Source organism: Durio zibethinus, chromosome 15, assembly GCF_047325235.1.
Source record: "Durio zibethinus cultivar Kanyao isolate XHJ-2024 chromosome 15, ASM4732523v1, whole genome shotgun sequence".
NCBI lineage: Eukaryota > Viridiplantae > Streptophyta > Magnoliopsida > Malvales > Malvaceae > Durio > Durio zibethinus.
The window spans coordinates 15383988-15456076 of record NC_143176.1 but is presented as its reverse complement, the minus strand read 5'-3'; the positions used below and the strand labels follow the sequence as shown (position 1 = coordinate 15456076).

The following is a 72089-nucleotide window of genomic DNA, read 5'->3' as shown; positions in this document are numbered from 1 at the left end:
AGTTTCAGTTTGGTGTTGCGATTTTTTATGTTTGATTCATTTCTTTTGCAATTTTTGGAACTAGGATTTAATTTTTTTTGTGTTTAATTAGGTGTTCTACTGGGTTACTAAGGGAATGTTGGGATTTTCTTGGGATTGGATTCAATATTTGGGAATTTTTTTTTGGAATTCTCAGATTCGATGGAAGATTTTGGCAACTTTTGAATTTTCTAGTGGATTTTTGACAAAGTCCGATGAAAGTTCATCTAATCAGCTGCATATTCATCCTATAGAGAAAAGCTAAGAAAAAAGTTTAAAGAGAGAGAATGGTGGGAAATTGAGGAAAAAAAGGATTTAGGTTTTTATATTAAGGTAAAAACAATGTTGTATTGAGTTTTAAAGCCTAGCTCCACGCATTTTGCCTCGATTCAACCCCAAACATATTGCATATCCTAACGACTTGCACTTCACTTGAGCCGAGTGAATTTTCAAGTTGAGCCCCTGAGCCGTGCCACAACCAACCACTTTTTATGCCTAAAGCCAAGTCGAGCTCCCTAACCATCCAGCCAAGCCGATTACAGGTTTTTTATGTTTATTTTATTTATTTATTGTACTTATTTATTCATTTATTTATTATTTTTAATATACTTTTATAAAACATATTCAAAAAATAAAAAATAAAAAGCCTTACCAATATATTAGAAGGTAATTATTTTCAAAATAAAGTTTTACAAACATATTGAAAAATCTTATAATTTTTTTAAATTTTAAAAAATAAATAAATAAAAAATAAAAAGTTTTACCAACAGATTGGAAGGTTAATATTTTATTTCTAAAATAATGTTGGAAAGCCTTATAATTTCTAAAAAAAAAATCAAGTTTCAAAAAAATAAAATAATAAAAATAATAATTTTCATCCTTTTATATAAAATCCTATCAACATATTGAAGGATAATTTTCAACAAAAAGTCTTACCAATGATTGGAGGATATTTTTTATTATAAATCCAATTCATAGATATTTATTTCTAGAAGCAAAACTAAATAAATCTGACAATGGAACATCTTAAAAGTGTGACAATTAGTTTCCTTGAATACTATTGAGATAAGAAAATATTTTTAAATTATTAACAACATATTAAAGTAATTTAAGAAAAATTTTCAATATTAAATTATTTGGTAAATTTTAAATATGTTTTAAAGCTTGGATAACTTGAAACCAAACTGATACCATTTTTTGGATAGGTGCTATAAGAGTGCTATAACATTCTTCATGCATAACCATACCCCCAAACCTAAATCTAGTTTCGTTGACTAAAATCTACTGTTTAAAGATATCTAAATCAATCTTGTAACTTTTCTTTAAATAGGACAAGTTCAATTAGGTGAACAATCACCCTTTAACAAAAAAGATTGGTGACAACTCCTTTAATTCATGTCTAGCAATGAATCGACAGATCTATATGTTATGATACCTTATTTTCAGGAATCTACCTTGCTACTTCTCTGGTTATTGTTAATATTAAACTAAAAAAATTTCCTTAACCAAGTGGCTACAATCCCTTTTATCCAATCACAAGACAACAACAGCAAAAACCTAAAATACAATGATACTTTTTAGATATTAATCGCTACACATTTCAATCTAACCAAGTCTCATATCATAGAATCATCTCTAGAAGGGGTTCATCATATAAACTATCTATTGAGGTTTAAGTTGATCCTGATGGCAATACTTGTGGATTGGCATCTAGGTGGAAGTTGTTAGAAAAGGTTTCAATGCCTTTGGATCTACATAGAGTACATGCCTTTGCATCTACATGGAACATATTCAAGGCTAATTGTTGTTGTTCAAAATGATGGATTTTATAGACCAAATGCATATTCAAGGCAGTCTATTCTTCAAATGGATGGATTTGTTCAAATGGATGGATTTCTATAGACTAAATTAAAAGTAATCATTATTAAACAATCTATTTAATTTGCATATGTAAAAAATCTTATTTTGAGCATACATATAACCGTTTAATAACATATCATTTAATAACAAAATTAAAAAATGATATCTTCATTTGAAAAAAAATACCCAAATGTTAACATTTAACCTTTTATTATATGCCTAATTTTATTTATAAAGAATTATTGTTCAATCACAAAAGAAGGTATAAACTTATAGTAAAGTCATCAAAATGGAGGAGTTTTACCTTCCTAACATTATCTTGTTTGACATGTTGATTAGATATTACATCATTTTACAATGCATTTGCAACCAAACATAACACAATTAGGAGCAAACGCAAACCCATAAACATTAAGCACAGGTTTTAAAATAAAATGAAACCAAAAAAAAAAAAAAAAAAGAACTACAAGGAAAAAGACCCTTTTCCTCCCCTTCTATTAACATATCAATGCTTTCTGGTAGTTATTTCATTTCTAAGTATAGCATTACAACAAATAGGCTGTGAAAGGGACTATTTACACTCCCATTTCCTCATTTCACACCCTATTATTATTAACACCATCCCTTCTTCTTTCACACCCAAAACTAAATTACTAATTTCCTAAAAAACCAAACAACCCACACCCATTCTATTATTCTTCATCGAAACCCTAAACCCTTTAGGGATTTAGTCTCAAATCAAGTCTCAATATTAATTTTGATGTTAGATAACTTAGAATCGTAAGTAAATCGTTTATTTTTTTTTTTTCAATTTTGTGTTTAGTTTCCAAAGTTTTAAGATTTTAAGTTTAAGGATGCAATTTGGAGCAACAATTCGAGCCTTCTGGAAATGAACTGAAAGTGAATTTAATAGATGTTCGAAAACTTCTTCAACATACCAAAAATTCATTTCCATAATCATTTTTCGAAAATCTAATTCCGAAAACCTTTGAGAATTTTTGAAAATGTATTTCTAGAAATTTTCAATGGTTTCCGAACATTTATTTTTGGAATCTTTTAAAATCTTCCAAAAATAGATTTTTGATACACAATAACCTTTGACCACCAATAAAGATTAAATAACTTTTCGATACATAAAAATTGACCTTATTATATCATTAACAAATTGACAAATTCGCCAATAGAGATTTCTAATCTTTTAGCCACCGAGCAATGTACGTTCAATAACGTTTGCAACATTTTGCAATTTTGACAAACGTACATCTAAGAAGTATCGCTAAGTGTGAAAAGGTATTTGTGCAAATTGGCTACTGCACCATGTGTGATGGAGCATGACTGCCTCATTGCACATGGTGCAGTAGCCACTTACACTAAGCGCTCTTCACAATTGGCGATTCCTTTTAAATGCACGTTTGTTAGAATTAATAAATGTTTTAAACGTTATTAAACGGATAATGTCTAATTGAAAGATTAGAAATTTCTACTACTAAAATTAAATATCGCATACATTAGAGAAATCATTATAGCCTTGTTTGGAGATCACAACAAAGAAATTGAAGTTTAAAATAACTTTCAAAAATATATTTCTAAATAATTGCAATGCTTTTTGAAAATACATTTCTGAATAATTGCAATGCTATACAAAAATGAATTTTTGATATAGTTAAGAAGTTTTCGAAAATACATTTTCAATATATTGAAGAAGTTTTTAAAAATTTATTTTTGATAACTTACTAAATAGTGTAAATAATAAAAGAATAATTAATTAATAAGTATTTAAGTAATTTTTTATTCAGTTAATTTATTTGGTTAATTTTGTGAGATGTATTGAGAGTTTTTGAGGTGCAAATAGTCCTACCCATAAGGCTATAGATAATCAAAATCTAATGCCACAGTTAAAGCATATATACATGCAAACGAGTCACCACTGGATGAGGCAAGAAAAGTATATGAGCACTACTACACTTTATTGTAGGAGAGGAAAAGGGAAATAAAAATCTTTCCACTATTATATACAAAGGTGCAATATTCTCTTTTGGTATTTGTGATTTTTTATAACATAGCCAAGTAATAAACTCATGAAGAACAAGATAGCATGGATACACCAGCCCGATAAGCCCACGCTGGAGGCAAACGTGCGTATTTTTCCATTCCCGGTTGCTCATCATATGGCCGCTCCATTACTTTAAGCAGCCTTCGGACCTCTCCCAAATCACCAAGTTCAGCTGCATCAATAATAATCTGGCATAGGTAGTTCCTGAGAACATATTTAGGATTCACTGAGTCTATTGAGGGTTTTCTCTCCTCGTCTGAGATGCCACTCGCAACAAGCTGCAGAATAAAAGAGATCTTGTGAGATTTCAGTAGTTGATACAACAAATTGAAAGATGAGGAATGAAACATTGTTGGCTTATCAAATACCATAATTACAAACTTTACAGTAAGTGGAACCATAATCCACAGCTAGCTTCTTTATAAAAACCCAAAAGGAACATGAAGATCAGAGAAAAAGCTGCCCTTAATTATAAGATATATTGTTGTCCGATTATACCAAGCTAAGTTTTGCTACTACTTCAAATTGACACCAAATAAATAAAATAAAAATACATAACAGTGCAACGAAAAATTTTCTTGCAAACTGGTGGAGGTTTTTAAACACCACAAGCAGATTTATAAGTTTACCACATATATATTAGGCTATGATGAATGAAATTTTATTTTTGGACAAAGATTAAGGAAATTAATAAATTAACATAATTACTAAATAAACAAATGGCAACCCTATAAACCAAGTTGTGGAGTTGAAAACTTGAATGCCAGTTTTTTGTATAATGATCAACATGGCATGCACATAGGTATATGCATATTCACATGACCAAAAACCTATCATACCTCTTGTATATAGGATTGTACCCAACTGGCCCATGCCTCCTTGCGTTCCTTGCCAATATCTAGCAGGATAGCCTTCAGTGGCACCAACAACTCATCTTCTGGAATGACAGGATCTGCTTTGATATTGGAAAGTGTCCAAAAGAAGTTCGTGTAATCCACTTTATCAACGGACAAATTATTAAGAAGTTCATTGACAAGCTGTTTATTGTATTTTTGGAGGCCAAGCTTTCGGCTCATTATAGCTTGATAATCATCCATAAATTTTGTCCCATACCTGCAGCAGGACAATGTATTAATGGTCTACCACGGAATACTTTAGCATGATTACAACGAAAAGATAACTAAAATTAGATGTACCTCTCCATCACATAATTAGCTTCTTTATCACTTATCAAGTGTGCAGCCATCAAAGATGAGGCAAATCATGCAATATTCCATAAGCTAATATCAGGCTGGTTTGCAGAACAGTATCTTCTCCCATGAAGATCTGTGTATTAGGTGTGTAACTTGGATCAAAAGCATCCAAAAATCCAAAAGGACCATAATCAATGGTGAGACCCAAAATGCTTATGTTGTCAGTGTTCAGCACACCATGAGTAAAGCCAACTCCCTGCCATCTCGCAACCAAAGAGGCAGTATGCTCAGCAATGTTCACTATTCATGCTGGACATAAACAAAAGAGAAGTAAAAATTAGAATTATTATCACTTAAATCATCTAAATTTACTAGCATATGGACAAATGCACTCAATCGCATACACAAGACAAAACTAATTGTCTTGATTCACAAAAAAAAAAAAAAATGCATAAGGGGATGCAGAGAAGCACACATATGCTGCACACCAAAGTCAAATTCAATTCTCTATGTATCACTACATGAATTACTATACCGAAAGAAAGCCACTTCTTATCTGGTTCCTGCTTTCAAACCAAATCTATGCTCCCTGACTCAGAAAGGAGGCAGGATTTTATGAACAAAAATAAAGCCTACAAATAACAAGTGTTTCCTCATTGACCCAAAAGTAAATTTGGAACCAAGCAAAGTGAAGCTAGCCTTGCTCGATCACTTGCCAAGCAACAACCAATAGGTCATAACACTAGCTAAAGGACCACACGTCATGTGCCTAGATACACAAATGAGCATTATGCAACAAGCCAGGCCTTCTCCCAGTATATTGGATCAGCCATTGTGATCTACATAAACTGATGGAAGATTTGACAGAGCTTATAGTTAGGGGTATAAATAATACATCAATGCTCGCAAGCTACTCAGGTTCAGCTTGAATAAAACTCAAATTCAGCTTGGTCATTGTCGAGCCAAGTTCGAGCTCGAGCAACTCGATATATCGAACAAGTTGAGTTCGAGCATCCTAATATCTGACTTGAGCTTGCAAGCCTAATCGATCTTTTAAGTTTTATTATTATTATTATTATTATATCAATTCGAGCTCAAGCTCGAGTTCGAACACATAATCAGCTTGAAATTGAGCATCTGAATTGAGCTCATTTTTATTAAACAAGCTTAATCGAGCGAGCTCAAGTAACTCGATTTTTATCTCGAACCCAACTCGAGCTTAAAAATTAAAACTCGATTAAGCTCAAGCCAAGTTTCGAGCAACATATTTCAAGTTGAGCTTGAGCTCAAGCTTCTCATTGTATCCCCTCGACCTGATTCGATTACACCTCTACTTACAGCCAACAGCCACAGGAAATCATGTTCTCAGGGCCACTAGAGAAGTAAAAAAGAAATCCAGAACAGAAGTTGACAGAATGCAGAAAGCCCAAGAAGAGAAGGGAGACCTACTCGACCCCAAACTGATTTTTCATCTATCCATCCTAATTTCGCCAATAAACTTTCATATTGCTCATGACATTTACAGTTCATACCACATGTGATAATGAATCCTTATATTTACCAGCATACTTGTTTGAACTCAAATCCACAACCGATTGATCATCATCACCAGTTCTAAAAGACAAGCTCTCGCATTTACTTATGTTCTCAATATGAGGGAAGTGATGTCTGATGGCATAGTCTGCCAAACCAGATACAATACCAAGGTCCTCTTCTCCCCTAGAAGCATGTATTTGAAATGAACCAAACTGCAGAAAGGACTGGTCAACTCTGCAAACAATTGCACCCGGCTCTTCCTTTGGATTGCCACTGCAGTAGAAGATTTAAAGAGTTATAATTGAAAATATACCCTAAATAATTATACATTGTATGCACGAAACGTCTAGTTAGCCCGTGGCTATCTTAATAAAAAAACTCAATGAACATACTCATAAAACACGTCTCAAGTCACAAATTTTCCTGTAGTCACAAGATAAAGAGTGTGAGTAGTTGGGATTCCTAGAAAATGCATTGCTTCACCGCAAAGAAATACGCGGATACTAGTCCTTAAAACTGCAAGCCCGTCTGCAAATTGATTGTATGGAGTCTCCCCAGCTCCTTTAAGCTGCAATTCCTACCTTTTTAACTTAGAATTCAGAATCACCCCAAGAGTAATAGCACGGCCATCACCCAGTTGACCAGCCTATGTGCCAAACTGATGTCCTCCATAGCATTAAGCATATGGCACCCTGTTACAGGGAATATCAATGAGGACCAAAGGAGCATAAATAAGAAAGAAGCTGATAGTAATTTGTAAAAAGAACTCAAGGCAAATACTTAAGCTCCTGCCAAAGGAGAACCCCCAGAAAATTTAAGGGGAAAATCTGATCTTTCAAATCTGCAACTCCAATTAAGAGCTGCATGGTTAATCCCTTGGACAATATGATGCGGGGATACAGAAAAAGACAGTAAATAACAAACAAAGCAAAGGCATGAAGGATAAAAATTCTCAAGATTGTGAGCAGTGAATTAATCCTGCAGCGAAATATTTTATTAATGTGATTATATATTTGGTATAGTAAGGCAAAGTGAGATAATGGTCATATTTTATCTTATTTTGATGAATACGTAACAAAATGCCCTCATCTTATTCTACAAAATCCTATCCATATAGGAGTTTCCAATCCAACCCTTCTCCATAGGATTATGTATCCCATTGTCTATGACAATTAATCCAAGTGACTTTCAAATTCTTCAATTAGAATAGTAGAGACAATGACAAATATAGCCTGAAACAAGACATTATCCAATACACAAAATAAGCCTTAAAAACAAAACATGAATTTCAGCATTTTTACAGAAAAATACCAACCACATTTAGGAATGCCATGACATCTCAGTAAATCATAATGTTGGCATATGATCACCAGTAGCTTTTCAAATATGTCCCCCCGTCCCCGCTCCCCCCCCCCCCCCACCCCCCTCCCCATTCTTCAATTTTTCAGTCACATGCAAAAAGTTAAACATTCCAAGGATATTCAAACATCAATAATCAAGAAAAGTTTAAGGCATATCTGAAATTTGAAAAAGAAATTATATCTAACAGTTTCAATCGTAATCAGGTACCATATGTCAAATACAATCCAAGGTCATAATGACAACAACAAATCAAAAACGTAGGAAGTACACATGGATGCAACTGCTAGAATGCTTTTCCTGCTAACAAGGGTAATTTCAACTGACATTTCACTCACTACTTCTAATCCTCCACTCATACTATGTATAGTTAAGTCTAAATACGGATTACCTAGATGCCCATCATCATTCATTGGCTAATATCTTTTGAAAGCCCAGAGGAAGGCAACACTTACTCTTTAGGATCCAAATCGAGCAAGTGAGCCACTGAGTTTGACCAGGCAACAAGCTTCGGATTCTCTACTTCAGCTGATGGCAAAACTTTCGTATAACATGCATGTAAAACCTGCAAAATCATCAGAAAACTTTTCTAAAAAATTGTCTGTTTCAAATTGTAAACATCAAAGATATAACCTTACCGTTCCTCGCTCTTTAATCACAACATAAAGATCATTTTTTAACCTTTTACCATTCTTATAAGCTTTTTTTCTTTTTTTTAAATTGCAATTGGAAATAATACTATAAGACAGGATAATAAAACACATAAAAAAATTCATATTTAGAAAAAAAAAGAAAAAACCGAAACTACATTATTTCAACAATTTTCCATTCGACCACTAAAAAGAGCATAAAACTAAAACACTAAAAAGAATTTTAAAAAGGTAGAATTAAACCTGACGTGGAATTGAACCACTTCTATGGTCACCAGGGAGTTCTCTAACGAAGGAATGGTCCCAATTGAGATCTTGAAGGCTCAATTTAACATTTTCATTCTTATTTTCATTGTTTATATTACCATTATCTTGTTCTCTTAAGCTTTGATTTTTCAAACAGTTGGCGACGGAGTCAACGGAGAGGGAGGGCGCAGAGTCGGGCGAAGGCGAGTCAATGGGAAGGCTGCAGCCCGTAGACACGTGGCATGCAAGGAAGGTGCGCGTTTGAGGAGAAGGGAAGGGTAAAAAGGGAATTGGAGGAAGAAGGATGGTAGGGTCGGAAGCAAAGAGCATTGGGAGAGGAAGATGAGAATGTGAGGAGTGGTGATTTTGGAAAGAAATGAAATATCATGGGTTAGAAAAGGCATATATATAATATAGTAACTCTTAATTTTTTACTTTTAAATCAAAATTAAATTTAATGACTTTTTTAAATCAAAATGATATTTTTAAATTTAATAATTTTGACACTCATTATTTAAAAATATAATAATTATATTAATATAAGTGAATCCTTTTATATATATATATATATTAATGATTTCCTAATAACAAGTAATTTTGTTAGGTTCATATAAAAAGTTAACAAATTTATATTTAATGTATTAATAATATATAAATTTTATTTATTATTAATATAACAAATATAAACTTTAAATTAATTTAGATTGAATTAAAATAATGATTTTTTAGACTTGAATTCAATTAAAAATTAAAATTAATATAAAATACTAATATGTATAATCGATTCTATTATTTATATAATATATATATTTATCATTCAATTAAGTTTTCCAGTTAGGCTTTGGCTTAATGATAAAGAAAATATCTTAAAATCCTAAAGTAGTATTTGGTATCTTTTGTAAGATCATCACAGAAATATAACTACCAAGGTAATCTTATTATCAAAGTAATCTTAACACTTATAATTTGAAATCATTTTATTTGGTTAACAATAATTAATTTTTATAATTTAAAGATCAAAGTATTTAATATTACTAAAAATCAAATATTATTTTATTTAAAAGTATGTAAATAACCATTTATATTATAATAATTACATGAATTAATAATTTTATGGTTATTTAAAGATAATAATTTGTAAAATATTAGTAATATTTATTTATTTTATAATAAAATATAATTAAAATTATTAAATTAATAAATATATTTATTGATAGGTAAATTTATTTTTATAATATAAACTATGAAAAAAATATTTAAATTAGAAAATGAAACAAATCTATTAAACTCATAATAAAAGAAAAATAAAAAATTAATCATATATAAAATATTTTTAAAAAAATAAAAAAAATATACAAATTATTTTGAACTTGTTATAATGAATATTAGTTTAAAAATATAAAAAATTATAATATAAAATAATTACAATTTTAATATGTAGCAAGATTTTAATTCACATATTAAATTGATAAAATTAACTATTATTAATTTTACATATAACTTTATTTCGGTGATAAAAGTTTTTTATCCTTTTGTATGAGAATTAGATCACTCTCCAAGGTAGTGATCTGATCACTCTTGGTGATCCAAAATTACTGTCACATAGGATCACTAAGTGCTTACCAAACACAATAATCTAAATACCATGCGTAAATCACCATTGTTTTTAGAGTGATCACCCTATATAAAACGTTACCTAAAGATCTTAGAACCCTAATGTTAGGAGTATTTTTTGCTTCAAAAGGCAAATTGGTCATCTCATTCATCAGAGATTGTCAGTAGAAAACCAATAGTATTTTTAACTTTTGGATTTACCTGACATATATAGCGCCATGTCATTATTCTATCCCACAAACCCCTCACTTTCTACCTATAAATAGAGCCATCTAAGTACTTTCAATCCAATCCTTTTTTTTTTCTTTACATCTTTTTTTTCTCTTTCCAACCTCCCTAATCCCAACCTCTAACTTGAGGGTTGGAGTACAAGCACCAAGAATACTCACTTCCTGTATCCTAATCGTTTTCTTTTCTTTCTTGTGATTTTAGGGATTTGACCCTTGATTCAGAGCTTGGCACCAACATTTGATGCATCAGGTATAGGGATTCCTTTTTCAACCAAGCCAAACACTATGCCACCCAATAAGAAAGCTAACAAGGAAGGAAAGATAACTGTCCCAGTTAAGATCGAAACCCATAATAGCCAACATATGGATTGGCTTGTGCCAGTACAAGCAGGCCAACTATGGAACAATTCCAAGTCTTCATTAAATAGATCCAAGCCTTAATGTAGATGTTACAAAACCATAACGTCACTACAAGCCTCGAAGGTACTCGACCTAGTTACCCATGATAGACAACCAATAGAAAGACAACTGAGTTATGAAAAAGTTGAGGCCTCCTTAGCCTTTAGGGAAGAAGAACATGCTACCATGACCACTTATTATCATTATCCTAGCCATAACTCCACTAATGCAACCACACAAAAATGCAAACAAATTGACCAAGAATCCCAACCTAATAGAGACTTGAAGGCCAAAATGCAGGCTTTGAAAAAAGAACTGAAAGGAAAAGCTATCGCTTTTGAAGATAAGCTAAAGTTCTTAGAGATTTCACCCTTTACCGAAGAGATCGATAGGACCATGCCCCCAAAGGGTTCAAAATATCAACCTTAGAGACTTATGATGCTACTTATGATATTTTTGATCATTTGAACCTATACAGAACTAACATGATGATATAAGGTACAAATGAAGCCTTAATGTGCAAAAGATTAGTCACAACCCTTAAAGGTGGCAACTCGATCTTGGTATTGTAATCTCAAATCGAGATTGATCACCACATTTAAAGAGTTCAGCCATTCTTTGCTTTCATATTTTGTCAGCAGCATGAAAACTAAGAAAAGAACTTTAAGCCTGATGTCAATCCATCAAGATAGAAATGAGTCTTTAAAAGATTACATCATGTGTTTTAACGTAAAAGCTCTATAAGTGAAAGATTTAAAGCAAATGACCGTTGTGGCCACCCTAACTAGTGGACTTAATGACAAAGAGTATCACTTGAAGCTTATCTTTTCATTAGAGCTACCAAAGATACTAGTCGATATCCTACTTATGGCTGAAAATATATAAATATTAAAGTTACTATTAAAAATACTAATGTGAAAGAGATTCATTCCCCTTTCTCAATTAGAAAAAATGTAAAAAATTTTACGATCATCCCCTAAAAAAGAAACAACACAGAGCTAAAAGCCTGGTAGAGAAAGAAACTACATTATGTTGAATACCTTCCAATAGAGATTCTGATGCAAATAGAAAGAGACATAAAATTCAGATGGCCAAAGCCACTAAAGTAGATATAAGAAAAGATTTGATTAAGATATGTGCTTATATAGAGACATCAATCATAATATAAAAGACTATGTCGACCTAAAAAATGAAATAAAAAGTTTGATCATGAAAGGTTAGTTAGGCAGATTTGTACATCGAGTAAGACAAGGTCAGGGCAGAATGAAGTATAGAAGAGAGAATAAAAAAAATGGACAATAAAGAACCCAAAGCACTAAAAAGGAGGCAATAAGGGTGGTAAGAATCAGAGGATGAGTAAAAAAATAATGAGGGCTGAGTTGTAGATAATCAACTTATTATAGGTATAATTAAAATAATTATTATGGGGACTTTTACCTCAACCAAAAAGAAATTTGATCAGGGCCTGGTTATAGTAGTTGGCTCTTCGACTAAAAGAGAAAAGGACTGGAAGGATAAACTGATCTACTTCAATATAGAAAACTTAAAAGGAATCCAATATCCTCATGATGATGCCACAATAATTATAGCAGTGGCATATATACTATGTGGTTAGAAAGATTTTGTTTGATAGTGAGAGCTTGATCGACATCTTATATTATGCTACCGTGAAGAAAACAGGAATTAATAAGGATAAACTACAGTCGATCACCACTACATTGATTGGATTTGAAAATGAACAAGTGTCGATCAAAGGGATCATTAAACTATTGATCTCACTAGGTGCAAAACTAAGGATGATCATCTTGATCATAGAATTCATGGTTATAAATGTTTCACAGCTTACAATATGATATTGGGCCAACCAAGTCAATCTATTATACGACTTATAGGTTTAGTTCCCCATTTAAAAGTAAAGTTCCTAACACCCCATAGGGTTAGAAAAGTTAAGAGAGACCAATCCACAACACGGTAATATTATGTCACGATGATGAAGGAAAATACTAGGAAATAGATGACAACTCAACTAGGATCGAAGAATAGAAAAAAGAAAAGAAAGTCGCAAGGGTTAAAGTTGGAAAAGAAGAAGAGAAGTAAGAAGAAAATAAGGGTAAGTAGCAAAAGTAATAGAAATCGACCTGAAAGAAATGTGCTTATAAACTACTTTGAGTTTTCAAGCTTCATACTTGTACAAGCCATAGATTTTTGCAATTTTTGAATTCAACCTATAGAAGCCAGGCTCTTAAGCTAACAAATATACATGATAATGGGACCAAGCTATTGAGCCAACTAAAGAAAAATGAAATAAGAATATACATTTTGTTTAACTTTAAATTCTTATTATGTACCATCTTATTAATAACAAACTAACTCTCACATTGGGATTTACCTTTGTAGAAAACAGTCCTGACTTAATTAAATAGAAAGAAATAATTGATTAAAGACCTTAAATTGATAAAAATTAACCCGAATCAATAAAAAGTCTTATCTCTATATTGATATAAGATAATAACATAAAAAATGTATGCAAATTAAGGTCAAACTCGACCATAAAGAACAATTAATCCAGTTACTAAGAAACAATATCGATCTGTTTGCATGGACACCATTTGACATGCTAAGGATTAACTCCGAGGTAATGGTCCATAGGTTACAAACTACCCAAATATGAATCCAATTTGACAAAAGAAAAAGATCTTCACCCTAAAGAGATAAAAGGTAATTGAGGAAGAAATCAGCAATCTGCTACAAATAAGGTTTATCAAGAAAGTATATTACTTTGAGTGGATAGCTCATATGATCATTATTAAAAAACACAAGGAAAATTAAAAAATGTACGTCAATTTCACTAACCTCAATAAAGTTTACCCAAAGGATAGTTTTTCTCTCCTCAACATAGATCGACTGGTTGACGATAATGTTGAGTGCGGCCTATTCAGTTTCATAGATGCCTACTCAGGCTATAATCAAATCAAAATACTAAAAGAAGATAAGAAAAAATAACTTTTATTATTGAAAAAGGTCTATATTGCCACAAAGTCATGCCTTTTAGCTTGAAGAACGTAAAAGTGACCTACCAGAGGTTGGTTAATAAGGTCTTCAATAATCAAATTGGCCAAAACATGAAAGTGTATATAGACAACATGATAGTAAAGAGTAAGAGCTTGGCCGAGCACCTAAAAGACTTAAAGAAAACCTTCAACACCTTGAAAAAATATAACATAAGGCCTAACCTGAGCAAATAAACCTTCAGAGTCACATTGGGCAAGTTTCTTGGTTATATAATTAACAGGAAAGGCATAGAGGCAAACCTAGAAAAAGTTTAGGTTATCCTAAACATGAAAGTATTGACCTCAATAAAAGAGGTGCAAAGATTAACATGGAGAATAGATGCTTTAAGCAGATTCATATCGAAGTCAATAAAGCATTGCTTATCATTTTTCAAAATCTTTAAGAACATCTTTGACTTCAGATGGATACCTCAGTGCCACAAAGCATTTAAAAACCTTAAAGAGTTCTTTTTCTCCCTTTATATTCTTTTTAAATCGAGACCTAACAAGATTTTACATTTATATCTAGTTATAATTGACTAAGCTATCAACTTGGTATGGTTAAGGAAAAAGAAAGAAAGCATAGGCTAGTGTATTTTATAAGCAAAGTATTGATAGGGTCAAAGTTAAACTACGTCAAGATAGAAAAATTAGCTTATGCAATAGTTATGTTGGCTAGAAAGCTCAAACCGTATTTTTAAGCTCACACCATTTATGTACTAATCGACCAACCACTGAGACAGATCTTATAAAAGTTAAAATTATCAGAAAAGGCTATTCAAATGAACAGTAGAGCTCAATGAATGTGACTTACGCATACTAATCAGGTTAGCTTTAAAATCATAGATGCTAATAGATTTTCTTGTAGAGTGCATCTCAATTAAAACTAGTGAATAGCCTAAAAAGGCTAAAGAAGTAAAAGAACAAAAATATGGAAACTCTTTGTTGATGGATTAGCCACCAGTCATAAAAGTAAGGCTAGCCTAATTATGATTATTCCAGAAGATTTACAACTCCATACGTCTTAAGATTTGGGTTCAAAGTTTTAACAATAAGGCTAAATATAAAACCTTGATCGTTGGCCTAAGATTGGTGATCGAGTTGAATGTGAAGAACATCATCATATAAAATGACTTTCAATTGGTGGTCAATCAAATAAATGAAGAATTCAGAGCTAAAGTGGAAAGAATAAAAAAGTACTCAGATAAAGCATTACCTCTTATAGCCACTTTCTCTAAGGTTGAGGTTAAAAAAAATCAAGATCAAAAAATATACAAGTAGATTATTTATCTAAATTAGCTTTAGAGATGACTACGGAGAGCTTAACCCATGTCTTGGTGAAAGAGCTAGAGTAAAAAAGTATTAAGAAAAATTGGTTAAACAGATTGATGAAAAAAAATCATGGATAACCTCGATTAGGGCATACCTGACAATAAAAGACCTACCTAAAGATAAGATCAAAGGTAAAGCTCTGATGAGGAAAGCTCATGAATACACCATGATTAATGAAAAACTGTATAAAAAATCTTTTAGTCTTTTTTACTTGAGATATGTAGACAATGAAAAGGTAATTATGTACTTAGAGAAATACATGAGGAAATTTATGGTAACCATCTTAGACCTCGGCCACTTGCCTATAAGGTGTTTAAATAGGGTTATTATTGGTCAACAATCAGAAAGGATGCAACCAACCTAGTGAAAAAATGTGATAAATGCCAAAGAATTACCCATTATAACATTTTCTATCAATCGAGCTAACCCCTATCATCAATCTTTGGCCCTTTATGTAATGAGGGACGGACATCTTCAGACTTTTCACCTCGATAATAAGGCAGAGAAGATTTTTTGTAGTAATAGTTGATTATTTCATGAAATGGCTTAAGGTCAAGATTCTGGCTATAACAATAGAAGCCCAAGTGAAAAATTTTATTTGAAAGAATATAGTTTATAGATTTAGCATACCTCAGTCTATAATAATAAAGAATGGCAAGTAATTTGAAAATTCAAAATTCAAAGAGTGGTGCTCTAATCTTCATATCTACTTAAGGTTTACGTTGGTTGCTCACCCTTAGTCCAATGATCAGGTCGAGGTAGCCAACAAGACAATATTGGAAGCCCTGAAAAATAGAATAGATGAAGTCAAAGATAAATGGACCAACGAGCTCCCTAGAGTGTTATAAGCTTTGAAGATGATCATAAAAGTCCTTATAAGAGAAACTCTTTTTAATTTGACATTTGGAACATAAGCTGTGGTACCTACTGAGATTGATATTCCAAGTTTAAGAGTCTTAAAAGAAGAATGAGGACACTTTTAGAGTCAATCTAGACTTAGTAGAAGAACAGAGAGACATAGTTCTTACTAGAATAGTAGCCTACCATCAAAAAGTATCTAACTACTGCAACAAAAAGGTTTGACATAAAAACATAAAGAAGGGTGACATAGTATTAAAGAAGGTAGAAGCATCAAGAGTCGATGATTAAAGTGAAAATTTGGTCCTGAACTAGAAAGGCCCTTATGCTATTAAGGAGGTCATCCTTGACTCGACCTACAAGTTATAAGATATGAATCGTAATCTATTCCTAAGGACATGAAATGCAGATAATCTCAAAGTCTACTACCAATAACTTAGATAAAGCCAAGCTCACATTTGTAGTTTTGAAAATTATTAAATAATGTTTTTATTTTGACTACATTTATCAAAGTCCTGAACTCAGGCGATGGTCAATCTAGTCTTAAAGATCCATTGAGCCCTCATAATCAAGTTGGGACTGATTGATTAAATTCTAGTCTTGAAGATTCTCAAGTTAATCTAATAATCCTTAAGTGATTGATTAAATTCTATTAAGCTCACCTAATTTGAGCTAAAACTTGGTGGCTGGTTGATTTACCAAAAAATTGATTTGTCAAATCACTTTAGTTTATTAGAGCTTATCACTCGAGCTAAAACTTCATTCATTTCATTGATTTATGTAGATATCTAATTTTATCCAAAGTACTTTACCTTGTAATCTAGGCTTGTTTTTGTAATTAGACCCGATTTTTATTTTTTGAGCCTAATACATAGCCCACTTTCAAATATTCCATATAAGGCCCAAAATGACCTAATAAAGACCTATTCTTAAAAGGCCGGTTGTTGGCCATTAAACACATTTAATAAATAATAATAATAATAATAATAATAATAATAATAACAACAACAATAATAATAATAATAGTAAAATAATTATTTTATTTAACTATTATATTTTTAACTATTATTGTTATTATAAGAAATGTAATAAATAATCAATTAATTAATTAACTTGGCCCAAAATAAATGGGCGCCCATATGATATCAAGATAAAAAATGATGAAAAGCCAAGTGAGCCACAAAATGAAATTCAAAGCCTAAGATATGGCCATTGGAAGATTTGGTTTGGCCTTGCATGGGCATATCATGCAAGCCTAAGGTGAGGAAAATAGATAACTGAAGGGAGGTTATGGCGTAAGTGGAGGGACGCTGAAACAAGGAAGTCCGCATGGACGTTGTGGCGTGAGGCATGGGCGGGTAGGCAAAGAGGAAAAGTGGAGCGGAAAAAGGGCAAGAAGAAAAAGAAAACAAGAAGCAGAAACGTAAAGGGGAAAAAAAACTGAGGGCAGAACCAAAAAATTTTTTTTCCGGCAAACAAAAAATTGGGAACGAGGAAGCACAGAGAAACTACAGTAACGTAAGGCAGAAAAATAAAAAGACAGGCAGTAGACGTGAAAAGAAAAGGGAGCAGTAGCAACGTGGAAAAAAAATGCAGCAGAAAGCATAAGCAGAACCGAAAAATGCACAAAACTTGAAAAATACAGTAGAAATCATAAGCAAAAAATGGAAAAGAGAAGCATAAACACGAAACAGAAGCAGCAAGAAACATCCTGCAGTAGAAACACGAAACAGAAACAACAACAAACCCTACAGCAGAAACACATAATAGAAACCTAAAAGAATACTCTGTAGCAGCAACACGAAGTAGAAAGGCAAACGCAGAAACAGGCAGAAGTGAAAATAAGAAGGAAAAGATACCAGGAAAAAAACCAAAAAAAAAAAAAAAAAAGAAGAGGGAGAGCTTTAAGAAAATCAAAGGAAAGAAGGCTTTTTGACATCAAAACAGAAAAGAGGAACAATGAATGGAAGGGATTTTGTTGGCAGAAAAGAAGCGAAAATAGAACTCGAAGGAAAGGTAGCATTTTGTCACTGTTCTTCTTTCATGAAAGCTTGAAGTTTGCTTTCTTCCGTTCCATTGTTTTCCTAGTGCATGGTTCTTTTTTTTTTTTACGATAGTTGAGGATCATAAGAACTTCATTGCCCTTTCCCCTGGGTACTTGAATGGCTTCAAAGTTTCGTTCATTTTCATGTTTATTGGTTCATTTCTGCGTATGGTCTGTGGATAGAAGTTCAAAGCTTCATTTTTTTTATATTTGCTGCGTCTTTTCTTCTTACTGTGTCAATCTGTTGCCAAGGGTTTGAAGCTTGCCTTTCCTTCCGTGATTGCTTGTTTATGCATGTTCTAGGGTTGTTGCTTAAACATAACAGTTTGAAAGTTTTTCTTGATGTTTTAGGGCTGTCCAGGAGTTTTAAAGTTTCCTTCTCGCAAGGTTTTTTTTTTTTATTATTTGAAAGTTTTTGCTGGTTCTTTTCAAAATTAGAAAGGCTTTTTTAATGCAAAACAATGAAGAAAATGTCTTAATTTAAAAATCTGCTTTTGGTTGATAGGGTTTATTTTGGTTCATGATATATGATGCTAATGTTCTTTACAATTCCATATCATGAACATTATTTGTAATTTTCAATTGTTAACAATTTACTTTCATCTATTCAAGTTTATGCAAATTTAAGGTACTTGTTCTTTATTTTCATGCATTTTAATTGTGTAGATAATTTAACTGAACAATAATAATAAAAATATTATTATTAAAAAGATTTTAAAACCCATGTCTAGATGTTAGAGGGAGTTAAAAATTATTTTTTCAAAATATAATTTCACCTAAATATTAGGGAATTATTAAATAATAAAAATAATAAAAATAAATAAACAATAATAATAAATTTCAATGGATAGGAAAATATATAAAACATAAAAATTAATTTTTAGAAATTATTAAAAATGAGTTTATTCCAAATAGATATAAAAATTATTTTTTAGAAAATTATGAAAAACAAACTTGTTTTGAATAAATATAAAAATCCAAGTTTTAGGAAATCATAAAAAGCAAGCTTACTTCAAAAATCTGCCTAAATGTTGAAGATTTTTAGAATGGTTTATAATTTCTAAACTCAAAACCCTAAAATTCAAACCTTATATCGAAACCTTTAGTGAAACCTTTAAATTGAAACCTTAAAATGTAAACCAAAATCCTAAGATTAAAATCCTAAATTGAAGCTTTAACTCGAAACCTAAATTAAAACCTTAAATCAAAACCCTAAATTAAAATCCCAAAATTAAAACCCTAAATGCAACTTAAAACCAAAATCTTAAGTGAAACTTGAAACCTTAAATCCTAACTCTAGGCCTTAGTTAAATCAAACTTTACAACCCCAAACCTATCCAAAACCCCAAATTCATTTTAAATTTTTAAGAATTTGTATGAAAATTTTTTATGAAATTATTTATTCCCGAATGACACCTAGATGTGGGTATTTAGGAAATTTTATTTCATTAAGAATTTTCATACATTTTCACAAACTAAAATAAGTTTGTTTGTTTAAAATAACAAATATAAAAATAAAAACTAATAAAAAATAATAGAATAGGATTTTAAATATAAATAATCGCACCCAAACACTACCTAAAGGTTAGAGAGTCCAAATGGTCTCTTTATATTTGAAAACCCAATTAAAATTCACGTTTTATCATCAGTTGTATATGTCTCATTTTTTAGATTAATGTGTACATTTATAATGCACATATATGTTTGTTCTAATTATTGATGATTAATATGAATTATATCATGTTCCATTTTTTTATTGCATAAAAAGTTACAAAAAATTAGTTTTAAGTAAATAAAATTAAAATAACATCCCGTAAAATATAATTGTTTGTACTTTACCTAGATGTTGGAGAGTCATAAATGATTATCATTTATAAATAATGTTATTTTATTATTTTTAAAGAAATGTTACGATAAATCTTAGATAAAAGACTATTTTTTAATTCTACTTTTATGTTAGAGAATTTGAAAATATTTTTTTAATTTGAATATTTTTGCAATATTCCTAAATAAAGATTTTCTTTAATTGATTTTTTTCTTAAAAATGAAGGGAATTATAATTAAATTTCGTATAAAAACTATTTTTATCCAAAATTATAAATAGCGCATAATTAATTGGTACCAATTTTGTAGGCATTGCGGAAATGCCAATCCTTTTCTATGCATAACCATTTCCTGAACCCAATCTTGTTTTTGTAGATTAAAATTATTTTTTTAAGTAAACTCTTAACCCATTTTATTACAAAGATAAAATTTTTTTAGTAGTCAATCATACACTAAAAAAGATTAGTGGCAACTCCCCATGTTTTTCACAATTTTAAATTTTTACGTCTAGTAATTAAGTTTTCAGATTGATACATTATGATAGCTTAGCGCTAGCACTAGAGAAATTTTGAGAGTCCAGCCAAAATTTTAATTATGAGCTATCAAAAACTTTGGATTTAATTGGTTTTATTTTATATTTAATGTAATTCCCTTTATATTAATATTTTTTTCCAAAAGAAATAAATTAATAAAAATTAATAAATTGCATGTTAATTATTATTTTATTTTATTTTATTTTGATTTTCGCTATTTGTAATTTATTTATTTTACTTCAAATGATATAATGTTTTACACACTTTCGCATATTCACCTGCATGCGTGAGCTTTAAACCCTAACTTTTCCTTATTAGAAGTAGTGAAAAAGCCATGCTCTTGTAAGGTGATAACCTTCACATTTGCTAGAAAACCAATTCCACTCAAATTGAACCATTTCCGTTAGTAGCCTATAATAGGTGAGGATTTGTGTTCCTTATTAGCCTATAATAGACGATGATGTAAGATTGATTTAGGAACCCTTAGATAAATAAATCCTGACCTAGCATATTATAAGCCATAGGAAGATTGCCTAGGGTAAAGCCATGTCACTTTTTAGAAAATCATAAAAAGTTAGGACACTGCATATATTCTTTTATTTTGTTGTTTTATATGGTTGTTTTGTTATTTTTATTATTTATTTGTTTTGGATTATTGATTCATTTTTATTTGTATAGTCTTTAATTTTTTTGCATACATTATATAGCCATTAATTTTTAAGAGAGGTGTTTGCTTTAGGCCAATCATTAGCAAAAAAAGTTCCCATGAAACTATAGCAATTTAGAAGTTAAAAGCCATTGTCAGTCTTTTTCGTAGAAACTACTCAAAAGTAAGGATATGTTGGGCATTCTAATGCAATTTGTGTGTAGGGAAATAGTGTAAATAAAGTTAGAGAAAAAAGAAGAGTCCAAATAAAAAGAAGGAAAATGCAAGTAGAAAAAGCAAAAAAGGCATAGGACAAGTAAGGAGTTTGTCATTTTTTAAAAAAAATTCAATCAATGCATTTTACATTTATCGTTAAGGTGATTTGTATATTTTGGGCTATTCTATTTTTGTAAATATACTTGCATCATTTTCAAACTCAAGCATTCATAGATATAGTTTGTGTAGCATGCAAATTAGGAACTATGTCATTCGTTTAGCAAAAATAATAGCATAAGTACTTTCGGTTTAAACCATTAAAATAAAATATTTGTTTTAGTGGGTATAAGAAGCTAAAAAAATGGGAGATCAATTAGAGGCCCAAATTAGTGCATTAGAACATAGTCAAGAAAAGTTTGGTCATGACATTCGAGAGATAAAAAAATTGCTTGCTATGTTGACAAATATGGTTGATAGACTCAAGGAATTTATTTTGGTGCCTTTTTAAGGGTCCTTACCAGTTTTAGCTTAAGTTAATCCTATGAATTCATGGAATCGTGATCAACTGATTCCTATTAGGCCTAGTACATTTCCTGAGCATATTAAAGCATTCAATGGTTTGAGCAATAATGAAGGCTTGGATAACATCATGAAAGGGATATGTGATTTGACGACCCAAGTTTTAAAGCTCAAGAATTTAATTTTTAGGACAAAGTTACCATGTTCTATACAACCTTCACTAATCATTTCGAACATAAATTTGCATTTAGATCCTTCCCATGTCTATTTTTAACCTCTTTTCCAAATATTTAGGATCAAGCTCTAAAACTTCATGCAATTTTTGAGAAGTTCGCATCTCTAACCTTTCATTCCCCTTTCAACCAAATTCTCAACTTTGCACTTTCACACTACAACCAAATTCTTGGACTTTCAATCAATCTATTGCTAAAAATTACCCAAGAAAAAGAAATAATTAGATCATTTCCCCATTTCATATAGAAAACTCTTCCCTTATTTGTTTGAGAGACATTTTGTTATCCCTGTGCCTTCAGAGCCTTTAAAGCCTCTATACCCAAAATATTTTTACCCAAATGTGAGATGTGAATACCAAGGTGGGATTATGAGGCACTCTATTAAGAATTATAAGGGTTTCAAACACAAGGTACAATCACTCATAGATGTAAAATGATTTGATCCAAAGACAATAAAGGGTTAAAGATTTAGAAACAATGAAAAAGAAATGGTATGATAATAAACATGGATGAGATTTTTTATTAAAAAGGGTTTTCAAGTGATAAGTGGTTGGCAAAATGAAATGGTTTATGAATTTCTTGTTTGGAAATTTTTTTTATTTTATGTTCATATGATGTTGTCTTTCTGAACTTGAATATGTGAATTATGGCTTGCTTCTAATTCTTGCTCCTATTCCAATTCCCACACTTTTCACCAAAGAGCTTTGGCCTTTATGCATTCATTCATTCATTTATGTATCCATTAGATAGAATGCAATTCATGTGTGCTTTAAAAGAATGAATTTCTTGGAGACTAATCCATACGATTTCCTCTAACGATTAAAAGACTATTGATTTGATAGGAGATATTGAAGAGATTATCGAGGGACTTTTTGCTCAAAAAAATGATAAACTTAAAGGACCTAGCTTAGGACCCTTAAAGGTGCAATCCTGAAATTTAGATGAACATAGTATATATAGTCACTTGGAATAAAGGATTCAAGCTTTAAAGGTAAGGATAAATCTTATGATGTAAAGGAATCCTAACTACTTCCAAATGTGGTTATTCAGTCCAAATTCAAGGTTCCAACATTTGAGAAGTATAATAAAACTAGATGTCCTAAGACACATTTAGCTCAATACTATTACAAAATGGTTTGGTGTGCCAGTGACGAAAAGTTACTTATTCATGTCTTTCAAGAAAGTTTGACTGGAACAACAACTAATTGGTATTTTGGTTTGAAAAATAGCCAAATTTGTACTTGGAAAGATTTATCTCAAGCATTTTTAATGATACTGTACTTGTTAGAGATGGCTCTTGATCGATCAATCCTTCAAAACATGAAGAAGAGCTCCAATAAGAGCTATAAATGATATACTGCTAGATGGAAGAGGTTGCATTGTAAGTTCAACCACCTTTAACTAATAGGGAGTTGAATTCTTTATTTGTGGATACCTTTTTTTACCTTTATTATGATAAGTTTGACTGGTAATACATCCTCAAAGTTTGCAAATTTGCTAATTGTTGTAAGCAGAATTGAGGATGGGATAAAAAGGAAAAGAATTATATATGCCAATGTGGAAATTTATATAGAAAGGTAGGGGAATATTTCTGATGAATACGCTCGAAAGGTAATTGTTGAAGGGCTAAATGAGATAAACCTCACGATGATATAAGAAGATTTGATGAATGATTATTCCCAATGGTCACCATATTGTTCCTAACTGACATCACAAGCTAGCGATTTTTCTCAAATATCTCATTTGTATGCTCAAATTCCTTTGCCACAAACATCCACGAACAAATGATCAATTCAAACCATTCACAAAGTTATAAAAGAAAGAAAGTCAAGATATATCATTCACTCCCAATGTCTTATGTCAAACTATTCACCTTACTTGGCAAAAATCAAATGATTTTCATTGTCCCTGCAAAACCTAGAATGCCTCCTTACCCGAAATGGTATGATCCAAATGCAAAGTGTGAATTCCATGATAAGGTCAAAAGGTATTCCATAGAAGATTGTATTGTCTTCAAGGATACAATTTAGGCTTTGATCGATGTAGATCCCGTAAAGTTTAAAAAATTGGTTAGTGATTTTGATGATTGATAGCAATGGAGTTGAGGGTCAATGATACTAAAGCTGAAGTGTCAAGTGTGAAACTTTTGTTTCTATACATTTGAGTGTCATCTTAAGAATACTATTAAGAATGTGAATTTTTGTGTCAAGTTTAAGTGTTTGCATTGCATGAATAAATCTTGTGCATCATAAATGTTTCATGAATTTATATTGTCATTTGATGTTTTCAATTTCTTTTAAAATTTGGACTAGTAGGTTTTCTTTGAAAAAAAATGGTAAAAAAGGGAAAATGTTAGATTTGAATAAAACTACATGTAGTTAAGTACCGAAGCTATAGAAAGAGAAATGCCTTAAAGAAAAAAAATGAAAGAAAAAAATGAAAAAAATGGAAAAAAGAGAAAAAAAAAAAGAAAAAAGAAAGTTTTAATTCTTAAAAGAGTTGACAATCACTATTGGAGATTTCTCAAATGCCTAAACACCAATTCTTAAATCATCTAGATGACTCTTTTTTATTAATTATGACCCCTCAAAAGCCATGAATTTGAATTCGTGAACCTTGTCTTTGCCTAATCATGTTATGATATCAAAGAGTGATATTCTTTTCTAAGGCAATGACCAATGAAATAGCTAATTGAAAAAGCAAAAAGAAATTAAGAGTCTTAAAAAATCAAACAAACATGACTTTTCTTAAAAAAATTCAAATGTGATAATTTGATGTGGTCATGTTACAATGTAGTTCCAAAAAAGTTCCAAAAATCAAAATTTCCTCAAGTTCTATAAAATGACCTTAACCGTACCAACCTTTCAACTTTCTACCCTAAAATTGACCTAGTCCAGTGTCATGGGGGCACATTAAAAAAAATCTCACTGTCCTTAAGACAACTTGAGTTATAATCAACCAATATGTACCTTTTTTGTGGAGTGACATGAAACCTTTGACAATTTAAATGGGTTTATTCCATATGACCCTTTTCTTGTTCATTCCACATGACCTTTTTCTTACAATAACTTTCATTAAGGGTGGTTTATTAAAATGGGCCATCTTTCATGAAATGCATCACTGACAAAGTGAATTTAGGTAAAAGTTATAGAGGGCACGTAAAAAACAAAAACAAACAAAATAAAAAGAAAAAAAGAGAAAAAAAAGAAAAGAAAAATGGTTATAACATCATGCACTTAAGAAATTCAAATAAATCCAACTAAAGTCCTAATAAATCCAAACTTTTGGAAAAAAAAACCAAAACCAAAAAAAAAAAAAAACAAAACAAAACAAAAGCCTAAAATCAAAAAAACCAAAAGAAAAGTCAAGTGAACCAAAAATTCAAAAACAATAAAAAAAAAAAAGAGGATACTTTTGAAATGAAAACCTTTTTTCAAATTCATTATCCTAAAGGGAACTACTCTTCAATTTAAGTGATCATACTTGAAATGACAAATAGTTATCTTTTATCATCCTTTTACAAATGTAAATTTATCCTTTGTTATTCTTTTAAGCCCAATAATTTTTCTTTCAAAAATAAACATTAACTAAGAATCACCTTCCACATTAAGGGCAAAAAAGATGCATTTAGGGGTTAAAAATGGTAATGTCCAATTGGAATCCCATATGTTAAGGTAAAGGCCTAATATAAAAGTTTCAAAAGCTTTAAATCCACTTAGAGAAAAAAAAAGAAGAATGAACAAGGGTGAAAAGAAAAAGAAAAAGTGAAAAAGTGGAAGAAAGAAAGAAAAAAAAAGAAAGAAAAAAAGTAAATGAAATGAATGGGTGAAAAGCATAAGAAAATAAAAGGGATTATACCTCAAGGTGTATCCTTCAAATGAAAGAATGATCATTGGTTTTAATTACCCTTAAACATTTATTTTGGGCCTTTTTATCCTTTTCTTTGACAATTTTGAACCTTAACTTATGTTTCGTCCTATGAAAAGTTCATATTAGATCAAGTATGAATGCTTAAAAATTAAAAAGTTTCTTTTGGAAAAATAGACATGAGACCCTTGAACCTTGTTATCGTTTTTTATTAACTAATTTCCTATTTGGACCATTAAACCCTGGTGGATAAGTTTGAATTCTTAAATACATGCTATAATAATAGTAAAAAAAAAGAAAATAAATGTGACTTTAAGGTGAAAACTCTACATAGGGTAGTTTAGACTAAACTTTAAAAGTCATTCCTGATACTAGATAAGGTGGATACTAAACAAAGATAAGTCAAACCTTGTTGAAATATTTAGAATATTAAAGTCCTAAATGTTAAAGAATGGTTGATTTTGAAAACTTGAGCCTTTTTTCATTCCCAAATAGCCTTTCGAAATCTAAAGCCTTGCCCTTATAGCTAACTTTGACATATATCAAAGTATCACATTTGAAGGCTAAAGAAAATGCTTAACATGTTTGATTTTCAAGAGATACATGTTTTTGAAAAAACTTTTATTTCATCTATAAGCCTATATGAAAAAAGTATACACTTTATTTACCCCCTTCAGGTGAAGAAACCCTTTTGAATGAATAAAAACCTCAATATGTTGAATTATTCAATTCATTTGAAAATGAAGTTTTTACCTCTTTCATTTTTTATAGGGATCGACAATTTTTAAGAGTTTAAGCCCAGTTTAGTTAATATCTGAGTTTAAGCCTATATTATCTAGCACCAATAGTATTTTAAGCCCAGTTTAGCTAGCATCAATCAAAATTTAAGTCTAGTTTAGCTGGCATCTAAGTTTTACATCCAGTCTAGCTGGCACACAAGCCCAGATTAGCTAACACATAAGCCTAGATTAGTTGACACCTAATATTTAAACCCAGATTAACTAACACATAACCCTGTTTAGCTGGCATGTAAGCCCAAATTAGTTGAAAAAATATACACCATTTTTCATGCCCTTTAAGTGGTGAAGTCTTTTTGAATCAATAGAAATCTTTAAATGCAAAATCATTCAATCCATTGAAAGAAAGAATTTTCACCTCTTTCATTTCTAATAAAGATCGGTAGTTCTCTAGAAAAATTTAAGTCAACACAAGATTTAAGCTCAGTTTAACTGGTACCAATGAATATTTAAGTGCAGTTTAACTGACACCCAATGCAATATTTAAGCGCAGTTTAACTAACACCAATAAAGATTTAAGCCCAGTTTAGTTGGCACTTAATGAAATATTTAAGCCCAATTTAGCTAAAACCTAATAAAATTTTAAGCCCAATTTATTTGGCACACATAAAAAGATTTATGCTTAGTTTAGCTCGTACTCATGAAAAGATTTAAGCCCAGTTTAGTTGGTACTCAATGAAATTTAAGCCCAGCTTAGTTGGCATCCAAAGAAATTTAAACCTAGATTATCTTGTACCAAATGAAAATTTAAGCCCAGATTATCTATACCCAATGAAATTTTAAGCTCAGATTATCTAGCACCTAATGAAAATTTAAGCCCAGATTACCTAGTACTAATGAAAATTTAAGCCTAATTTAACTGGCACATAAGCATAGATAAGCCTAGTTTAGCTTAGATGTATGTCTAAAATTAGTTGACATGAAAGCCCAGATTAGCTGGCATATAGGCCCAACTTAGCGGTCACTTCATTCGACTTGCCGTTTAGTCTTAGTCATTTTATTTAACTTATGGTTTAATCCCATTTTGCCTTAGGAAGTAATATCCAAACAAAAGTATTGTCTATATCTTTGCATTATTACTGATATTTAGAAATATACAAAAAAGAACAGCTGCAGACACCTAATTTTGTCCAGGATACTTTACCTTATATTTCGGGCTTATATTTGTAATTAGGTTCAATTTTTATTTTTTGAGTCTTATACACAGCCCACTTTCAAATACTGCGTATAAGGCTTAAAATGGCCCGATAAAGGCCTATTCTTAAAAAGTTCATTGGCCATTAAACAAATTCAATAATAATAATAATAATAATAATAATAATTAATAAATAAATAACTTGGCTTAAAATAAAAGAGAGCCCAAATGATTTCAAGATAAAAAATGATAAAAGCCCAAGTGGGCCAAAATGAAATTTAAAGCCTAAAATATGGGCATTCGAAGAGGCTCATTCGGTTTGGCCTTGCATGGGCATATCATGCAAACCTAAGGTGAGAAAAATAGATAATTGAACAGAGTTTATGGCATAAGCAAACAAACATTGAAACAACAAAGTTTGCATAGAGGTTGTGGCATGAGGCATTGACAGGTAGTCAAAGAGGAAAACTGAAGTAGGTAGAAGGCAAATAAAGAAAAAAGAAGTAGAAACATAATAGGGAAAAAAATTGAGGGCCAAACAAAAAAATGCTTTTTAGGTAAATAGAAAATTAAGAACAAGGAAACACAGAAAAACTGCAACAATGTAGACTAGAAAAAGAAAAAAATAAGTAGTAGATGTGAACAGAAAAAGGAACAGTAGCAACGTCGAAAAAATGTAATAAAAAGCATAAGCAAAACCAAAAAAATATCATAGAAAGTATAAGTAGAAAATGAAAAAAAAAAGCAGAACACGAAACAGAAGTTACAAGAAACACCTTATAGTAGAAACATGAAACAAAAACAACAACAAACCCTATAGTAGAAACATGTAACAGAAACCTAAAAAAATATCTTGCAGCAAAAACATGAAGTAAAAATGAAAAACTGCAAAATGGCAAATGCAAAAATAGGCAAAAGTGAAAATAAGAAGCAAGAAAAAGATGCCAGAGAAAAAAAACCAAAAAAAAAGAGAGAACTTTGAGAAAATCAACGAAAATAGGGTTTTTGGACATCAAAACAGAAAAGAGGAGCAACGGAATGAAAGGATTTTGTTGGCAAAAAAGAAACGAAAATAAAGCTCGAAAGAAAGGTTGCATTTTATCACTATTCTTTTTTTATGAAAGCTCAAAGTTTGCTTTCTTCCATTCCATTGTTTTTCTAGTGCATGGTACCTTTTTTTTACAATAGTTGAAGATCATAAAAACTTCATTACCCTTTCCCCTAGGTACCTAAAGGGCTTGAAAATTTCATTCATTTTCATGTTTATTGGTTTATTTCTGTGTATGGTCTGTGGATATAAGCTCAAAGCTTCATTTTTTTTTTTTATATTTGCAGCATCTTGTCTTCTTACTATGTCAATCTGTTGCCAATGGTTTGAAACTTGCCTTTCCTTCCTTGATTGCTTGTTTATGCATGTTCTAGGGTTGTTGCTTGAACATAACAGTTTGAAAGTTTGTCTTGATGTTTTGGGGTTGTACAGGGGTTTTAGAGTTCCCTTCTCTCAAGTTTTTCTTTTTTAAGTTTTTTCTAGTTCTTTTAAAAATTAGAAAGCGTTTTTAATGCAAAACAATGAAGAAAGTGGCTAAATCCAAATAGATATAAAAATTATTTTTTAGAAAATTATGAAAAATAAACTTGTTTTGAATAAATATAAAAATCCAAGTTTTAGGAAATCATAAAAAGCAAGCTTGTTCCAAAAGTCTACTTTGATATTAGAGATTTTTAGAGAGGTTTGTAAATTCTTAAAATTCAAACCCTAAAATTCAAACCTTAAATCAAAATCCTAAATGAAACCCTTAAATTGAAACCTTAAAACTTAAAACAAAACCCTAAATCAAAACACTAAGATTAAAACCCTAAATTGAAGCTTTAACTTGAAACCCTAAATTAAAACCCTAAATCAAAACCTTAAATTGGAACCCTAAAATCAAAACCTTAAATGCAACCATAAAACTGAAATCTTGAGTGAAACTCGAAACCTTAAATCCTAACCCTAAGCTTTAGTTAAATTAAACTTTGCAACCTCAAACCTACCCAAGACCCCAAACTCGTTTTTAATTTTTAAGGATTTGCATAAAAACCTTTTATGAAATATGTTTTCGAATGCTACCTAGATGATGGGGTATTTAAGGAATTTTATTTCATTAAGAATTTTCATACATTTTCGTAACCTAAAATAAATTTGTTTGTTTAAAATAACAAATATAAAATAACAAAAAATAATAGAATGAGATTTTAAATATAAATAGTTGCACCCAAACTCTACCTTGAGGTTGAAAAGTCCAGGTGATCTTTTTATATTTGAAAATCTAATTAAAAAATTTACGTTTTATCATCATTTGCATATGTATAATTTTTTAGATTAATGTGTACATTTATAAAGTGCATATATTTTTGTTCTAATTATTGATGATTAATATGAATTATATCATTTTCTATTTTTTACTGCATAAAAAGTTCTTAAAAAATTAGTTTTAAGTAAATAAAATTAAAAAGCATTCCATGAAATATAATTATTGGTATTTTGTCTAAATGTTGGAAAGTCATCGATAATTATCTTTTACAAATAATGTTATTTTATTATTTTTAAAGCAATGTTATGATAAATATTAGATGAAAAGACTATCTCTAAATTCTACCTTTATATTGGAGAAGTTGAAAGTATTTTTTTAATTAGAAGTTTTTTGTAATATTCCTAAATAAAGATTTTCTTTATTTGATTTCTTTCTTAAAAATGAAGAGAATTACAATTAAATTTCATATAAAAACCTTTTTGTCCAAAATTATACATAGTACATAATTTAATTAGTACCAATTTTGTAGGCGCTGTGGGGATGCTAATCCTTTCCCATGCGTAATTGACTTCTAAACTCAATCTTATTTTTGTAGATCAAAATTATCTTTTTAATAAACTCAAAACCCATTTTATTAAAAAGATAAAAATTTTTGGGTGGTCAATCATGCCTTAAAAAATATTGGTGGTGATACCCCATGTTTTTCATGATTTTAAATTTTTATGTCTGACGATTGAGTCTTCAGACTAATATGTTATGACAATTTATCAAAGCATAAAAAAAAGGCAAAAAAGAAAATGTCGAGTTAAAACTTGACAAAAATATACCTTATCCATTTCCTTGATAAAATTTTAATGGAATGATTATTAGTATAAAAAATGATTTGACAGAAGTTTGTAAAGTGATCTAACTGAGGTCATTACAAAAACCTGACCTCATACCTTACAAAAAATTTATAACAAAAAAAAATAAAAAACAAAAAAAAAATTAGCCTACATTCTCACTAATTTCCCCTATCATCAACAACAATAGTAGCAAGTCCCTTTTCAGCTTTAAGTGCAAGAGTAGTCTTAAGTTCAGCATCCATAGTCTAGTTCTCATCCTTATCATCCTCTTTTTCTTCTCCTCTAGGCTAGATAGGAATATGGTCTTTAGATTGTCTAGCCTGATGTTAGAGAGGTAGAGATTCAAGTTGGCGAACTTGAATTACAGCTTATCCTTACAGACCTCAAATATGTCGAGGATGTTATTCCTTGAGAATTCGACTTGAAGGACAAAATACCTCTTAGAAGCCATGAACTCTTGAATAATCTCTTTGTATTCCTCTTTAGCCTTCTCTTTAGCCTCATTCCAACTAGCCTCTTGCTAAGAGCTTAGCCTAATAATTTCAACCTAAGTCTCATTAAGTTTAAGCTTGGCCTATGATTCACTGACTCAACTGAGGCCTTTTGCACTTGTATCTCCTCTAGCTTGGCAACTAGGTCATTAGCCTATTTTTTCTACTTCTCTTTCTTTTTTATGTGAAACAAAAAGGCTAGCTTGAAAGTTGGCAATCACGTTATTATTTTTATACTTTTTCTAGCCATATTTCCTTAGATCTTGCTCAGTTTTCAAAACACAGGCCAAGGTTATGTAAACGTGGTGGAGGGCTTCATTAGCACATTAAGATGGATGAGCTAGAAGCTTGTCAAAAACTATAAGAGAAAACTTAGCTCAAACTTTGAAAAATAATGGAATTAATAGAATAATATGAAAACTGAATTAAAAGATAACTTATTTCCTAGATGGACCATGACTTTTGTAAACTTTTTAGCCATGTCAACACTTTCATGAGGGTTCTCACTAGTGTTATACTCTATGCCAGTAGAGAATCGCTCTAAGTTGGGATTCAAGATTTAGACCTCGATGTCTACTAGAGAAGGAAAGGCTTTAGACCTCTACTTTTTAGAAGAAAGGGCCTAGACTTTCTAACCTACTGTTACTTTCTGTTTATCTTTGGTGGCAATAGGAATTTGAGTCGAAGAGCTCAGCTTCTAAATGATAGGGGGATCAACTACTTTAATTCCCCTTGAAAAGAAGCCTCGAGCTGGATGGGCTACTTTTTTTGGCCCTTCTTCAGCTTTGGCTTTTGAAGGTACTTACGAAAGTCAAAAGCCTTGGATAATTAGGTGTTGTTAGCCATTTTTGCAAGATAAAGTAAGTGTTAAAAAATTTTAACAAAACAAAATACCCTATAAGGTTACCTTACACCTACCCCACTATTTGGACTCGTTCGTTATTTTAAATGAGGTCAGCTTATTCATGTCTATGACCAACTCTCCCCTATTAGTGAACTATAAAATTTTATCCTTATCTTCATGGTCACTCGTGGAAAGAGAAATAGGCTTACCATTAAAAAATTAAGGCTTATTCAGGATCTCCTTCACTTTAGGCTTATAATTTTTATTTTTTTTCTTCTTTTGAATGTGGAGAAAGAGTAACTTCTAATTCTTTATTAAGCTCGAGCAATCCATAAATAGCTTTTTGAATGGATAAGCTATCACTTAGAATTGCCTCTTATCTTGTGAATGCCTATTGACTAAAAAGAACTTTCTGAATAGAGTGAGAGTGGAAAAAATACCTAAGTTTTTATAAAAAATAATGAAAGCTATTATATATTAGAAAGAATTTGGGGTGAGCTAAGTGATAGTCAAATTATAAAAAAAAAAAAAAGTTCAACAAATAAAACATGTAAAAAGAGCCTTAAATCGGCCACTATTGTATCCCAACACACCCAGAGTTGGTGACTTTCTAGTAGATTAGTGACCCAATCTTTAGTGGTTGACATTAATACATTGTACCCCTCTTTTAGAAAGCCAAAATTGACCTTCAAATAGTAGACATGATGAACATAGCACATGTTAGGGCAATCTTTAGGATTAGCATTGTCTTTTAAGCTTTTCATCACATCCTTAGAGTTTAAACCTAGAGAACAAGGAGTAAAGAAGGGGATCTAAGCTAGGCTTTCTAAGTTTGATGAGGACTATTCATCATTTTTACCTTTTTTAACTTAGTTGGTCAACCTTTCCTATTCTCTTTTAGAACCTTTCTCATCATCAGAGCCTTTATTGTTAGAAGACTCAGACTCTTAACCCAAAGTAAGATTTCGAGTTGGAACAGTGGTAGAGAGCACTATGATGTCAAAGAAAAAAAAAAGATAAAAAGACTCTTTAGATAGAGAGAAGTTGTGAGGGACATCAACTAGCGTCGACTCAAAAAAAATAAATAAAGAATGAATATATGGAACAGTAAAAGGAATAGGAGTCTGAGAAAGCTAAACCTTAGAAAGAGGAACAATAGAAAAAGAAAGGTAAGTAGGAGAAATTGGATTTACCTAAGATATAAAAATGAAAGGTTTTCAAGCTCGAAGTCATTAACATCACAAAGCTCATCAATGCTCTGATAGACTTGTTCTCCCCTAGCACAAGATTGTCTTTTATTATTTTTTGCTCTTTTTTTGTCACTTTATTGAGCCAAAATGCAGCCTTCAACTAGTCTCTTCTTACAATGACTGAAGGGACCCTATATCATCATCATTGTTATTAAGCTAACCTTCAATGGGAACTACCTTGTAACTCCTTAAATCCTCAAAGCTCACATTAAAAGACATTATAAAAAATAGAAAAAGGGAAAAAATACCAAAGTAGAAAAGAAATAAGGTTGGTTGAAATAAATTGAGAACTTTAAGGTTGGTAAAAACTGATTAGTTTGAGAGTGAAAGACAACAAGGTAAAAAAATGAAGGTCCTAAGAGGCTCTTCATATAGCCAACATTTAGATCAAATAAGCAACCCAAATTGTGCCATGTGTTGGATGATTATCAAAAATGACCTTTACCTTTCCAGCTCTAGATTTTTACTACCTAAATACATCTCTCCTCATTAAATGCTATTTTTAAATAACCAATGGAAAAATCAATCATTTCACCTATTTAAACCGGCCAAACTGGTCATAAAACCTAGGGTGAACTAGTCAAGCGACCAATTTCTAGGTCAACCTTTAGCTAGTCTTAGGGATCAAACTTTAAGATAAGTCACATGAGCCATGTCAATAGTCACTTATAAGCCTGTTTAGCCTAACCTCGAGCTTCTTTGACATAAAGTTACCTACCTCAGTAACCCCAAAATGGTCTAGTTATGCATGTAACTTGAAACGCATGCTCAAGATCAAGTTTGGCACTTATACTCACATGTCAAGTTGGCATATTCCAAAGTAGCTAAGATTACACTTAAACAATTTAGTCACAAGGCTTTTTCTCACCCAACTCTCACATCAAACTCAATGACATTTAATCTTGATAATGTAAGGTCAGATCCCTGGCATAACTTTTCAAAAACCTATGTTCACAAGCTTATGGTCAGACTAGCTAATATGTGCACCAAAAGGGTTTAATCAGGCACCCATCAGTCTAATGCTCAGATTGCTTGATAAGGGAAAAAATTTTAGTGATATTTTTTGGTCCAAAGGGTAAATTGATCATCTCCCTCATCAAAGACTAATAACAGATAGCCATAGGTATTTTGACTTTTAGGCTGACCTGACATATACAGTACCATGTCAACTCAGCTATGTCACTATTCTAGCCCATGACCTCTGATATTTCGCCTATAAATATAATCATTTAGGTACTATCAATCCAATCCATTCTTTTCTTACATCTTTATTTTATTTTCCTTTTGACCTTTCTAATCTCGACGTCTGACTTGAGTGTCGCAGTGCAAATGTGGGGAACACTTCTTACTTCTTCCCTAACCGTTCTTTTTCTTTTCTTGTAATTTTAGGGATTTGACCCTTAGCTCAAAGTTCGACACTAAAACCTAAGGTCTTAAGTTCAAGTCCCACTATTTATGGATTTAGATCAACTTTATGTTTGAGTTCTATAATTATATTTTAATTTGTTAGTTGATTATTTAGTGATTTCTTATAGATGGATTTAAAACTTGATTATACTTGTAACTTCTCTTATTTGTAATTTCATAAAAAAAAAAAATCTTTGATTTAAGTTTAAACTTGACTTTTAAAAAGCAAAGTCCTATAAATTTAATTTGACCCATTCGAGTAAATGGGATGAGTTACTTGTAAATTATTTGAGTTTAATTCAATAAATATTAGAATTTGATTTTTTTAGTATTGAGCTAAGTTAGAACTCAAACTAGTTAGGTAATGAATCGAATTGAATTTTAGTGCTTTAATATATTTATTTAAGAAATTCATGAATTTAATTGAGTCTTAATTTAATATCTTACTTCCATATATTTTTGTCCATAAGCTTTCTCTTATGTGACATTTGTCCAACAAGGGACAGAAAATGATTTTTTTATTTGTTGAGGTTATTGGTTGAGAAAACATAAGGAAAAAGGTTTAGAAAAACAGGGGTAAAGTTAAAAAAATTAAAATAACATACCAAGAGAGAGAAAGGGAGGATCGAGAAATAAAGGGAATAAAGGACTTTCTTTTCTAAACTATCCTAAACGACTCTAACTTCCTCCATATTTCTATTTTTTTTTCCTTCCTTGGTGTCTCTCTTTTTGAGATATTGCCACTTTTTTTTTTGTTTAGTATTGATTTTTCTTTTCAATTTGGCCAAAGATATATTCAAAGATAAGGAAAGAGATCGATTTGGTTGTTAAAATAATTAAAGTGAAAGGTAAATAAAGTAAGATTATACTATCTTTTATTTTTAAGATTATACTATCTTTTATTTTTGTATTTTCTTGTCTTCGTATGAAAAGTTATTTTTTTTGTTTTAAATCTAAATTCCCTTGAAACCATAAAAAGATGTAAGGCAAGTGAAAAAAAATTATTAACACTGAATAAAGAAGTTTCTAGTCTCGAATAAGTTACTGACAGTTGACAAATCTATTCTTAAATAAGTCACTAACAGTTGAGAAACTCTCTCTCGATCTCATTTAATTGCAGCTAATCAGAAAGGGAAAAAGATGAAGACAGAAAACATAGTGAAACTCATCAGTGCTAAAGGGATCAAATTTGTTATTGACAAGGAACCCATGGTTTCTAAAACTGCCCGTAACATGCTTACTTCTCCAGCTGTCTATATCTCTTCGATCTTTACTTATTTGGCCTTTTCAAAAAATTGAGTTTCAAGATTTTTCTGGGTTCTTAGTTGTCTTTTTATTGGAAAGGTTTTTTTTTTTTTTTGTCTTTTGGGTGATGATAAAGGTGATTTTACAAATAGAGCAGAGAAGTGACTTTTTTAGAGATAAATGCTATGCTTCTTGAAAAGATTTGTTAGTATTTTTATTGGTCTCTTCAATATTCCATGTTTATGGGTTTTTATACTTGATTATTCTTTTAGCTTTATAGCCTACTTCTTTCTAACAATCTATGTTTTGTGTCATTTGGAAAGAATTTTATAAATGTTGTGGATATACTTGAAGTTGTAACTTGAATTTAGAAAAAGAAAAAAAAACAATTCTTGAAACCCATTCAAGCATGAAAAAACCCAAAAATTAGCCTAAAACCAAAATTCCATCAACATGTTCTATCTGTGAGTGAGAAAATTTTTCAATTACACCTACATAATTTGGTTGCATTCATGATGATTTTCTAGAAATTTCCAAAAGCCAAAAAAATAAACAAGGGAGAAAGGATGATAGCTATGATCTTATGTGTTCAAAATATATATAAGGCAAAAAGAAAAGTAAAAAATTGACTTTAAGTTCAATAGTGGACAAAAAGGCCATCAAAATGTGCAAAAGGATACATGAATAAAAATTAAATAACGAAACTGACTAAATTGTTATTTAGACAATTTGAGATTCTAGGTAAGATAATATGACAATCTAAGGTGGTATCTGAAGTGTTCAAGTGATGTAACCACCTTCATATCACATTGATCTAATTAGACACATCTGTCATTGCTAATTTCCAAAAAAAATGTTACTATTATTTTTAAAATTTTATTCTAGAGGATTCTTTTTTTTTTTTGGATTAGCTTATAAGTTAGGTAGTTTTAAGTATTTATTAGCAAAATTTAACCTCTTTTGACTCTGTTTCTAACATTTAATTTGGTGCTAGTTTTGTTGCTCACCTTTATTTTATTTTGAAAGTAAGAAACAAAAAGTGATTAGATACAAAAGCAAACAATTGTTCAAGAAATCTAACATATATATAAGTCTATCCTCATGTTCTTCCTAGCGTGTCATGTGGATTTTTTTTTTAAAAAAAGTTTTTTAGTTTAATTATTAATTTAAAGATTGGTATCTCCTAGGCTGCTGTGTCTAATTAACATGCCTTTACTACTGACATATCCTTACCTATCATACCTACTGTGTATTGAAATAAAGTGGCCTTAAGTGTGCTATCATTTCAAGAGACAACTAAACTTGCTTACTTTGATGCTCGGGTATTATATTCATATGCTACTATTGTTTTCCTATTTTTCTTTTAATAACTAATAAGTGATCCCCTTCTGATGATACATATACGTGCATCTTCACTTTTAGGTTAAGTTCTCGGGGGTTGTGTAATTATCATTTAATTGATCTAGGCATGGCTAACTAACTGAATTTGGATGTTCGTCATTTCTTTCTTTAAGTTTTGCATCCACAATCCAAGATACCAGCTAGAAAGTGTGGTATTCCTATTAGGGTTAAAAATTCTTACAATTTTAATGCTTTTAGAACTTTTATCACCTAGAATAGAGATATGAGTAAGGTCTATAATAGTTATGCGTTTTTTTAATGAAATCGAAACTACTTTAATCATTTTTTTCCTAATTGCAGCCAGTACTCACAACATTATTATGAATATTTTCAAAATATTACCATTTTTTGTTTTTAATGTATAAAACATGCAATTTTCCTTTTGTTATTTGTTCATTTATATTTGTTGGCAAATTTTGATGGATGTGGAAGCTATTAACTACTTAGTGTAGTTAACCTTTTCTTCTTGTATTCTTTATATGTTTATGTAATGGCTACTTTTTTATTATTCGCAATTAAATTTAATTACATTCATCACCTTGGAATTAAAAATCAAGCCATGGAGCTTGTTTTTCCTATGCGAAACTTGGTGAATGCTTCAAACTTCATAATGGTTTATCCTAGGGGGATGGCAAAATTTTCAAGCCTGTCTAGAATCAATGGATATGATTCATATTTGGGAAAGGTTTTAGAGTTTAAATATATTGACATTACTATTTAAAATTTTCAGGTACCAATATTATAAAGGTTGGATCTTTTTTATCCACACAATATCACTCATGAAATTGAACTTTATTCATAAACAAAACTTTTTATAATATCATTTTTTGTTGACATGGATTATGTTTAATTTGCTTATGAATAAAATGGTAATCGCATTTGATTAGAAATCACAAGCATCGTTTTTAGGTTTAAATGATTTCAATATAAAAATATAGATAGCTAGTTGGATTCATGCACATTAATTGATACCTGCATTTGCTATCTTTTATACATCTCTCTATTTATAACTAGAATATTAGTCTATAATATACTTGGTAGAGAAATAATGCAACATTCGACAACAAATTGATTCAATATTACAAAAATGAAGGTAACAATGAACAAATAATATAAAATCTTTAGTTATAGATGTCTAATTATTTAAAGTAAAAATTGTAGGATGTGTTTGCTTCCTTCTTCCCGTAGTAAAAAAAAAAAAAAGAGTTTGCTTCTTTTAAAAAACAACAAATTGGACAAATAAGAGGATTTACCAAGTCTTTTGGTATTATTTTTTGGTATTATTTTGAAAAGGTCAAACTACAAAAATGATACAATATAAAGGAACAAGAAATTAATGAACTTGATATAAATATCATACTATATGAATTAAAGGTGATAACGGTTCGAATCAAATCATATACAATTTAGTTTTTTAGATAATGCATAGTATTTAAATTTTTAAAATCTAATTCGAATATGAACCCATCCATTTTTAAAATCGATTTGATCTAAACAAAATTCTACTTGTTCAATTCATTGATTACTATTTTAATTTGATTATTAACATATTTAAAAAGATTTATACATAAAATAATTATTTCATTTTATAAAAATTCAAAACATATATAAAAGCAATTAAAAATATATAATTTAGTTCGAGTCAATTTTTTTGGTGTTTCACTTCTTGATCTAAAATCCAATTTGAACATAATATATATTTAATATCTAAACTTAAACCGAACTGAATAAAAAAAATCAATCCAAACTAAATCAAATACTATGATTGAATTATTTTTTATTTTTTCAATTTTTCTCACTTTTATTGTGAACAAATTAGTACGACTAACAAATAGCATACAGCTAGACAAAAAGCTAACTCATGCACTTTGCCAAGTAACAACAATATTGATGTAGTTGTCTAATTATCTTTTTTACTTCTAATCTTTTTTATTTATTGGTTTTTGTATATTGTGTATATTATTGCATTAAAATCTATATACTTAAGATTAAACTTAAGTCTATCACATCCTCTAACAAACGTTTTTTGACAAATCATCAATTTAATACCAATTTACATTGCAATTAAAGGCCATATGTTTTATCAAGTCATGTCACTTTTTTCTTCTTAATGCTACCTACGTATTTGTTAGTGCCATTTGTCTAGATAAATTGTTGACCGCTCTTAATGTTTAACAAAACTAGCATTGGTTTGAATGACAAAATATAGGTTCTAGTTTTCCTTTATTATTCGTGGTTTTACATCCTTTGCTTGATCGTGGTTTTTTTTTTTTTTATCAATGCTTTTGGTGTCTTTTTTTATTGTGTTTTTTAATGTGTGTTTTTTGTTTTCATCGTTATCTTCTCTTTGGCATAGTTTTTTTTATTTTTATCTTTAAAGAAAACTTAATTTCTCTTTTATCTTTCAATGTATTTAATTTGAAAGAAAATTTCATTTCTTGAATGTTTGTTAGCCTTTAGTTCTTTCCTAATTTAATTTTTGTAATTGTCAGTTTAGTGCTTTCAATGTATTTGGAAAAATGTTAATATGGGAAGATTGTAAACTATAAAAACAAGTCATTGTTTTTGGTTGACAAATAGGGATGTCAATCTTATCCATACCTAATGGAGAACTTAATTTTTTATTCGAATGGGGATGGAGATGGGGATGAGTATTACATTATAGGTATGGAGGTAGAGATAGAGATGATTTTAAATTTTTATTAGATACGAGGATGGAGATAGGTAATGTAGCACTTGCCTCGTACTTATACCATACATATATATTTATATATATTTAGTACATAGATTTTTATTAAATAATATAAATTATTATTTTAGATTAATTAAAATTAATATATTTTTATTGAAATATATATTTATATATATTTATAAAAAATTGCCTAAATATATATAACAAAAAAAGAAAAACCAAAAAAAATTAGTTTTTATTTTTTAAAAAAAGCTATGGGTATGAAGATTACCTATACCTATTAAATACCTGTGGGAATAAAGATAGGGATAAATTTAAAATACCTATTTCGTATAGGTACGATGATAGGTATAATATAAAATTTGAGGATGAGGTGGGGGAATACTTTACCCTGCCAATACCCTACCTATTAATAACAAGTCTTTATTTTTTGTTGTTATTTTCATGTCCAAGTCTCTTCTTTGCTTTTGGTTGTTTGTTTAAGTTTGTTTTATATTTTGTGTTTTTATTTAGTTTCATTCTTTTAATGTGAGTTTTTTTATTTTAGTTTCCGTTCTTAAGGAATATGAGTTAAGTTGTTTAAATTATTGTTCAATTACCTTAAAATATTCTGTATTTGCTGATAAACCTACTCCACCTTTTGCTTTTAAATGTTATTGGCATGCTAATAATAGTAAGGTTTGTCAGTGCTGTTGAAATCTCTATTTCTAAACAAACAATTACTAAACGTAATGTCTACATTTAGGAATTGAGGTTAAGTTAAAAAATAAATGCTTAAATGTGTTCATATTATTTAATTATTAATCAATTATTTTACTTAAATTATATTCTTCTACTTTAGTGGCCACATATTGAAAGTTATATTATGGGTTGACCTGGTTTCAAACATTAAAGAAGAAGAACCATTTAACAACATAACAAATCCTATTTTTATTTTTGTTACCACAATAATCAAAAACTACTTTGCATGCTAATAATAGTAATCCTTTTTTTGCCCTACTTTGCATTTGAGTTGTATATAGAAATATATTTTAATTTTTTTAAATTTAATGTTTTGACTTTCTTTAAAAACTAAAATATAGGTCAACCTAGACATACCAAAGACTACATAACTAAAAAAGAGGTATATTATACTTTTTCTTTTTTGTGTTTATGTTTATGTTTTTTTGAAAGTAAAATGCCTCAGTGCTCTATGTAAAACTCAAATATACAGATTAACTAATGAATGTTCAGTTGTTACCAGTTGAACACCAATTATAGCATCTCATTGTTTGACTTGAGACAATAAAATGCAACAATAGTTGAATTACTCAATTCTAATCCTACAAAAATTCAGGTATTCAGTGACTTAAAGAGTTTCAAATTAATTTATTTAGAAATTCTTACTTTTTTGAATCAACACTGTGCTCAGATGCAAAATTCTTCGATAAGGCCAAAATCATTGAGATAGATTCATCCATAGGATGGTTCTACAATGTATGCAACCAATGCTGGTAAAGCATTTTATAATGCGCTGGATTGTATTGGTGTCTAAATAATCACGACAAAAAACTACTACTGTTAATGTAAGAAATCTTTGTTGTTGTTTTTTTTCTTAATTCTATCTTAATTCATTCTTCAATTTTGCTGAAATTTAAAACATTTTCATTTCTTTTTCATTGAACATGTGTGGATTGGTTAAGATCTTAGAGATTATGCTTAGTATATCATTCGATGGATTTGTTAAAACTTACCATTTATGTTTGTGAATTGAAATGTGCCATTTATCTATAGAATATATAAGTTCCAAGGCTCAAGTACTTCTTTTATAACATGTGTTGCTACACTCATACCTAATTTGTTTCTTGAACTTTATTGACTCCAATCTTGAACCAAAAAGTATATGAATGTTGTAACTAGAATAATTGCTACAAAATTATAATACTATTGCTTGCTAAGGCTTTGACAATAATTGTAGGAAATAATTTCTTTCTTCATAAATTTTTACAATGAATTGTCAAGAGATCTAATGTGGGAACTGAACCTCATCCTATAGAGTTTTGAAACATGTTGCTTTATTTATGTTGTTCTAAAAGAAAAATTGTTGGCACCTTAACATAGTATTTTGTGTTGTTGGTATTTGCTGGCCACAAAATTTGAATTAGATTGTTATAGCAAAAGAATGTTAGCAATAAATTGTTCTATGTTGGTCAATTTCTTAAATTTAGATTGTTCTACCAATTATACAAAAATAATAAACTGTTTTTATCAACTTTTAATTTTTTATACCTAACATCTTCTCTTACAAATTCTTATCAGTGAGCTACTACATTTTTTGTGTTAGCTACTTTATATGCTCTTAACATGTTTACATAATACAGCTAAAAAAAGAGAATTTTTAAAACTATTAAAACAACTTATTTTTCTAAAAAATGCAACAAATAATCTTTGGTTTTGTTTTTTAGTATTATTTAAGTAGTTTTTCCATAGTTACGTCTTTTTCTTTGCTTCTTTGTTAACAAAAATCTTATTTTGGTAAATACAATATCTTTTAAGCAAACATCTTTGTTGACTTTATTATTTACTTTTTGATATGTTCTCTTCTTTGTTGAAAATAATGCATTTAACTATGGTCATGATCTTTGTGGGCAAGGTTGTTCTAATAGTTTCATTGCTTGATGTTTATTTGATGATGATTTATATTTCTTTAATTTATGTTTGCTAACTTTTCTACCGATAATCTTGAATTTTTTACAGCCTCAAATTAAACATGCTGATAGAAGATAGTATATGATAGATGAAATTGTTAGCATTCACCAAACCAGTTGAGAAATTTACTAACACAACATGTAATTGGGTCACTTGACAAAATAAATGACTTTTCCAACACCAATCGCCAAACTCATCAAGCAAGAGTAGACTCTTACAGTTGGTTTTATAAGGCAAGCCATCAATGTAGGTACACCTTACTTGAACACTGAAGTTCACATTTTGTAAAGCTAAAGTTTGATGCTTATATTTAAATTTAGGACATAACTACTTGTGACAACTAACTAACTATGTTTGTAAGATAAAGTTAAACTTTGTTAATTTTATTGCATTTACAATTAAGTATGTTTATATTTTTAATGTTAATTTACCTTTTTTTTTGCACATAGTTAATAAAAAAGAAATATACTTCCTCAGTGTTGCATGGGTAAAATAACTAGTATTTAACATATATGCAAATACATGATGAAAATTTAATATTTAAAGTCCATTTTACAATTTTATTAAATTTAATTAAGTATATTAAGTCAAAATCATGAATAAATTCGAATATAAAAATAAAATTCTATCAAATTCTAACCAAACTTCAAACTACAAATTTTAAAATTAAATCAAGTTTAGAGCTTAAGGCTACGTTTGGATTGAAATGTACCTCTAGTAAAAGTGCAATTACAATAAAAAAAAGTGTACCAAATGCACACTTGAGATCCAAAATGATACTTTGTTCTAATTGAGAAAAGATCACTTATCAGTTGGTCATTTTTTGTCCAATTAATGACCAATCAGTTGTTATTTTTTATTTTCATTTTTATCTTTTAAATTATATTATTATACCAAATGTCCTTACAATTTATTTTTTAAAATTTGATTTTTATTTAAAAATGTGAAACAATTTTGTTAATTTAATATAATAAATAAATTTTGTTATATAATATATTAATAAATAATTTAAATAAATTTTACTATTTATTAATAAAATTTATTATTTATTAATAAATTTTATATAAGAAAATTTATAAATGTTAAATAATTTAAATTTTTTATTATATATAACTTTCAATCAATATCTTTAATAGTAATTTTATTTTTCATTACAATTCAACTCATCATCATTATTATTTTTACATTAAAATATATATTTTATTATTGATTTTAATCATATAAATATAATAATCAATCTCACTATCATTATTATTTTTAATCTTATCAAAATTAATTTTACCTCTCCCCAAAATGCAAGCTCATAATATATCAATTTGAGTCATTTATGGATTTACACATAGCATAGACATGGCAATCCATATTTTCGTATCTTATTTTGTATTATATTTGACACGCGTAATTATATGAATTATTAAAATATGAATACGACACGAATTATAAAATGTATTTAAATCATAAGCATAAACAAGACACGTTTATTATACTTGTTATACATGGCATAATACGATTAATATGAATAACACTAACAACACTAATATATACAAATAAACATGAATAATATTGATATATAAGAATAACAATGATATACATGAATAACATTAACATATATGAATAAATAGTAGATACATATCATCAAACATCATACATAATTCAAGGCATACCAACCTACTAGCTTTAAAATATTTCAAAAATAACAATAATTTATAAGTTACTTTTAATAATATCATATCATATAATATAGAATAAATTATATAATTTTTTATCATTACACATATAATTTAAAATATGCATTATTGTTAATTTCAAATGTATAATCTTTTATTTTAATTCTTATCATTTATAATAATCTCATATTATGATTCATGTTATTAAGATGATCATATAATTTCTTATCATTATAAATATTATTTATTATCATTATAATATATTTTGTATATTTATATGATTTGGATTTGCTTTATTTTAATAATGATCATATTATTGGATGTTACTTGTTATTAATAATTAAATGTACATTTGTCATTCTAAATTATTTTGTTTATAAGAAATATATTTTTTTAATCTTATTATAAACGGTTATAAAGAATAATATATATTTAATATATTAAAATTTATATATTATATATACATTATTAACATAAAAAAATACTTGCATATTTAAAAAATATAAAAAATTGATACCTACTTAATATGCATTTAGCATATATTATATATATTTAAAATTTAATATATACATTACTACTATAACAATTAGAAATGTATATATAATTATATTAGTTTTTGGTACCAAATCTAAAATGATAAGTTATCAAAGATTAAAGAATAAAATAATGACATTGTATTAATATTATTATTTATATTATATTTATTTATTAATATAAAAAATAAATTTATAATAATTATTAAATCAGTATCATAATTAAATATTTAAAATAATATTTTTATGATATATTGAATAACTAATTAAATATCATAATTAAAAAATTAAAAATTAAAATAATCTTTATATGTTTATATTAAATTAAAATAAATATAAAAATTATGTTAAACATGTTTCATTATATCATGTGTTAAACATATTTTTATATGATACATTTTATTTAAATATTTTTTTATATTTTATATATATTTAGATATGTTAATACATATAAAATATGAATTATATTATATTAAAATTTATATTAATAAAAATAAAAATAAAATATATTTTTTAAAAATACATATATAATTTTTTTCGTGTAGATGAAATTATCATATCTACACGGGAAGACTTCTTGATTCTAGGGTTTGGAAGCAAGTCCGCGACAACATTGCAAAGACGTCATAAGCCTGGAGTGCAAAACATATGACGCAGCGTATTAGTACAATGAACAGAAAAAATCGTTATTAAGCAAAACGACATGCATTATGGGCGTAGAGAGCGGAACTCAAACTGAATTATTAACTCAATAAAAAATGCCCCATAAAACAGATCTCAAGTCCGCGTCCTTTCTTTCTCCTCTCTCAAACACACACTCTCGCAATCCAAACCAATTCTTTTCACCCAGAAATTGACTCTCTGAACCCTAATTTTATCCCTAATATTCACGTGCAAATATCTCCTTAATTCCTTGAATTTTCCAATCTTAGCTCAATTTCAAGCAGAATTCGAAATTTGAATCAGAATTTTGTCCTCAACCGAACGAACTCGGCTCTCAAAATTTCACCTTTTTGCAAGTTTATTTTATTCAATTTTTGCTTAGGATTCGAAGAATTTTTGGAAAAAGTATCGTTCTTTTTCAGCGTTTGAGCTGCTTGGGGTTAAGTTTTTGGAAAGAGTTTCGTTGAATTTTATTGCTCTCAAAGCTGATTGGAAGTAAATTTTGGTTGAAATTTGAAGAATTTTCGGTGAAATAATTGGCTTTACAGTTTCCATCCTCAGAATAGGAGGGCTTTGGACAGGAAAGGTGAGTTTGTTCGATTTTGTGAATTTCTTTGAGTAATTTTAAGAGCTTAAGTTTGTGAATTAGGGGTTTCTCTTTTGTGAATTTGACTCAAAAAGGGTTTTTAATATATTTTTAGGTTTAGTATTAATGCGGCGATACTGGTTAAAAAATTGTGAAGCTTAATTAGAATAGAAAGTTTGCATCTTTGAATTATCTTCTTAGTTAAGATCTTAGTTTTGGGAATTAGGGTTTTTTTTTTTAAACTAATTTACTTGAATTCGTGTTTATTTTTCTTTTGGCTATTTGCCTTTTGCTTCATGAAAAGCAAGTTGCCATAGAGTAAAAGTTGATAATAAAAGCGAAATCGTTACTGAACTAAAAATTAACAAATGACTAAAATAAAATGGCAAATTCTAACATAACTGATCTATGTAAAAGTAAAAAAATAACGTATTTTCTTCTTTGAACAGAGTTAAATTTGTAATGTTTCAAAATCTTATTTTCTTTCGTGATCAATTGTGCTTATACAAGCAAAAAACAAGTAGAAATAGTAACAACTAATTGATACCTCAATAATCGGTGTATTGATGCATAATTAGGAGCAGTAACTAATGCAAATTCATTAAGCCAAAAACCTAAATCACAAATTTTAACTCGTAAAACACCTAAAATACTATCACATTCTTTTGATCTTATTGATTTTGTAGCTAGTTTGAAGCAGTAAGTTACAATTAGAATTTCTATGCTTAATATTTTAAAGGTGTATTTTAAGGTTCATGGGTTCTGGTAGGGTTTATTTTGATAATCCTTTGTTGTTGATTCTTTTAATAGTAGTGAGTTTATAGCTAGTTTAGTTGATTGATGTTTCATTTAGCTGAATTTATGACTTCTTTGGATTTTTATTGTTTCCAGGTATTTGTACCTTCTCTTACTCAACAATTTAGCTGCGTGCTTCTGGTTCTTCTATTGGTTTTAAGCATTTAGTGGATATTGAATTTTGAAGCTGTCATGGACTATGCGCTTTCTGATAGCAGTGGTGAGTTGAGTTAAAAGTTTTATTTCAGTTTTGTCTTTCTTTTTCCTCATAAATTTGATGCTTTTGAGATGGAAAGAACTTGGTTTCTTAAGCTTGGTTAATTTATGCAAAAGTTACTTGGCTGTCCTTGGTTAATCTTAAGTAAATATCTAGGGTTCATGAAACATTGCTATTCAGTATAATAGTAGCTTGTATTCACAAAAGGTTCAAACTCCCTTTTTCTCACACCCTGTTTCTCTTTCTCAATGTTGCAATTTCCTTGTCGTTTGGAAGTTTTCTGTAATGTTTATTCATGGGTGGATTGAAGAAACAATATAACTGGTAACTTTATGAAAGAATCTATCTAATCAGATTTTTTGTTGGGTAATAAGGGATATAGAAATGGTAAAAAGATTTCATTATTACTTCTGAACCCTTGCATAGATCTTGTGGCATCCAAGAAGCTTAACTCAAATAATGAATCTTTCTGAGCTGAAACAACTACAGGAACAGATGATGACCTCCCTCCTTCACATCAGAATAGGTTTCAAAGAGGGGGTCGCACTGCTGTGGGGAATGGAAGATCAGCAGCTGTAGGTCCTGCTCCTTTGCCTCGGATGCATGGCGACATTGAAACTCAAATCCATCTCATTGAGCAGGAAGCATACTGTTCAGTCTTACGGGCCTTCAAAGCTCAATCAGATGGTTTAACTTGGGTATTTGTCAAAAATTTTGTTCAATAATTTATCTCATAAAGATTCTCTCATAGGTTTTAAAGCTATAAACCAAATATGTTATCCCTCTCAGGAGAAGGAAGGTTTAATTACTGAACTCAGAAAGGAGTTGAGAGTATCAGATGAGGAACATAGAAAGCTTCTATTGAGGGTTAATGATGATGATGCCATTCGGAGGATAAGGTCTGATTATACTAATGACATTCTCTTCAGAGCTGCTTTTATTAAATACCTAATGACTTCTGGTCATCTCTGCATTTAAATGGAACTATGATCAATCATTGCTGTTAGGGAATGGAGAACAGCAAGTGGGCTACAGCCTGGAATGCTCAGTACTAGTCAACCTATTCATGACCCTGTACCTAGTCCTACAGTATCAGGATCACGCAAGAAGCAAAAAACGTCACAGTCTGTAGCTTCCTTATCTATGGCTGCACCATCTCCTGCACTGCATCCGTCTATGCAACCATCTTCATCAGCCTTGAGACAGGGTCCTCCCCCAGGAGGAAAGGGCAAGAAGTCAAAATCAGTGAGTTAATTTGTTTCAAGAGACATGATAAAAGTTAATGAATGAGATATGCATATTCTATTTTCATCATTTACTAATGATGTATATGCTATTTTGATGCATCCTCAATGAAGTCAATGCAGTACCCTGCCACAAGTCTTCCTGGAAGGCCCCAGGCTCCTAATCGCACTTCTTCAGGGGCCTTTGCAACAAATGAACCTGCTGAAGCAGCGCCATACGATCGATTAATTGGAAGGAAAGTTTGGACAAGGTGGCCTGAAGACAACCATTTCTATGAGGCCGTTATAACAGACTATAACCCAGTTGAGGTATATTTCACAATTAATTATACAGTAAGCTGCTAATCAATGGAGCTCTTTATAATCCTATGTTTCCATATTGGTAGGGGCGGCATGCTTTGGTTTATGATATTAATACGGCAGATGAAACCTGGGAATGGGTCAATCTAAAAGAGGTAGAATTTTGTATTTGAATGCTATTTCATACAATGTATTATTGCTTTGTATGATCTGATTTATCTTCAGTTAGCATGTTACTTTCCATTTTTAACAAAATCAAGTTTTAAGCACATAGCATATTTCTTAGGAACTTTCATGCCATTAATCAGACATTGCAGAATTTATGTGCTTGTCTATCCTTACGTCTTGAACCATATTTTTCCAGAGATATGGTTTATATCTCATAGAGTTACAGTATATTGTCAAGCATAGCTAATGATCAATATGATTTTCATGTATTTGCAACCTGTTGATGTCTGGGAATTAAAAAATTTAGGAGGTTCCCAAGGTACTCTTGCATATATTTTGGTATATGTACTAATACAAATAAGGATCATGTGATACAGTAATATATTTCCAAGTTGTTGTTCCAACTATAACTAAATTCAAGTTCCATTACCAACCAATTTCAAAAACCGTCTGCATATCTTGACAATTTGCTCCCACTATTATCACTCACTCAAACGTATTAAGAGTTTTGCAGTATATTCCAAGGATAGGGTCTATGTTTTGGAACTGTTTTATCTATGGTCACTATACATAACTGTGTACTAAGCTTGTACTATTGCATGCTGAAGTGGTAATTTGATCATTGTAACATGTCTCATTGTTTTTGTTATGTCCTAGGACGTCTTTTACCATCTGTTTATACTTTTTGTTACTTGATGTCATAAGAGCAGTAAGAAGCCAAAAATGGTATTTATTCATCCACTTCTTTTCTATCATACAGTACAAAATTAGAAAAAGTCCTTTGGATTATGCTTTCCTGCCACTCACTGATTTGTTATATATGTAATGGTAGATATCTCCTGAAGATATTAGATGGGAAGGTGATGATCCTGGAATATCCCGTAGAGGTGGTCGCCCTGGACCAGGCCGTGGGATTAAGAAGTCCATGGCTCGTGGTGGTGTAGTTGCTGGGGCAGGAAGAGGTAGGGGGGGTTTAAAGGGTCAGGCCAGAAAAGATTTTCCTTTGACGCAAAACGGTGTTGGGAAAAAGGTTTTGGGTGATATTGAGATGCTTCATACAGATACTCTAATTAAGGAGGTATAGCTGCCATTGGAAGATCATCTAATTGACTGCAATTGTCACGTGTGGTCTGTACTTTTGTCCTTATTGTGGAAATTTTGAACAGGTGGAAAAAGTTTTTGGAGCAAGCCATCCTGATCCCATAGAGATTGAGAAAGCTAAGAAAGTGTTGAAAGTAAGTATCAATTTCTGATGATTTTCTTGCATTATTTTACACCAGCTATTGCAGCAATCATGATGGATATTTGTCATTGTAGGAGCACGAACAAGCACTAGTTGATGCAATTGCGAGGCTAGAAGATGCATCTGACGGTGATAGTGGTAATAACTAATTACATATAATTATGATATATAATAATTAGTTAAAATAAGGATGCACTATCATCTGTTGTATAATTTAATTGTAGCTTTTGGATGGTCAGTTTACATGTGGCAAAGGTGTACAAATTTCCAATTAATTATTGTTTTCCTCCCCATTACCATTCTCATAGGAACGAATGCGATGATACATGATACAAATTTCAAACGGCCGAGAATAGAGCATGTATAGCATAGCTTCTGTCTTAAGCCTGCCTCATTATTTAACTTGTCAATTAACTGCTGTTCCTGCAACTTCAATAGCTGCAAGATGAATATATACTGAAAAAAAGAGAGAAAATTGTGACATGTTTAAGCATATGTGACCTCTGATGTGCTGGCAAGGGAGTTTTCATTGCCTGAATTATTTATGGGGGCATAGGGCTCAAAGCAGTGAAAAGGTCTTCTAGCTTTATTCGTTAGGAAAGAATAGCATTTGTTATTTTTATTTATTTGTTTGGCTTAATAGCAGATGGAGAGCATCATCGGTTTTCACAAGGCCAATCAATGGATCAAGAAAGAGCATGGAGAAAACGGCAGTACGATGAAATGGGTGATGGTAGGATGGTAGAAGGGTCTGATGGCAATAAACGACTGACTGACGAGAGATGAGTCAGCACAGAAAGATGGGAGGGATATTGACATGCGATTTTAACCACAGTTTTTGTATATCCAGTTGAAGTAGCATCTGCCTCAAGTGTTTGTATCTCGTTTTCCCCGTCACGTTCTACCAGCTGCTAGGCATTTGACATTTCATTGGTTCATACATCTTTTCGTTAGCAGTCTGATCGGGTTTAGTCTTTATTGTAGCCTTAATTTAACTCTAAGCTAGGAAAATGCTTGTATTATGAATTTTTTTTTTGAATGCAGTGAATACGTCCTGATCATGTAAAAGTTTGTAAGTGTTCATTTAGTGTGTTTTATCCACTCCTTGATCTTTTTTTATTAGGTTAATATTACTAATAATCCATGAATATAATAAAATATTTAATTTGATATTTTGAATTTAAAATTTTTTTAATTTTATATGTAAATTATAAATTTATTAATTAATATAATATTTATTTTTAACATCGTTGTTTTAAATGATTATAAGTGATTAATTGTTTTGTAAGTATTATATTAATTAATAAATTTATAATTTAATATTATATTAAAATTTTTTAAATTTTAAATATTTTACTGAATATTTTATTATAATTTAGAGATTATTTGTGATATTTATTTACATTTTACTTGAATTTAAAGGTTGTTTGTGATATTCATTTGGTTTGCGAATAAATTTGCGACCAAATTCAGCAGGACCCATTTTTTCACTTTGATAAGACAGCATTGAAACCAGAGATTTAATCCTATAGATATTGAAACCAGCATTTGTCCCTGCTCAAACAAATCAGTAACCAGCACTAAAGATATTGCACAGCTATCAACTCTATAAGAAGAATGAAAAATGAATATTGACCTGTAAAAAAGCACCCATTTATCTCTTAACAGTGACACAAACTCAATGCAAAAAGCAAGACCTATTTTTTTCAGCACATCAGTTTTCTCTACCACATTGTAGCCAAGAAATTTACCAGGATACACCAAGCAATCTATGCAAAAAAAAAAAAAAAAAAAAAAAAAAAAAAACTATAAGAGCATGTGATACCTCAAAATGATCATTTTTAATATATAAAACCATGACTTTAGAAAATTTCAATTGCATAATTAGCAGACTTAAAACTCTTCCCTTGCTATTATTAATGGATTGCCTCCAACTAAGACCAATACTTTTGAGTACGGAATTACACCGGCAGTGAGCACAAATACTACACAAAAAACCCATAACAAATCGATAACTTATCTTTATTGAAGAAAAACTGCATATCAACTAGTTCATTTACCACTAAAGGAAATAAGTGCGGAATTACACCAGCAGTGAGCACAAATACTACACAGAAAGCACATAACAAATCAATAACTTATCTTTATTGAAGAAAAACTGCATATCAACTAGTTCATTTACCACTAAAGGAAAAACATCAGTCAAACGCATACAATAAACAAGTAATTTTTCACCAACTTCACGCATAGAAAGGAAACACACTCACACAGTTGCCTTGAACTTGGCCTGTAGTAACAATCCAGGCAACCCCTTACCTTTAAAGCAGAGCATGGCAGGGAAACAGAACTTGTAAATTTGGCTTAGAACTAGCCAAAAATAAGAACTCAGGCACCTTCACCTTTATAATAAAGTGAAGTACGTGGAAAACATAGCTTCCCAAATTGCCTAAGGCTCAGCCAATAATAAAAATACAGGCATCTCCCCCCCCCCACCTTTACTTATAAAGCTAGTGCTGATATTACTCTTCATACATCAATGTATCCGAGGGACAAAGCCTTTGATCATTGCAGATTGTTTTTATATCTACAATAAAATCAGGGAGGAGGAGATGAATTTAAAATCTCCCATTGGCAAGGTGTGGCTGCCAATAGGCTATTGTACTATATCAGTATGTTAGTTGACCAACCAGCACCGTACCACTCAAAACATCTAATTTCAAGTTTACGAATAACTTGGTGTCAAGCACCCCTTCAAGTAAGTTTCATCCATTTTTTGATGGCGATGCGAACAGCTTTCAGAGATGCATGCTTTCCAAAAAATGAGGAAAAGATCAAAGCTCCCAACAAATTATTGCCTAAAACAACTGTAAAGCAACCTCTAACATTTATTGTATTTGATTTCTCCAAATTCAGAAAGTACTGATCATAAAATGTGAAATTATTACTAACCAAAACAAGATCGCGAGTGACACTGAATATCATCCTTAGAAAAGTAAAAGTTTTTAGCAACAAACAACACTGAAATCATTGATAAGCCTAAAACCAAAAGTACCCTTTTTAATCAAATTACATGATTAGCACTTTAGCAACAGGTTAGACTTAAATCTGCCTATAAATCATAGAATTTGTCTAGTCAAGATTCCGAAGTCAACTTAGTTTTTTTTCTTCCTTTTCAAAGTAAATTATGCACATAAGAATCTAATACCTATTTAATGGAATCTAAATTCTAAACAAACAACCTAATCAGTACCCAAAACCTAAAAATAATTCACCATAGCAAAACCAAGATATTTGAAAAAAAAAAAAAAAGAAGAAGAAAGGAAATGTGAATAATTATATTATACCTGCAGAAGAGCTGACCAACAAGATCTTGTCAGAAGAAAGATTTCGAGAAACCCAATTACAGACAGCAATAACATCCTTCAACTCAGCAAAACCTGTGACAGAAGCTCTTCCAGTTGATCTTCCAACTCCTCTCATGTCAAAAGTAACAGCCTTGTAACCTTTTTCAGCTAACCCAGAAGCAATCCCCTTTAAAAGAGCCTGACAACCACCCAAGATTGAGTATGGATGGACAAGAACTATTACTATGTTGTCTTTGATCTCTTCTTTTGCTTTGAAAAATCTTGTCCCGAGGTTGACTCCATCAAGAGTTTCCACTGTGCATGACTCCAGTGTGTATTTAGACATTTTTGCAGAGAGTTAAAAGGGAAAGAGTGTGAACGGAATAAAAAGAAAAGTTATAGTGTTGTAAGTTGGACAACTCAATTCTAACTGGGAGTCATCAAAGTTTTACTTGTTGGGAAGGTTGCTTTGTGAATTGCGAGCAGAAAAACTCTGTTTTTCTCAATTTTTTGGATATGGAATATGGACATGGCCATATCCGATTCAGGGATTGGGTACCTTTCAAAGTACAATTACAAATAATAACAATAATAATAAATTAAGAATTTATATATGATAGACTATTAGCTATATACCGTAAGTTAATCATTAAGATGAAATCATTTTATTGATGATCCAATATAAATTTTTAAATTAAAATGCTAAAAAAATTCTTAGATTTTATCATGTTGTTTAAATAAATCTTTATATTTTTGTTATATCTAAATAAACTTTTTATTTATTTATTTTTATCCAAATAAATCTTTATTTTAAATAAAAAATAATTTATGATAAAGATTTATTTAGATATAAATTAAATATTAAAGTCTTTTTTGATACAAATTAAACTTTAAAAGCTTATTTGGATATAAAATAAAAATTAAGAGTTTATTTTAATATAATAAAAGTATATGACTTTATTTAAATAAAATGATAAAGTTAAAAGTTTTCTTATTTATTATTTTAGTCAAATTTTTACTAGCTCCTAATGTAAATACACAAACTTATTTAAAATAATCATTAATGAGTTGATATTTTTTAATTCATTAATAGTGTATAAAATTTCCACACTGATAATATTTTAAATATAAAATTTTAAATTAATTAAAAAATATCCTTAAAACATTTTTAAAATTATTATCCTATATACTCCATATGAAATTCTTTTTTTCTTAAAGAAAAGCACGCTAAGCTTTTAAATTTTACAAATAATTTTTCGCTTATCTAATATTAGATATTCTCCTTATGGAATGAGAGCTTTCTTCCTACGAGAAGTTTTTAGAGGTTTTTTTCTCAATCTTATTTCTTTCTTCTGAAGTAAACTCGGTTGCTTTGTTTTTAAATTACATGATTAGTTTTTATACTTAAACAAAGGAACATATTTTTATCTATAATAACTCATTCATATAAATCAAGTACGTCAATTTTTATAGATTGTAAAATTCAAGCGAATCAATCATGCGTTGATTATTGATCATAGTGATATGGTAGATGATCTTAATGTTGCATTTTTACCACATGGCGTTCATGTAATTGTTTCTTTTTACGAATTGTATCATTGGTCTTGTACTTAGACGAAGTGGCAAATTTAGTCTCTAATGATTCATTTGTAGAAATCAAGCTGTTCAATTTTTATGGAACAAAAAATTTAGTCCAATAAAAAAAGATGGTAGAATTTCTTTATCAGTTAAGCTAAGATCATCATTGCCTGCGATGATGTTGACTTAAATGATGGGATATATTCATGGAATTTCAAAATATAAAGATGATGGTGTTGCATCTATGCGGGTTTTTTTTATGGACATTTTGTTTACCAAGAAAATTCATGAATTTTTTTAAGAAAATTATATTGAAAACTTGGAAATAAAAAAAAAAAAAAACAAAACAATCCTAACCTAGTCAAATATCAAATCCAAAGGGTTTAGGGAAAGTTGTTTGAAAATTTTGTATACTATTTTTATTGATTTTGAGGATGAAATAGTAAGAAAAATTAATAAATAAAAAATTGTTGTTAGTGGATTTGTGGAATGTTTGATGATATACATATATATATATATGTATATGAATTTCTATTAAAAATGAAAAAATGATTATCTTCTAATAACAACAAATAATCGTAAATATTTTTTTAAAAATGAAAAAAAACAAATTTTTTTCTTGAGTTTCTGGATAGCGGTTTTGACTTTTTATATGGTAGTTATCTAGATGTGGAAGATAGAAAGAGATTTTCAATAATTTTTGGTTCTTTAATCGTGAAAAATAATGAAATAAGTGTTAGTTTATTTCAAACTTTGGGTCTAGATCTAGGTATTTTGGAGAGGTTTTCAGAAATTCTAAGCCAATTAAAAGGTTGGAGAGGTTGTAAGAATTTTAATTTTTTGGATATTGATGAATAGAGGTAGAAGGCAATAAATGAAAATGGGTGATGGATCTAATGAAGAGGCACGACGATCAAAATTTGAGTTTAAAGGCTATCGGTTGGGAAAGAGGAGAAACAAATAATAGAAAAGTAAAAGAAAAAAAGGTAAGGGCTTTCAGCTTTCTAGATTTTATACTAAGTAGGTAAAATGGTGTGTTTAGAGGAAAACGAAAAAAAAAAAATAAAAGGAAGGTTAATTTGACTAATATCATAATTGAGTTTGACTTGCTTTAGAAAATCCAATCTAAGTTTTCCAACTCGTCCCTACTAGCATATAGAAATGTCGTATGGCTAAAAATACCATATCATTAATTATTTTCATATTTTAAAATTTCATGCATATGCCATGTTGTTTAAGTTAATGCAATGTCACCATAATCGATACCCACATAAACATGATTAATAGAGAAATCTTGACACTTTTATTAATTAAACTGAATTTTACAAGCATGAAAGTTAAGGAACTTAATTTGTATAAACAATTCATCCAAAAAAATCCATATAATGCCACATCATCATCTATCATGTCATCTAAGTTAATGCCATGTCATCATAGCTAGCAACTATATCAACATGACCAACGTAGAAATTCTGTCACCGTTACTTATTGGACTAAATTTACAATTCATAAACATTGAAGGACTAGGTTTGTAGAAATAAATCTATCCACCACTTTGTCACTTTACCTAAATACATGGACCATTCGTACAATTTGATTTTTTTCGTTTAGTTTATTTTCTTTATGACACCAATCTTTTTTTTGTTTTTTTTTTTTTTTTGTGAATCCATCATTTTTTTTCTTACATCTAGTTCCTTGTTTAAGATTTATCATTGAAGGTTTATACTTTTCTAATCAACGTTTAAGATATAGTTCATTATTTCTTTATACAATCTACCTTTTCCTTTTAGTTAATTGGGTAATAATCTAAGTAATCGTGTTAATCTAGGTTTTAATTTTCATGAATGAATTGAGAAATTGAAGATTATTTTGACAAGGATGAAAGTCAAAGCAATGCATTATAAAACTTCACGTTGATAAGAAAAGTTATGGCAAAAAAAACCTTTTAATTAAAAAAGAGTTTTAAAGATACTGTGAAGCTTATAGTCTTAGGAGATGGCTCCTTACAATAATTCTATTGCTTATGAAATATTGATTGCTTGAGCTCTAGAAAAAGGTCCATGGCTAATAATATTACATAACTTGATACTAAAAGAATGAGCCTTATGATGTATGATAATAAAGATTTATTTTTCAAAGGTCAATTTTTAGGTCCAAATTACAACACCATCTTGCTATATATTTTTCATGAAGTTGAATGTAGTAATGATAGGGAAAAATCTAGAAAAAATTATGGAGATGGAAATTCTTAAAGAGGATGTAATTGGTAATGTTTTTTAGAATAAGATTAGAATTGATATGAGAAAATTTAGCATGACAACTTTTGGGTTGTTAGGAAAGAGAAGTGAAAGCTTTGGCAAGCCTAAATTAAGTATAAAAATTTGTTAGATTTTTGTTTTGCTTGTGGAAACTTGGGCAACTAGCAAAGAATTATGTAATGAAAGTTTAGAAAACAATGCATGATCTAACAATTCAATGATTTTATGCTACATCTATAAGAAGCTACAGTGCAGACAATGTTGAAAATAAAGCTTTAAAGGAAGATTAGAAGTTGCGCAAGGAAAACCATGTTGGAAGACTATAAAGATTTGTAGAGGAAAAATAAAGGATAAGATGCAAAGAAGGCAATGTTATGAGTTTTGGTGAGTGATCAACATGTGGGATTGGAGAAAGTTAAGGTAGTTAAAGGAATAGAGAAAAATAAGGGAATTGCTAAAGTACTTTAATGTAGTAATTAGCACTGAAGTTAATTAGAACCCTAACCAAATTCCTTAATTATGTTGAGAGAATCTCTTCCCATACTTTCCCTAAGTACATTATGAAATGATTATGATCACCATAATATTGGTTGTTAAAAAGAAAATGATCTCTAACACCTTAGTTGCTTAGTTTGCCCCACAATTTTCTATCATTTAAACCATTACTAAATCACATGTTATCTCTAGTGTCGTTGGCAAAATATATTCCAATTGTAACTACCATTCCAAGTCAAAGGGCAATAAGCTCATCTCCAACAATGTTTGAGCAAAATCGCACCACTAAAACAATCCTACCACCTAAGAACCCCTATTAATAAGTTATTCCAAAATCATTTTAAGTATTTAACCATCCACCATTCTTTACTAAAACTCTAATTAAATTTCATCAACAAGTATCTTTGAAGTAATCAACATTAATTTCTCTGTTAAGCTTTTAAACTTTCCTATCGCAGTAATTTCTTTATCATATCTCAAATCTTTCTAAAGTTTTGCACTATACCTAGCATTTTCTTAGTTTGGCTTTATATTGTAAAAAGCATTATTATTAGTGAATACTACTTTTTTTCTTTCTTTTGTTTACCTTGGGCTTTTTTTATGTTGGATAATTCTTTTTATTTTTAAGTAACCATCCATGGCAATAGGGATTATCTCATTTCTTTTCATTTTTCATAGAATTTTTTTTGTATAGTTTGTATATCTATGATAGTTGTATCTATTTTCTTCTCTTCTTCAATTAGTTTGCATTTCAAGATTGGGCAAATTACAGCCATTTTCTAGTAGCCATAACTTCTATAAAAAGCAAATATCATAAAGTCCTTCATACTCCACCTTTTTTCTAATGTGTTCCTACCATCATTCTTTTTACTAAGTCTTTTCCAAATTAACGTCAACAAAAATTGTTGCACGTTTACCTCTAGCTAAGTCTGTTGGAAATATTTTCAAAATATAAAAATTTTAAAGGAAATCATATTAAACTATTAATAGCTTAAGGTAAAGTTCTATGATCAAAATGATTGATTTTAGACTTAAAGAATCAATGAATGAAAGCTTACCATAAGAGCAGTCTATTGCCTTAGCAAAAGCTGTCAATTGCTATATACTAGCCTTAGGGAGCAATTTACTGCCTATGTTAAAGGAGTTGACTACTACGCATTCCAAAAAGGTACCAAAGTCTCAGTACAAAACTTAACAATAAAGCAATCGATTGCCAACCCTAGGCAACTGACTTTTATAATTGTAATCAATTGTTCTATCAATTGCTTTCAGTTTTTAGTATTTTGGAATTGAAAGAAGTTGACTGCCTTAAGGAAGCAATCAACTACCTTGCTTCATGGAACATTTTGAAAACAAAAAAAAATACAAAATGGTAATCGACTATCTTTTAGGAGTAATTGACTACTTTTGTGAAAAATTATAATTTTCTAAAATGTAAAAAATGATTTTTATTGGAATGAAAAGAGTGAATATTCAAATAAACTATTATAACTTTAATGATATAGAAATGTATCTTTCTGATTAAAGGAAATGATATTTGATTGATACAATACAATCAAAGAGTCACGACTTTAGAATTTAATCTCTATAAATCAAGATAATGAGTGTTCATTTAAGATGGTTCAATAAGTTCAAGATATGTATAAATTTAGAAAACTTTCTCTTTTCTTTTCCATTCATTCAAAATGATTACTTGTTTCTTAGCATTGTTTTGTTGCAAAAAGATTTAAAGAAAGTGATTTTGATGGTTTTGGTGGTTTAGTTTTTCTATTGCAAGGTAAATCAAATATAAGCTTTATTATATCTTGGAGGCATTTCGATATATACCTTTTGCATACCTAATTGGTAGGGATGGAATAAGTTTTAAGAAAAGTGACATTTATAGTATGCCTTGAAAGCATTTCATTTGTTTTTTGAAGACTCCATCTTAGGTTCAAACAAGGATTGCAAGGGAAGACTACAGCGAAAGTCACAAGTGGAAGATCATCATCAACTATTAGTTTGTGAATATTTAAGTCTTGGAACTAACAATCTTAAGGCTTATTTTCATTCATTCAAACTTAAGATGGAAATGTTTAAAGGCACATGGAAAATGGTTATAGTGTTCCAAAAATTGTAACAAGATTAATGAAACAATTTGTGAAGAGAGGAAATGGTTCAAACATGAAGGTATGTGAAGAAAAGGGAAAAGAAAGTTCTCATAAAAAAATGATTATAATTAGTTTTCACCAAAAATCATATAAGTCTTATCCAACTTTTAGTTTTTATACATGATTTTATTACCATATTATTTTGTTGTTAAATTTATTTATAAAATGTGGTAACAACTATGAATAGTTATTTAAGATGGATTTTTTTAAATTCATTTTCGTTCTCATAATTCATGTATTTTCATCATCATGAAGTTGGATTTTGATACGATTTCCTAGCCTACTGCAAGCAGATGATTGTACAAATAATATAATGGGAAGTATTAAAGTATCAACTTTATAGACCTAAGGCTAAGTGTTATTTCTACACCTTTGGTATATTTGGTTAAACAAAAGATTTTTGTTTCCTAATCAATCCTACATAAAATTAAAAATTACCAATTAATAAAATCTAACTATTATAAATTATGGAAATGAATTAACTAAATAAAAGATTTACAAAAATGAAAAGTTACTAAAAATAGTAAGTTTCTAGAAATGGAAAGCCTAAACCTTATTCAACTCTAAATCAAATTTTTTACCCAAAATAACTAAATGTAATCAAAACTATCCTAGCCTAAATTTCATGAATAAAAATTAAAGAAATTGTAAAAACATGAATTAAATCTATACTTTTAAAAAAATCATACAAATAAACAAACAATAAGGTAAAAATTACTAAGACATGAAGAAGAACTTAAACATGATTAAAACTAAAGATTAAACATTAAAACAGAATTTAAAGGATGGAAATTAAAAGAATATAGAAAATTAAACAAGCATAAAATAAAGCCTAGGATCTACTTGACATATTGATCTAAAAGCTAACCTAACATGCATGAAATGAAGTTAAACATGAAAACCAGTTGTGCTAACTTAAAATGGGCTCAAAATGAAATAACTAACCTATAAACTTACTTGCAAAAACCGAACCTAAATGAAAAAAAAAATGATATGGAAAATCGAACTATAAAATGCAAGGTGAATGAAACCTATGTTGCTATGAAAATGTTTACTAACCTAAAGGAACTATTAAAACATAATACATGACCCAAAAATAGATTAAAAAATGAACAAAAAGGTTATTGGTGAAGGATTCCTAAAACTGACCAAAATTGAAGCAAAACAGTTTTGAAAATTGGTAATGAAATGTAACCTAAACTAATGACCTAATGAGCTATATGCTATCAAAACTGAAAATGCTTAATTGCTACATGAAAACCAAAAGCACAACATCAAAATAAACTTTAAAATGAAAAAAAAAAAAAAGGCACAGGCAATTAAGAGAAAAAACTTAACATATAGTAGAGAAAAATCGATTGGAAGATGCATGAAGAAAATGAAAGGCAAATGCAAGAAATGAGACATTTATGGCTAATCATTTAATCAAACATGTAAGTAACATTTAAGCATGATTTAAAAATATAAAATAAACATAACAAAGAATATAAATTGCATGACAAATTAAATAATAGAATATATAAAAATTAGGCAGAATTTAAATGGCAAGAAATATAAATTACAAGAAAATAAAGCACACAAATGAGTCAAGCCATTGGAACACTATGACGTAATCATCAAAATAGAATTCAAGGCCATCCGCTTCAAGCTTCAAGGAGCTCAAATAACATGCAAAGTTGTTGGAAATTAAAGGAAAACTGAAAGCTAAAAACTAAGAATGAAAATTGGTAATAAAAGAGAAATACTGAAATTGAATTTAAACAAAGTAAAAATTATAAAAGTTAAGTGTTTGCAAGGAAAGAAAATGTATAAGCTAAATGAAGGTTTAAAGAATAAGATAAAAACTATAAAAATAAAGTAAAAGCAACAAGCAAATGGGGTCTCAAACTAGGTACAAGAATACTGCTGCCAGCCTTAAGAGACTATTACCAAATGCTTAGGAAAAATAAAAATGGGGAAGAAGAGGTCAAGCCTAGCTTTTGGGATCATTTTATAGCTAAATAAAGGGTCTGTTAATGGTTGATCAAGGCTCCAAATGGTGCAACCTAAACCCTAAAAAAATGCCAACTTATCCAAGGAAAATTATAGAATTCTTTGGAGTTAAAAATCGCACACTATGAAGTAGGGTTGTCCAAGTGTAATCACTCCCATGTGCGGCTTGTTGAGCTGGTCCCATGGTAGTCCTTCAAGGTTTCATGTGTTTGCTGATTTTTCAAACTTCTAGAAACCTAAAGGCAACTCTTTTGTTTGCCCAAATGGACCAATGAGAATGTAACAGCATTTCAGGCCAGCATACTCTCTAGTTTCGGCTTATATAGGTAATGTGACTTCCTCAAGCTTCAAGGAAACACCATGTCAGCTGCCAACTTAGCTCCAGCTTAGCCATTTAGAATCATCTCCAAATCGTGACTTTAAAGGAGCACGGTAATTTGCAAATTTCAGCTTTTGCTTAAATGGTTGTTGTGCTTCCTTGGTGATCTTTATGCTACCTTTTTGGCCAATGAGACTACCATAAAATTTCGCTTCATCTAAGAGAATTTCCACCGCTCTAATATCTTATTAAAGCCTTAAATGACAACAACCAAAATTCTAAATCTTTATTCCTTAGGTTTGGCCTTGATCTCATGCATATGAATCCACCAGGTAGTCCACTAGTTACTACTCCATCACCTTTCTTCTTTTTGACTTGATCAAGATCAAAATAAATCCTCAATGAGCTCTTGATCATCATTGATTCATCCTACCAAGAATTCAACCAAGTAAATCTTCAAAAGTCAACTTTTTTTTCTATGATGCACCATTGCATTTTGACTTTGCTCCAACTTGGTTTACTTAGCTTAGTTTTGATATTTTTGGTTTCATGGCATCCTTAGTCCATCAAATTCATGCTTAATGACCTTGATCTATATGTTTGGATTAGTAACCTACTCAAATCATAAAATAAACAAGCTTAGGAGATTTGTAAGAATTGATAAGGAACAAACTCAAATTAAGTTTAGAATGGTGAAATTTATAAAATTAAGCCTAGGATAATTCTATAAAACATAGAATTATCAAATTTTCAAGAAAGTCATCTTTATAAAATGAAAGGTAACTATTAAAATGTGTTCATGGTAAGTTCAACAAGATATCATTGAAGATGATTGATAATTTTAATATGGATAAAGAACATATCAAAAGGTTTTCTATGAAATTTAAAGTGTTGTGCATTTATTTTGGGAATAAAAGGTTATATAAATGATAGGTGAATTTTTCCAAGTAAAAACAATTATAAAGTAATATATTTTTATGCAATTGGTGCAACAATAACAAAGAAAAAAATAATTGCACAATAAAATATACAAAAGCAAATGATTGATGTATGATTAACGACATACACAATGTGAGAAATTACTTTTGTAATTAACAAATGATAGTGTAGATATCTAATTTTGTTCGAAATAATCTAAAATCATTAAATTAGACTCATTTTATGAAATGTCAAAATAGATATCAAAATTGATAATTTAAAACGATTCATTTTCAGGCCCGAAGAAAAAGCTTGACAGATGGCCCTTTAAAAGAAAAAAAGGAAGAGCTCAATAGATGACCCTTTTTAAGGGCCCATTTAGAAGTCCCAATAGGACAGATTATGGGACTTATTTTTAGGCCCAATTTTTTTTAAAAAATCCATGTACAAGCATAAAAACTTGTAAAAGAAAAGACAAAAGTTAGTGATTTTTTGGTACAAGTAATGGAGGAGATGGGGCTGGTTCGAAGTTTAAATAGGGGGTACCCCAAAAAATGATGTGAAAAGAAAAGAAAAGAAGGAAAAAAAGAGGTGGGGGAGTTAAGGAAAAGACGAAAAGAAGAGGCCTTGTAGAGGAGAAAGATAGGGATTTTCCTAAAAAGAAGCCAACCCATAAAAGACAAAAAAAATAAGGTAACTTCTTACCCCTCTTGGCTGATTTACCAGTATAAAAAAAATTGGTATATTTCTATATAGGGTTTCGATATATTAATGCTTTTCACCTATGGTTTATAAACATAAAAGAGATTACTTGCTAACTGATAGTTTTATCATGAACTTGATGGGGCTGCCATTCTTTTGTTGGTTGTTGGCATTGATGTTTTTCATTTATGGTTTATAAACATAAAAAGGACTACTTGCTAGTTGATAGTTTTAAAACAGTCCATGGACTTGATAAGGCTGCCATTTTTTTGTTGGTTGTTGTATATAGGACCATAAGGGTGCTTCATTTTTCATGTTTGCTGATTGTGGTATTAAAAAGGTGATTTTTATTTTACTTAGAAAATAAGAAGAAGAAAAAAGAAAAGCTTTCTGGTTTAAGGAACAAACAAAAGCTTTAAAAGGTTTTGAGCTTGGAAAGCTCTATTCCTTTCAATAATTCCAATGTTGTTTTCTCTTTACAACTTAGGAAACTTAGGTCCCCATTATGGTATGTCTTTCTTGACTTGTGTAACAAAAAGAAATCTTTTAAGAAAGTTGGTGCCTTTTCAAAACTTGGGAGAGAATAGAGCTTAAAACCAAAATGAAATTCGTTTTTAGGCAAGTCTGGGTCCAGCCTTCGTATTTTTTTTTATCTTCAAGAATTTCAAACCAAAGAAAAACGGGTCATGGATGAACCTTTTCCTTTAGTCTTAGGGTCTGTTTTAATCCATACACATAGAAGCTTAAAGCACCTCTTTGTTGGGCTATTGTGGCATGATGTACAACAAAGAGAAAATATGTTTGTTATTTTGGCATTATCTTATATAGATGTCGAAACTCCATCCTGTTTGCACATGTTGTTTTCTTTATCCTTCTTGTACAGGTCTATGTTTAAAAGCTGCAAGCTTCAACATGTTTGCAATTATTGCCTTGCTTGTTCTTCAAAATTTAAAGCTTAAAATGGTCACTGTTGTTGTTTATTGTTTTGTATGGACTACCACATGTACTTAAGGTGTCATTTCTTTTGTTTGCATGGTTTTGCTTTTCCTACATGAAAGTTGTTCATGGGGAAGATTCTTTAGGAAGGTTGTAATCCTCTTTCTACTATAAAAGGATGTGGTTGGTGTCCATGATCATAAGATTTTATTTTAACAGAAGAACAATAGTCAAATAGGAAAAAATATGGACTATCTATATAATATATATATATATATATATATATATTTTCCTTAAAGCTGGTTTCACGATTTTTATCCTTGGGTGTCGATTTTGCATAAGCTCGAGGTCTCATCTTCATTTCTTGCATAATAGTTTTTTAATTGCATGAGTTTAGAATCCCAACAATTGCCTAGTTTTAGGTTCTGTTGCATGCTTTTTGTTTATAGGAAAGTTTAAACCTTTTAACTCTTTTATTGATGATGTAGTATAAAAGGTGGTCCTATTGTTAGTAAAAAACATAGCCATAATATTAACACCATATGGGCGATAACGGGGCCATGGTTGGGGCCATGATGATGTGATGAGATTGTTACATTGCATATGATACTTTGCCTTCCTTTTTGTTAGTTATAGGTTTAGGTTTTCAGTTAAAATTCTCTAATAAATAAATTTTTTTAAATATAAAGCATCAAGTTCGTTCTCAATAAAGATTTATTTTTATGTATGTTAAGTTTATCATGCCTATATGTATATTTTTATGTTGTTTGAGGTTAGTTACAAGTTTAATTTTATACATTTTTAATTTTCTTATTAGTTAGATTCCTATGTTTGTTTTAATTTAATCTTTCATACTTTAATCTATGTTTGGCATTTTATTTATGCAAAACAAGTAATAATAATAATACGAATGAAATTTTCTAAGGATGAAATTTTAAGAAAGTTCAAGTAGTAATTTTTTAAAATTTTTGTATGAGAATATTTTTCATAAAAAAAACTACCAAAGTAATAGAGTATTTTGGAAAAAATTGAATACAAAAGAGTTTTATTTATCTATTTCCCTAAAATTATGTGTTGGTATTTTCTAAGAATTTTTAATAAAAATTAAAGATTAAAAATTAGAATAAAAATAAATTAAATTAAATAAGAAAAGAAAAAGTAAATCAATCTCCAATGATGAGATTTTAAGGAAGTCTGAGTAGAGATTTTTAAGAAAACCTTAGGTAGGAAAATTCTTTTAAAATACCACTAAAGTATCAAGATTTTAAGGAAGTATGAGTAGAGATTCTTAAAAAAACTATAAGTGAAAAAATTCTTTTAAAATACCACCAAAATATCAGGATATCTAAAAAAACTTTTAATAAAAGATTTTATTTACTTTGTTTCTTTCAAAATTTGGTAATAATAATGAAATAATTAAAGAGTTTAAAACAAATCAAAATGAGTAACAAAAATTATAACATAAATAATAGTAAGTAATATATTGTTTTTCATATGCATATTCTATTTTATTGTTCTACGTTATATTATCTTAAATGTAATGAAATTTCCAATGATGAAATTCTGAAAAGTTCGAGTAGTGATTCTCAAGAATTCCTTAGGTGAGAGAATTTTTTCTAAAAGATATTGCTAAAGAATTGAGATATTTAGAATGAGTTTCAATACTAAAAATTTTCGGTAATTTTTCACCTCTAAAAAATGAATTTTTTGCAATGGCATCATACATTAATTCATGAATATCATATGTCGAATATATCAATTATAAACAATAATGAAATTTCCAATGATGAGACTTTGAGAAGTTTAAGTAGTGATTCCCGAGAATTCCCTAGGTAAGAAAAGTCTTTTGAAAATTATCAAAGTATTGGAATATTTAAAAATTTCTTTTCAATACCAAAAATCTTCATTTTATGATTATTTTCTTTAATTTGAGTAGTTTTACGTAATAATATAAAAATATGTATTTCTTTTGGTAATAATTTATTTATAGATAATTGTTTATTGCATGACTTTTAAATATTAATAATTATTATAAAAGCAAACAAAAAACCTTTGATGATAAGATCCTAAAGATATTTGAGTAGTGATTTTTAAAAAAATTTTAAGTAAGAAAATTTATCTAAAATGCTACCAATGTACTTGAGCATTTAGATTAATCTTTGATAAAGATTTCTCTATTTATTTTAACAATGGCATAGATTTCTCTATTTATTTTAAAAATGGCATAGATTAATCTCTGATAAAGATTTCACCCATTATAGGTTTTCAACGAAAAAGATTTAATATAAGTGGGAGTGTTTCACTAGCCATTATAGAGGTTTACACCTCACAAGAATGTAGCTACTTTATTTCTTCCTAAAAAAGGTTAAAGCCCAAGTGTAGAGCTCATGCATGTAATGTAGATGTGAATGTGTGCCAAGGAACATACAAACCTTTCAAACATTCCTAGAATAACCTTGTCCTAAATGCCCCACAATTATTAAGAATAGAAAAAATAATAATAATTTAAAATAAGAGACATAAGTAAAATGTGCATGAAATGTAAAACACACACACATACATTTTTTTTGAATTTTTGGAAACAAAGAAATAAAAATCAAAACATTTTTTTCAACTTTTTTTTCAAAATTTTTTTGAGTTTTGATTTTTTGATTTTTCCACTTTTTAAGAAAACAAGAAAATTAAAATTAGGGAACTAAGATTAAATATTAACTAAGACCATTAACCAAAATTTTAGCATAACATAGAATTAATATTTGGCTCGACTATTTAAAAATGTGTCTCCAGCGGAGTCGCTAAGCTATTGCATTTCAAGATAGGAGGTGGTGACTCGAGTGCCAAATGAATGGTGAATAGGAAAAATGGGGGGCTTAAAAAGCATTTTTTGATAAAAACAAAACTAAAAGTCACCGCCAAACTTTTTTAAGGTGTGATTGGCCATCTAAAAAATTTTTCCTTTTAATAAAACATTCAAAAGATTTTAAAAAGTTTTATAAAAAAAAAATAAATTAAGGTTTGTGAAATCGAATTTATGGTTAGGGAATCGCCTACGTGTAGGGAAAGATTAGCACCCCTATAGTATCCGTCAAAAATGGTACTAATTAACTACATGTTATCCTTAAACTTCGATTAAAAATGGTCATATTTGGTGTTTAAAAATTAATTCCTCTTTTTTTTAATCACAAAAAAACTTGAATTTTTTCTTTTTGAAAATAGATCAAATTTTGAAAATGACGATATTAATTTCTGGATCAAAATGAAAACAACTTAAATATCAAGGCATCTTTTTCACTTTCTTATATTTGGTAAAGCTTCAAAAATATCTTTAACTTAAGGGTTTTCAAATTACCCCACAAAATTGAAATAATACCTCACATAAATAATAATCATCGAGAGTCCCCTACATTTAGGCTAGATCTTGATGATAATATTTACGTGAGAGATTATCTTATTTAAAAACATTTTACTTTGAAAACTCATTTTTGAAAACAAATGCATGATATGCATGAACATGATGTATAATGAATGCAATATGAATGACATGGTATGAATGCATGACAATTTGAGAATGCATGTGACAAAATAAAAAATGAAATGCAAATGTATGAATAGGATGAAGGGTTGGTTTTAGGGTTTGAAGGTTGGTTCTAGTTTGGAAGGTGGTTTAGAGTTTAGGGTTTGAAATTTAGGTTTAAGTTTAGGGTTTGAAATTTTGGATTTCAAGTTTGTGGTCTAGGGTTTGGAATTTAGAGTTTCAAGTTCGGAGTTTGAAATTTGAGGTCGATGGAAAAATGCATGTGACAAAAATTGAATTACAAGAATTTTATTGCTAAAAATGTAAATATTGATGCATGTGACAAATGCATGACAAGAGAACAAACTAAGTACAAATCTATGCATTTAAAAAACTAAATTATAAGCAAGATGTGCATGTGAAAATATAAGGAAAATGGATCAAACACTAAAAATTTTTAGAACTTTAAAGATATGTTCCACCACTTTTTTTTCTTTTGAAATCCATGCAAATAGACATAAAATTCACCAAACAACCTATTCAACAAACATATTATTCAAGGAAAATAAACACATTGAAAACTTGAAAAATCATGCAAAAACTCAAATATTAAAATAAGAACTAAACACAATTTTACCATTAAGATCAAAAAGAAGATTTGGCTCAAGCATGGAAGGCTTGATCGAATGCTTCTATGGCTTCCCACCATCACTTATTCATTCATTTAAACTCAAATATGCATTAAACATAAAAGATATTCATCATATAAAAGCATTTCTACCACAAGAGGAATTCCATCAAACATGTAGCAAACTAGAATAGCATGGTAGCCATAAAAACTAGAACATGAACCAAACACCAATATATATCACTAAGTAGCCAAAATTCATGTAAAATACAGTCAAACTTATCAGTGAATCATCATAAAAACATTTAGAAGCAAATAAATCATCAAAGAGAACTAAAAGAAGGTTCAGCCATGCTTGGTCAAGCCTCCAAATGGGTTTTAATGGTGGATTGGCTTTTGTTTTCTTTGATCACATGTCTTAAATTAAGCTATGTGTTAGTTGTTTGAGATTTTGGATCAAATTTAAGGCTTAGATCACAAGCAATAATGAATTTTTTTTAAGAAAAACAAAAAAAAAAAGGAGAACCAATATGAAAATACAATAATATGTGATGAAAATACAAGAAATGCAAGATAGAAATTAGCAAAATTATACCTCCAAACTAGCAAACTTCAAAGATGTTTTCCTTCTTTTTTTTCCTTTGGTTTTTTCATGTTTCTAGCCTTTCCTCCTTCTCCTCTTCAACGTGTAATCCCAGCTCTTAAATGAGCATGAAAAATATCTCATATAAATTGAATCTTGGCTCTTGGATTAGAGGTGCATCTAACGGTCCATATTCATGCCTTTTCTCCCTTGCAAAGAGCAATCTTTCACCATTGGATTTAGCTCTCTAAGATGATCACACAGTCTAGGATGTTCATTACCAAAGATTGAATTTTTAATGATGTTGGAACCAAGTGAAAATATCATTTTGCCCATATTAGAAAGTTTTCGATTTCTAGGCTATTTTCTTCTAAAACAATGCTCCCTTGTTCATTTTGTGATTTTAAATCATCAAAAATCATGAACTAATATGAAATTAATATTTGAAAACTTTCATGAAAATCCAACCTTTAAAATGTCAAATTACAAAATTACCTTAAGGGGTATTTTGGTAATTTCATGATTCTCGAGGTGCTACCAAGGTTTTCAATGCACCAAATATCATTAAATATTATAAAAACATGATCGAAAAAGTTTTGAAAAAAACTAACCTTAAAAAGGTCAAATTATGAAAATACCCCTAAAGGGTATTTTAGTGATTTAACACATTCTAAGGTATGATCAAGGTTTTCAATATTCCAAAAATCATTATATAATACAAAATCATGATTTGGAGGTTTCATGAAATTCCTACCTTAGGAAAGTTAAATTACAAAAGTACCTTTAAATGGTTTTTTTATAATTTCACACCTCCCAAGATATGGTCTAGATTTTTAATGCATAAAAAATTATTAAAAAATATTCAATTATGATTTGAAAGTTTTTAAGAAAATTTGCTTCAAAAAGGTCAAATTACAAAAATACAATTTTGAAGTGCAATCAAGTTTTTCAATACTTTAAAAATCATAAATTTCAATTAAAAATCATATTGACTCCAATTGGTTATGATTTTTGAAAATTGACCCAAGTTTTAACTGTTTTGATCGATTTTGATGAATTTTGATCAACTTTGACAAAGTTTAACTAAATTTAACCTTGAAACATTTGGATCAAATTGATTTGAATTTTGATTTTTAAAAACTTATCAAAATTTAAAAAAAAAAATTGAATTTAAACTAGGTTAGATTTTGAGAGCTTCATCAATGGTCAAATTTTATCAAATAGAAATAGGTGTTTATAGTTAGTTGTAAGGTATGTAGGGTAGGTTACTTAAGGGAGTCTTGTCCTAGTCATCAGGAGAGTATCTATTATGTAAGATATAACCCCAAGCAAACCAATAACCTTATGCTTCCATATACAACCTAACTTAAAAGAATAATCCAATCGTTGCTTGGAATCAACAACACAGTAATCCTATCTCAGTTTAATCTATTCATACACCAAAGTAGCTTCAATATACTAGACTATGAAACACTCTAGGTTTTCATTCTGTATATTAGTAATAGTAGCAGCACCCATACCTTTACACATCTAAGTGTCCACTTATGCCACCTTTTGAAAAGACAACCTCATTCAAAGATCTCTTAGATTCCTTGATCAAAGCCCAGACCTCTTTGATGCAAACTCAAAACACTATGTTTCATAGCTAGACTACTTCAATTAAGAACCTAAAGACCTAGATAGGTCAGCTAGCTACCTTATTTAGTACCCAACCTTAGGGTACCCTACCTAGTAACACAAAAGTCAACCTTGGAAGAAAAGGAAAGAGTAACGCCAAGCCATCACCCTTAGGAATGAGAAATAGGTAGCTAGTGGCACAGTCTAGGTAGGTTTTCATGATGTAGTAGTTGATGCGTCTAAGGGAAACCTAGTTCAAAATAGAGAAAA

General features: G+C 29.6%; 1 protein-coding gene and 2 pseudogenes across 5 annotated transcripts; 1 reads left to right on the top strand and 2 right to left on the bottom strand.

Moving 5' to 3' along the window:
• Window positions 1–3751: 3751 nt before the first annotated feature.
• On the bottom strand, window positions 3752–9303 carry LOC111301824 (uncharacterized; annotated as a pseudogene). The gene is made up of 8 exons (XR_016328225.1): window positions 8913–9303; window positions 8475–8584; window positions 7445–7501; window positions 7053–7352; window positions 6686–6933; window positions 5128–5433; window positions 4771–5044; window positions 3752–4209 (listed from the first exon to the last, which is right to left on the bottom strand). The product of XR_016328225.1 is annotated as an uncharacterized LOC111301824 (transcript).
• A 36811-nt stretch (window positions 9304–46114) lies between these two features.
• On the bottom strand, window positions 46115–54690 carry LOC111301823 (uncharacterized). Of its 3 annotated transcripts, none has more exons than XM_022897810.2 (2): window positions 54130–54690; window positions 46115–46201 (listed from the first exon to the last, which is right to left on the bottom strand). In XM_022897810.2, exons 1-2 carry the CDS (start codon window positions 54473–54475, stop codon window positions 46194–46196), a joined length of 354 nt encoding a protein of 117 aa, XP_022753545.2. In that variant the 5' UTR covers window positions 54476–54690; the 3' UTR covers window positions 46115–46193. The 3 variants fall into 3 exon arrangements, with proteins under 3 accessions (XP_022753545.2, XP_089600744.1, XP_022753543.2); XM_089744618.1 differs by lacking the exon at window positions 46115–46201 and adding an exon at window positions 52138–52770; XM_022897808.2 differs by lacking the exon at window positions 46115–46201 and adding an exon at window positions 52909–53593.
• LOC111301821 (protein EMSY-LIKE 3-like) lies at window positions 46378–51886 on the top strand (annotated as a pseudogene). Its single transcript, XR_016328223.1, has 11 exons — window positions 46378–46818; window positions 47710–47833; window positions 48320–48528; window positions 48620–48729; window positions 48838–49075; window positions 49189–49383; window positions 49461–49529; window positions 50375–50620; window positions 50709–50777; window positions 50860–50923; window positions 51429–51886. The product of XR_016328223.1 is annotated as a protein EMSY-LIKE 3-like (transcript).
• Window positions 54691–72089: the final 17399 nt, after the last annotated feature.

Excerpts from the sequence above, each read along its gene's own strand:
- LOC111301823 (XM_089744618.1), bottom strand. The coding sequence starts at position 54,475 with ATGTCTAAATACACACTGGAGTCATGCACAGTGGAAACTCTTGATGGA. Across the intron at positions 52,771-54,129 it reads GTTGGTCAGCTCTTCTGCAG|TATTTGTGCTCACTGCCGGT; the intron begins GTATAATATAAT and ends TTTTTTGTGTAG.